Raw genomic sequence first — 70,232 nt, forward strand, 5'->3', positions numbered from 1 at the left:
AGGTCCCACCTAGAATCCCCCAGGGAGAGGCTGGGGTATGGGTGAGCTCACTAGTCAGGGGCTGAGGGCTGATCCAGCTACTGTAGCATGCTGGAAGGCCTGGGTACGGAAGGGAAGGCAGGACATCCTATCAGAAGGTCTTACCTCCACAGCCACCAGGCCAGTGCCACAGGCCACATCCAGGATCAGGGTATCATGGGGTGGCCTCAGAAGGGCTCGGCTGAGACAATCCACAGCAAGGCGGGGGGCTCGGTACTTCAAAGCAGCCACATCCTGGGGAAAGAGCACTTGGCCTTACATAGCGTTTGGAGGACTCACTTTGATGGGTGCCTAAGAACCTGCCAGTTTGAGCTGATGGTCTGGCTTCTTCTGGGACCCCAGTAACAGAAGACTCAGGCTTGAGGTATCTTTTACTGTCAAGGGACCCCAGAACAGCGGGGCTCAAGCTGGCAGGCAGGAACTGGCTCCTAGCTGAGGCAGCTCTGACTATATCGAGTGGTGTCTTAATGGCGCTTCCTGCAGGCATTCTCCTTGTCTGGCTGCAGTATTAAGGCTCAAACGGGTTGGGGGGCGGGTTACAGGCCACTAGGGGGCAGGTGGCAAGCAGCGCGTCTGGAAAGTTCTTGCCCAAGTCTCTCTCAGGTCCCAGCTTCCCCGGGGCACCTGTGTACTATATTCTGGCTTTGCACACAAAAACACAATCTGGGCCACAGAAATCGAGGACCCACGTGGCTTTCACCTGGTCGTACTCCAGAGCCCAGTCGTCATAGAAGCGGAGCTTGCAGGCTAGGTCAGTGATACCGTGAGAGGCCCCGACCCGGGCCAGGACTTGGGACAGCTTCCCAGCCTCCTCTCTAGTCATCCTCCTGTGGGAACAGGGATCACCCTGTGAAGAGGTCCGCCGCACTCTCCCATCCTCCCTTACCCAGCGGAGGAGGTGATCAGTGCTCCAAGCCGGCCCAAGTCTCACGACCCTGAGTGGGAGGGAGATGGGAGTTGACTTCTACACTACGGGGCTGCCTGTAGGGGGAGGGGTTGCTCCCGCGCAGGGAGCAGGGACTACGCGTCTGCCCATCACCCCTGGGCGAGGATCCGGGGTCTACCTCACCGCAGGGGTCGGCAAGAAGGTGAAGGCTCAGAACTCCGGGCAGACGGAGAGTCTGGTCCCGCCTCCAGCTCCGCCAAGATTGGGTTTCCGTGAGAGAAAACAGCCAATCAAAGAAAGAGAATGCCAGCCCCGCCCCTTGCGAGGAGCCAATGAGCGCAAGGCTCTAGTTCTCCTGCCTGGGAAGAGCTCAGACTCTCCCAGGGGGACTTTGCTTTGTTTCCACAAACACGTAAAAAAAGAGTGTTTTCCGGTTATTTTTCTTTGTTTCTTGTTTGTCTTTGTTTTTGGGACAAGGTCTTGCTATGCAGCCCTGGGTGATTTGGAACTCCTTATGTAGACCGGGCGGACCCGGAACTCAACACGATCCTCCTGCCTCTGCCTCCCAGGTACTGGGATTAAATCCCTGAGCCATTGCTTCCGGCTACAGTATTTTAAAACAAACAAACGAACAAACAAACAAACGAACAGGAAAAAGAAACAAATCATGTCTTTATCTGGGGATCAGGTGTAGTGACCAGAGACCCACGTTTTGGAGTCTGACCTACCAGGTGAGTTCCAGGCACGGGAGTCAGATTCTCAGCCTCGGCAGCCAGAGCCTTTATCTGCTGAGCCACCTCACTGGTCCCAATTTTTAACTTTTTATGGTTTTGCTAGGGTCTGAAAATCGAAAACAACCCAAGCAGACACAAGAGTCCACGCAAATCCCAGCCCTTGGGGAGGCAGAGGCAGAAGGATCTCTGTGGTCCTTATTTGAGTTAGGGTCAGAGACAGCAGCACAGACTGGGGAGCTGACTTCGTCTTTGCATGTTCATCCTAGTGTTTAAGCACGTGACAAACATTGGTTGACTCGGAAGCTGATCTGGCACCCCAACCAGAGGTTACAGAGCTTTTAACCTCGAAACCCACAAATGGCCGTGCCAAGTGACACTCACAGTTTCCCATTGGACGGAATCATTTGTTCCCTCATGGTTAGGAACAATCGTTATGTTTTGGGGGACCAAAGAAGAATGAGGAGGAAGTTGGCTAACAATCTGGAAAGCCCTCAGCAAACCCTTAGAACCTTGGAACCTGAACTTAATTTCAACTTAAGATCAAAATGAGTCTGAAAACAAAATGGCAGTACTCAGAATAAGTCTGGTTTGTTAGATCCCAGTAATTTCGTGTAGCTCAAGCTGGTCTTAACGTTTCTGTGTAGCCCAGGATGTCCCTAAACTTCTCATCCTCCTGCCTCTGCCTTCCAAATGTGAAGATCACAGGTGTGCAGCACCTCGCCTGCTTTATTTGGCTCTGGGCACTGAACTCGGGACTTGGTGCCTGCTGGGTCCAGAGTGTACGGCAGAGGTGGCAGCTGGCTGTGCCGAGTAGGAAGAGGGAGTGAAGAGGGCTCAGGGTCCAGGCAAGGACCCCCAGCACGCCATGGGACGTTTGAAAGGGGAGCTTTGTGGAACTGGACGCTACAGAGCTTGCCTAGCAGTGTGAAGCCCTGGGGTCCATCCCCGGCACCACCTTCAAGAGGATCAGAAGGTCAGCGTTAGCTTGGCTGTGGTGGCGCCCACCTTTGATATCAGGACTTGTGGGGCAGAAGCAGGCAGATCTCCATGAGTTCAAGGCCAGCCTGGTCTACGGAGTACTTCCAGGACAGCCAAGGCAACCCAGAGAAACCCTGTCTCAAAAAATAAAATAAGTATATAATCCAGTGTTATCTTGGGCTATTTAACAAGTTTGAGGCTATTTAACCTGTACTGACTGGGGCAAGGGAAACTGGAGTGATGAAGAAAACAAGTAAAGGCAGGAGGACGCACACACACACACACACACACCCATCGCAGTTTAGAAAATCCAGAGGCAAATCTGGTCTTACGTTGCCAAAGAGGTAATAAACCGGGAGCTGCTGAGGGTCACGGAGACTGCTCAGTGGGTAAAGGCTCTTGCTGCCAGGCCTCACAGCCTTGAGCTGCTGGCTTCCCGGGGCAAAAGGAGAGAACGGAGCCCTGCAGCTTGTCCTTCATTTACACCCTTCCATGTATTCTCTCTCTCACACACACAAGACGAATAAATGTAAAAAACATTAAAATGCTGCAGAAATGAGAACTGAGAGCTGAGCACGGATTTGGAGTTACGGGTGACTCCCTTCATGTGGGTGTCTCCATGTGAAGAGAAGTTGATGTCCACTGAGCATGGACACCTCTGTGACCCTTCCTGGAGCGACCCCCCAGAACTCCAGGATGGTGGGGTCACTGTACGTGTCTGAGGCCCTGCCCACTACCCGTGGTGTTCTAGAGTAAGCTGCAGGCTCACACTGCCGGGCGTGTCTAAGATCCGGGAGCGGTCTGTCCAGGACCTCACACACACTGAGCAGCACAGCTAGGACGGTCATTGCCATCTGTTGGTGGTGTTGGGGATAGAACCTGTGGATTCATCCATGCTAGGGCGAGTGCCTTTCTCCGAAAGACCCTGCCCTATATTTGTTTGTTTGTTTATCTACTTATTTATCTATTTGGTGCTTTTGGTAATGGATGTGGAACTGCAAATGTGGGTGTGGGGAAACCCAGATTTCAGTGTTTTAATGAAATTTCTCAGAAATAGCCATAACCCACATCAAACACTCCACAAGGCAGATTGACGAGTTAGAAATTCGGTGCTTTCAGATAGTTGGAATGCTGCAGGTCTGGAGTCTTAGCCCCCATTTATTGCCCATTTCTGCAAGTGACCTAACATCCTTGTGACTGTCACATGAAACCTCTAGGAATATCTAAACAGACTCCTACCTTCTACCAACCCAAAGAAGAATGTCCCCAGAGGCCTGGAGCAGAGATATCCTCGCTTTGCTTTAACTTGCCTACCTGGTATGCGCACTAATGTATTTTTTAAAAAATTAAATTGTAAAGCTGGCAGAGGTGGTGCATACCTTTAATCCCAGCACTCAGGAGGCAGAGGCAGGCGGGTCTCTGAGTTCAAGGCCAGCCTGGTCTACAGAGTGACTAGTGCAGCCAAGGCTGCACAGAGAAACCCTGTCTCAAAAAAACAACCAACAAACAAATAGAACATGTGTTCTCTTCATTTATGTATTGTTCTCTCTGTGGTGCACGCATGTGTGTAGAGAGCAGAGGACTCAGGCCTCTCTTCCCGTCACATGTTTTCTAGGGTTTGAAGTCATGCTGTCAGTTATGGCAGGAAGAACCTTACCCTCCGAGCCATCTTGACACCTCCCACCATGGCATTTGGAAGGCGTTTTGATTTGTGACTTTCTTTGTTCTGTTATGACAAAAATTTTCTTAAGGATCTTTGTCCCTGGGGCCATCATCATTCATATTTGGCTCCAGAAAAAAAAAATTACCATGACCCCCCCTTGAGGTGATCTGTTTTGTTGTTGTTGTTTGAGACAGGGTTTCTCTGTGTAGCCTTGGCTGTCCTGGACTCTCTTTGTAGACCAGGCTGGCCTGGAACGCACAGGGATCCGCTGTGGCTCAGTTGGGCGAGCACTTGCCTGTCACTCTTGAGGTCCACACTGGTAATTCCAGAATTCTGTAGCAGGGGCAGCAGGACCAGAAGGTCGAGGGCTTTTTGGCTACACAGAGAGTTCCAAGTTAGCCTAGCTCAAGAGACCCTGTCTTGAGGCGCTGGCTGGGTGTGTGTGTGTGTGTGTGTGTGTGTGTGTCAGGAAGCAAAATGGCTCAGTAAATAAGGGTGCTTCCCCCAACACTTGAGCAGAAGTTCCAAAACTCACATGGTACAAGGAAAAACTAACTCCTGGAAGTTTTTCTGGACATACATATTTGCTTTGCACATGCACATACATGTGTATACACACACACACTTATAGTACAAATTTAAGATTTGATTTAATTTAATTTTATGTGCATTAGTGTTTTGTCTGCATTAATGTCTGTGTGAGGGTTTCAGATTTCCTGGAACTGGAGTTACAGATTCTTGTGAGCTGCTATGTGGGTGCTGGGAACCGAACCTGGGTCCTCTGGAAGAGCAACCAGTGCTGTTAACCACTGAGCCATCTCTCCGGCCTCCAATTAAAAACATTTTTTTCCCTAAAGAAGCTGAGCCTGATGTGGTAGTACATGATTTTAATCTCTGTAGTTTGAAACCAGCCTGGTCTACATAGAGGAAGCCTGGGCCAGGCAGTACCCTGTCTCAGAACTCACTTTGGAGGCAGTGGCAAGTGCGTCTCTGTGAGTCTGAGCCAGCCTGCTCTACATAAGGAGTTCCAGGACAGCCAGAGCATCTAGCTGACCATTTAGGTCAGACTCTATCTCAAATTAATTAAAAAGTAAAGTCCCGCCGCTGGGGAGGAGTAATTTTAGGTGAACAGTAGCTTGCCTGGCTTTAGGGTTTATATCCGTGGAAGACTTGAGGTGAAGGCCGGTGCTGGACCAGAGTGGCTTAGTGGGCTCAACCATCCCCAAACAGCCTCCCTGCCCCCAAGAAGACCCCTCCAGGCCCTCACTGACTCGAGGCTCTGGGCTCCCAGGACAGAAGGTGGCTCGGCAGGAAGATTGTGGTAACCGTCTTTCCTAGAGCTTTCCTAGGCTGGTGGGGTCGGGGTCGGCACACAGGCTGTGTGCCTGGACTCTCAGGTGCGTGGGCCTCTGAGCAGCTCGTGGTGGCGTGTGCATGGTGCAGGGCCGGCATGTGCTCATGCTTTTTCCACAAGCTTCCTCCCTCCCGCTCTTCCCCATCTCTCCTTTTGCATGGTCACAGAGCATTGTCAAACTCCCCTCTGTACTTCCGTCTCAAACTGGGAAGTGGTTGCCCTGTCATCCTGCCAGAGAGAAGAGAGTGGAGATAAATTTCCTGACCCTCAGTCATGCTGGCAGGATGAGGGACGGATGAGGGAGTTTCCCAGCTTTGATCTCAAGCAGCTCAGTTCACAGAGTTTTCAAAGTCCCATATCGTGGGACACTGAGGTCTTTTTGTGACTAAGGAGAAAGTGATGGAAAGATAGTCACAGGGCTGGTGAGACAGCGGTGCGTGGTGGTGGCAGAGTGAGTGGCTGGGGTGAGCCAGGGGTCTGCCCTGGCCTGGGCCTGGCAAGGAAGCTGAGTTGGTAGGGTGCTTTCCTGGCACGCTTTCCTGGTCCTCTCCAGCTTCACGTCAACCCATGTGGCAGTGCTTGCCTGAAATCCCAGCGCTCGAGGAGGAAGCAGGAGGAGCAGTTTACCTTCAGCTACAGACTGTTCTAGGCCAGCAGGGGAATACAGATCTCAGCCGGGTGCGGTGGTGCGCGTCCCAGCACTTCGGGAGGTAGAGGCAGGCGGAGCTCTGAGGGTTCTAGGCCAGCCTAGTCTACCGAGCGAGTTCCCCGGACAGCCAGGGCTACAGAAGAAACTCTGTCTCAAAAAAACAGAAACAAAAAACAAAAAAGAAAAGAAAGAGAAAAACTTGTGCCAGTGAGGTGACTCAGCAGGTAAAGGTGCTCCCTGCAAGCTGCTGACTGAGTTCAGTGCTTGGGATTCGAGTCCTGGAGAGAACCGCTTCCGTGAGATTCCCTCAGATCCGCACATGCACCCCAGTAGATAAATAAGTGAATACAATGTAAAGATGGGTTTTTCATTGTGTGTGCGTGCACACCCACAGACTGGTATGTACATATACACAGCACCCATGCCAGCGGGGGACAGGTGCCCTGGAGCTGGAGCTGCAGGTGGCGGCCAATCCCCAGAAGTGGCTGCTGAGGACTGGACTGGAGTCCAGCAAGCGCAGTATGTGTGCTTAGCCACGAAGCCAGTGCTGCTGGGCGCAGAATTTTTTCCTTTCTTTTCTCTTTTCTCTCTCTTTTTTTCTTTCTTTCTTTGAGACAGGGCTTCTTTCTTTCTTTGAGATGGTTCTGCCAGGGTCACTGACTATTGGGGGATTGAATGAGCAAGGACGGAGCCTGGCTGGTGGCTGGCAGCCCTGGGGCTTTTTTTTCTGACTCATTTTGACACCTCCCTAAGGCTTTCATTGTCGCTGAAAGTTACAGAGAGGGGTTGTCCTAGAAAACCATCTAGTTACTGATCACATGGGACCAGGAACCGTATCCCACAGACTGCCGTGGTGTGCTCTGTGACCCTGGGAATTCGAGAGTCTTGAACTCCAGCCCACGGCTCTTTTTCACACCAGGCTGCCTTCTAAATAATGTCGTTTGCAAAATTGCTCTGGCTGATATGCTTGGATGGGCTGGGGAGTCTACAACTCCTGTCCGGGTGAGTTGTGAGCTGCATGTAGCACGGCAGGGTGGAGAGTTGTGTGTGTAGGGGCAGGACGGGCAGTTCCTGCATGGCCAGGCGACTCCCACGGACCCGGGTGCCTTTGTTTACTTTTCTCTCTGCTGTGACAGAATACTTGACAAAACAATTTAAAGAAGGGAGAGTAGCCTGTGGCTCAGAGTTACCTGGAGATAGACTATCATGTCAGCGAAGGCATGGCGGCAGGAGGTTTAGGCGGCTGGTCACGTGACATTCCCGGTCAGGAAGCAGAGAGATGGATGCTGGTGCTCAGCTCACTTTCTCCTTCCTGTCATTCCGGAACCCCAGCTCATGGGATGGTGACAGGCACATTCAGGGTGGGTCACCCCACCTCAGTGAAGTCGCTATAGAGAACCCCTCACAGGCATGCCCAGAGCTTTGTTTCCATGGTGATTCTAAATTCCGTCAAGTTGACAAGGGTAATATCACCCTGGGTATAGCACTTTAGGTGACCTGGCTGTCCCTGAGAATACATACCAAATATCAGTCCTGCATGGAAGGCCCCTGTGTATGTGTGTGAAGGTGGAGGTGGAAGATAGTCCTTCTATGCAGTGGCCTCAGATCCTCCTTGAATCCAGTACCCAGTGATGGACCTGGATTGGGATAAGGCGTGTCTTACCGTGTCTCTGCAGGATGCTGAGCCCATGGAGGCGATGGGCTGTGTCTTGGGCTGACATCAGACACTGACCCCTTGGGGCTATCATGGGGATGAAGACTGGGTAGGGAAGGGGACTTTCTTGCTGGGAAGGGGGCGGGACCAGCGGTGGCCTTGGAGTATCTGTCACAGGGGAAGGGAGGGCTCTCCCAGGCTGGGCAGAGTGAAGACCAGTTAAAGAGCGAGCTGAGGTGGTGGGGTCGCCCTGGCTATGCATTCCGGGACCTCTGGGCTGTTAATCAACCCCCACTGCTTTCTGAGGTCTTCTGCCAGACTCTGTCCTGAGACAGTAGCCTGAGTGGTTAGGGTCCTGGGGAACTGAAATGTGGTTAAGGTCCTGGGGAACTGAACGTTACCACTTTTGGGTTTTTTGGCTTCTCTGAGCTGAGGTCATACTATGTGACCTCAGGCTGGCCTGGAATTTGAGATCTTCATGCTTTGGACTCTCCAAGATCACGGGTGGATGTCTATGCCCAGCTCCAAGGGTCCCCTTTGATGGCTGTTGTCAATAAAATGGTATTGGGCTAAATATTTTTATTATTAGCCCTATAATTATTTTGGTAGTATTATTTTTTAAATATTTATTTTATTTATTTATTATTTATACAGTATTGTGCCTACATGCCAGGAGAAGGCATCAGATGTCATTATAGATGGTTATGAGCCACCATGTGGTGGCTGGAAATTGAACTCAGGACCTTTGGAAGAACAGTCAGTGCTCTTAACCTCTGAGATTGCTCCAGCCCTCAGTGGCATTATTTAACCTGCTATCACAATCCATAGCACACAGACGCCTGTTGGATTTTTTTTTTTTTTTTTTTTTTTGCTTATGGATATTTTAATTATGTATTCTGTTACAAATTACAGTCTTTCTTAGGATGTCATAGGCAACTTCTCTGGCAGCAATGATAAATGTTCTGATGGTCTTGATTTTACATTTTGTCTATTTTAGAACTATTTCCCACTCAGGGACCCTACCCCAACTGGATTTCTTTTTTTTTTTTTTTTAATTTTTCATCAATTACACTTTATTCATTCTGCATCCCCCCATAAGCCCCTCCCTCCTCCCCTCCCAGTCCCACCCTCCTTCCTCCCTCTGCTTGCATGCCACTCCCCAAGTCCACTAATAGGGGAGGTTCTCCTCTCCTTTCTGATCTTAGTCTGTCAGTTCACATCAAAAGTGGCTGCATTGTCCTCTACTATGGCCTGGTAAGGCTGCTCCCCCGCAGAGGGAGGTGATCAAAGAGCAGGCCAATCAGATTATGTCAGAGGCAGTCCCTCTTCACATTACTATGTAACTCAATTGGACTCTGAACTGCCCTGGGCTACATCTGTGCAGGGGTTCTGGGTTATCTCCATGAATAGTCCTTGGTTGGAGTATGAGTCTCTGGGAAGTTCCCTGTGTTCAAATTTTCTTGTTCTGTTGCTCTCCTTGTGGAGACCCTGTCCTCTCCAGCTCTTACTATTTCCCAGTTCTTAACTAAAATTCCGTTCACCTGCCCAACAGTTGCCCGCATGTTGGATTTTATAACACCTTGGCTTGGGCAGATAGTTCCACCTATGCCATCTCAATAACCTCACCACCCCCCTCCCCGCCCCCATCCAATGCCATCGGCCTTATCCATCATTATCTGGGTCACCTTCCATCCATAATCTTATAAATACTTGCTTGTATTCCTCATCCGGGCCTTTCCACGCCATCGCTGGAGTCCTTTCTCCCAGCCCACGTGATTCCTTCCAGCTGGTGTGGTTCCTTCCCCACGCTAACCCGTCATGGGGTCCTCCGCTCTCCTGTCTTCCTTCTGTCTGTCCTTCCCTTCATGCTCCTGTACCCAAAGCCCTCGGACTGTGGCCACACCTATCCTGTTCTGCCTTGCCCAGGCCTTAGGCAGGTTTACACAAGAACAGGGCAGTCACCAGATCTCGAGGACCAGTAATTAGCATCAAAATACAAGCATCAGACCAGCCCTCTGCAGACGGCTGAGTCTTTTTGTGTATATATGTGTACATGTAGGTACAAGCATATGTGTGTGGGTGTATACCTGTACACATGAGGTGAAGAATTGAGGTCAGCCAAGAATCCAAGAATGTTTCTCCACATGGGATTTTTTTTTTTTAAGGGGAGTGTTCTCATTGGCCTGGAACACACCAATCCGTATAGGCTGGCTGGGATCCTCCTGTTTCTGCCACTCCAGTGCTGGGATTACAAGCATGCACAGCATACTTTTTTTTTTTTTTTAGCCTGATTTCTGGGAAGTGAGCTTGGCTCCCTGTGCTTATTTGGCAAGTGCTATTCTGACTGAGCCATCCCCTTAGTTCTTAGACTCATCAGAGAGATCAGGCTGGGCAGGTGGAGAGGTCTGAGCAGAGCTATGGCCTTCGAGGTAGCTGCTGATGAGAATGCACACCAAATGGGGAGAGCAGGATGAGGAGGGGCTCGGAGTGCGCTGTGGGGACCCCAGGGAATTCAGGACTTGGTCGACAGGCCTGCCCTAGGCAATCATAGTGTTCTGCTCTCTGCCTGTTGGGTTTGTTCATCCCTGGACTGAGCTCAGAGGTCTTGTGACTCCTCCACTCCGCTATCACCTTTGGACTGAAACGTTCCCTCTTGCAGGCTCAGTAAACCTCCAGGACTCAGGAGGCTGCTAGTGAGGTCATGCAAGCAGTGCACGGACCGGCATCCTCGAGAGAAGACTCCTTGGCGGAGCATCTGCCAGTTGTGGGGGTCCAAGGGTGTGTCCTTCATGAGTGTTACCGTGTCCATGCTGGCATTGGTTTTGGGTGGCGGAATTACCAAAATGGACCGGTACTCTAGTAAGTGACTTGGACATGGGTAGAATCACTTCTTTGGTCTGTGGTTGTTCTCTCTATTTGGAGTGACAGGAAATAGACTAAAAGTAACTCAAGAGACCCCCCAGGGTGCCCTCGCAAGGGCTGAAGGCTTTTGGGGGGTAGGCAAATAGGGACTGAGCCAGCCAGTGCCAGCCAGGCCGTCTTCTTTGCAGCCATATTTCTTGTCACCAGGCTCAATTCTGAAGTTTCTGGTGTCACGGTGGTCCCCTCTGCCAGTTGCTTGCAGAAGATAAGCCTCAGTATTGAAAACCTAGTCACTGGGTGCTACATATTTCAATACAACAGGGGATAACCTGGCTCGGTTCATTCAAATGTAATATTTGCGTGTGTGATTTTACATGCTTGTGTGTTTTGCTGTCTGGTGGCAGGATGGTTATTGTTTTGTTTTGAGACATGGTTTCTCTGGGTAGCCTCGACTGTCCTGGAACTTGCTATATCTATAGTCCAGGTTGGCCTTGAACTCGCAGCAACCCACCTGCCTTTGCCTCCCTGAGTGCTGGGATTAAAGGCGCACACCACCACCTCCTAGCGAAGATGGACTTTCACTCCGTCCAGAGGAAGCCATTACCAGAGAGGCTCAGTGGTTCAGTTAGTGGGAGACATCACTGTAGAGTCAGGTGTTTAAGGCAGCACCTGTGACCACAGCAGGTGACATGGGAGTCTCGTGACAAAGACCAAGCTTGTTGGAGGTTTGAAAGGAGAGTAAGAGGGAAGAGGGCTGAGTAGCTCTAGCCTTCTTCACGCACACTAGCCATGTGTGTGAAGTGTTGCAGGCTGTGAGGGAAGCTAGGTTTTAGAGGGCAGCATGCACACTGCACATGGGAATCTGTCCTAGGTAACGGATGTGAGGTGAGTGTGTGGGACAGTATTGGCTTCCACTGCAAATGAAAGAATGGTGCACGGCAGGCCCCTCATGGAGGGGGCCATGCTCGGGTCCAGTGTAGGAAACAGAATGATCAGTGTGATCTGGGAGCTCAGGGAGGCCATCAGGACCCAGTCATGTCACAGTTCCTGTCTGTTACCTTTGGCCCCCAAACCTTGGTGCCCAGTCTGTGAACTCACGATGCTGGGACACCTCTATAGGAAAAGGGGGAGAGTTTGGGCCTTGGTGTTATGTGGCTGAAAATCATCCTTAGGGAGGTCAAGGCAGGAGGATCAGAAATTCAGAGCTGGCCTGCATTATGTAGCGAGAGTCTTCTTTTTAAAATGGATTTCTGCTGTAATCCCAGCACTCAGGAAGGCAGGGACAGGCAGATCTCTGTGAGTTCAAGGCCCACAAAGCGAGTCTACAAAGCGAGTATAAATAAATAAATAAAATTTTAATTGGAAGGTTGGGGTTGATCTTTAGTTTTCATTGAGCTACAACTTCCTGCTTCCGTTTTTAAGTGTTTGCAGCTTCTTGCCAGAGTGGGTGATTGATTAGTGTCCTCAAGATGAGTAAAACTTAATGGAGAAAATAAAGTTTCAGAAACTTAAGAAAAGACAGTGGAATGGGGAGGACAGCAGACAGTGTGACAGTGTGACTCTAGTTCTAGCTGCCATCATCAGGGTGAGCTGCCCCTTTTCCACTGCTGGGAGAATGCTCACTGGTCCAGGCCTGGGCAGTTGCGGGCTGTGAACTGAGCAGGGAAGCTGGAGACAGAACAGGCTGCTTTGCCACTTTGTGTCTAGTTAGGCTGGCACAACCTTTCTTTTTAAATTGTTACTGTATATAAAGCATAATCATACAAACTGTTACATTTAATGTGTGCATGAGTGTGGGCCCTCTTGGAGGGGAGAAAGGAGTTTCTTTCGGTGGGAAACTCTTGCTCAGGATTTGGGGCCTTCGGGGGACTCTGCTGTCCTGGGCTCAGGACCCAGGGATGGGGCTGTAGCTCGGAGGACTTGAGAGCAACCCTGCTAATATGCAGGATAAACAAGCATGTGATGGTAGAGAGGATAGGACAGGCGGCTTCTTGGCCAGGAGAGCCTGTGTAATTGATGAGCTCTGGTCCAATGAGAAACCTTCTTCTTGTTAGTCTTCTTGTTTGTTTGTTTTATTTTTCAAGACAGGGTTTCTCTGTGTAGCCTCGGCTGCCCCGGAACTTTCTCTGTAGACCAGGCTGGCCTCGAACTCACCTGTCTCTGCCTCCTGAGCGCTGGGACTAAAGGTGGCCGTCAGTACCACCTAAAACCTTGTTCTTAAAGGAGATAGATGGTATCCTGAAGATGATGCCTGAGGTCTTGGCATGCAGCCACAGTCACACACTCAGACACACACAGATACACACACACACACACACACACACACACACACACACATACACTCAGCCACACACAGATACACACACACACTCAGACACACACAGATACACACACACACACACTCAGATACACACAGATACACACACACACTCAGATACACACAGATACACACACACACTCAGATACACACAGATACACACACACACTCAGATACACATAGATACACACACACACTCAGATGCACACAGATACACACACACACAGATACACACAGATACATACACACACACATTCACACACACACACACACTTAGATACACAGATACACACACTCAGGTACACACACACACACACACACACACACACACACACACATACACACACGCTTCTGGCCAGCCTGAGCATAGCAAGCATGGTGCTGGCCGACCTTGTCCTTCTCTCCATTCCCTCTCCCTTCCTAAAAACCATTAAGTTACATTTCTAGTGAGCTGCCAGCCTTCTCCCGGGGGGGCCACTTCCTCCTCCCGAGGCTGACCATCAAAGCATTCAAAGCGTTGAAGTCCAGCAATCAACAGCCCTCCTTGGCTGTCCTAATTAACAGATTAATTAAGACTGAACACCTTACCCTAACACGGGATTTCTCCTTTATAAACCGACATTTCCCTGTGTGTCATGCTTGTCTCCTCTTCATTCAAAGTCAGTCCTTTGTCCTCTGGGACAAACACCCCTTACCCCAGGCCCTTTTCCCTCTTTTCCCTCATCCTCTGTCTCTGGTTTTTGCCTCTTATTCCCTGCCCTCTGTCCCTCTGGGGGCAAATGAATATCCTTTGTGCTGAGAACTTGGTCTTGGGGATCCTGAGCGGATGCTTTTCCTTTCCACGGAGATATGATCACAGAAGGCTTGTGCACTCTCTCTGCCCACCCTCTGCCCACCTCATATAGGCTTCATCTTCTTCACTAGGTACCCGGGTCAACTGCTTAGGTCACGCCTGCTGGGGGCAGGTCCGACTCCATAAAGCCGCTCCTTCCTGTTGCTGGTTCTCAGGAGGGCCCTCTCTGGACACATCAAAAATCCATCCCCGTTAGAATCCTGCAGCCGGGAGGCAGATTCCCACGGTCTCCTGTGTCCCGTGTCCTGCAGACAGTGAGTGTGGCTCGCCCTTTACTGGAGCAGCCAGCTTTTCTCTGGCCTTGCTGCCCTGGCTGGGCGCCACCGTGAGCAGTGGCTGAACACCTCAGCATTTGGGGGAGAGGGCGCAGAACCTGTCTGAGGCTCCAGGAGCCCGAAGTGCATGGCATGCAGCTCGGGACTGCTGCAGGACCTGTGGGGGCCCCCAAGTTCTGTGGTCATCTGCGTTGTCTGACTTTTCTGCTTGCTGTACATGGTCGGGGATGGCTGCCTCATGTGTGTGCCAAACAGGAGCACTGAAGACGTGATGTGAGAGTGGCAGGTGGGTCGATCTTGGATCTTGGGGGTTGGCCTGTTGCTGGTGTCTGTGTCCTGGGCAACCCAGTGTCAGCGGAGGCATCTCCAACCCTCTCCACACGGAGACCAGAGCTGGAGGCTGTGCTCTATCTGGGCTGGCTCAGCTGCCTGCCGCTGGGAGGGCCCCCCGCTGTGGAGCCGGTGCCCAGCTAACAAGACCAGCCCCGTCCCTCTGAGGGCTCCATGGAGAGCTCAGACAACAGCAGTGCATAGGGGGGCACTCTCTGTGTTTTGGGCTTGTTTCTCGGTGGCCAGCTCAGACCACCTTGTGAGTTAACACTGTATCCCTGCCCCTCTGACTGAAGAGTCCTTCCCCAGGCTCTAGAGCAGTAAACTTACCTTGGACGGACAAGGTGAGTACAATTCTCCCACAGAGCTGCCTGCAAGCTGAGCAGGGTCCTCTCTGGCTGCACTCTCCTGAATCAGCGCAGTGTTGGGGCGCCATTTCCACGGCTGGAGCTGCCTGAGATTTCTAGGAGCATGTGGCCCTAATAGTCACTGGTCCCCTGAGCTGGACTTGGGTGCAGTCAGTTCATGGTCTGCCGTTACCATCTGTATCTGGGGTGACTAGGGTCAGATTAAAATGGACAGAGTTGATATAGGCATGTTAATGCCAGAGTGGCTGCCTGTTGGGGGTTGGGCAAGCTGGGACCGAGCCAGCAAGGTGCCAGCCTGGCCCACTCTGAAATACTCCCAAAGGTCTTCATGTCACCGGGCTCAGCTCTGCAACTGCCGAGAGTCTGCGGCCTTGGCACTTTTGGCACTTGTCTGAGGAAGATAAGCCTGAGTATTGGTCACCACCGGCCTCTGGCTGCCAGTCACTGTACCATGGTAAGATGGATGTCAGTTGATGGAGAACTGTAGCCTGCCTGAGTTCATTGGGATAGTGTGTGTGTGTGTGTGTGTGTGTGTGTGTGTGTGTGACCAGGGTCCAGGTCAGTTGTTGCTATCAATCAGTTTTCCACTGTTTCCTGAGGTAGGATCTCCTTAGCTCCTTTCTCTTTCCACTTCGGGGACAAAATGCTGGTCAGTGGCTACAGAAGGGTTCATTTTGACTCATAACTGAGGATAGGACAGTGACCTGTGGGAACAGGATTGCAAGGCAGCTGGTCACGTTCTGCTGCCAGGAAGCAGGGCTACCGCTCCCCCTGCCTTCCTTGATTTTCATTTTGTGCTGGTGGGGGGCGTTCCGTGGAATCGTGACAGTGTCTTCCTGTGTGGCTGTGGCTGACCATGAACTCACAGAGACCCATTCGCCTCCTCCTTCTGTATTTGTAGTATTGATCCCGTGGAGTACCTGGGGTGAGGCCCAGGCCCTGGGCTGGAGACTAAGGAAGGGGTTAATGAGCACTCAGCCGGGCAGAGAATTGGACAGAATTGAGAAGTTGGGGCAGGGCAGGCCTGGGGTACTGGAAGGGCTCCGGGATCTGTGCAGAGGTCCACAGCCCTGACAGCAATGGCTGAGAAGGTTCAGACCAGGGCTTCAGCCTCGCTGAGCCCCTGTGAGCTGAGCCTGCTCAGTGTGGGACACTGCTGCTGAGCCCTTGAAATGTGGCTGGTGTTGAGGACCCTAATACCACCGTTTGGTCTTCTGTTTTCTTTTCCTTTTTCTTCATGATTTGGACATCCCAGTGAACCCCAGGCTGTCCTGAAAGGGGATCATCCGGGGCCTGGAGTGAGTGGTCACCTTGCCATGCTCACTGAGGGGCATTTCCTTTTAGTTTTGAAGACAGGATCTCATGCTGACCTTGACCTAATTCTGTTGGGGATGACCTTGAACTTCTCCTCCTCCTGCCTCTAGAGTGCTGGGATTACAGATGTATGCCACCTTGGGTTATGGGTCATAGGTCAGGGTTGTGAGGTGCAGGGATGGAAGCCAGGCTTTTGGCATGTTAGGTTAACACCTTACCAATCGAGTTACAGCTCCAGCCTCCCCATGGGTCCCTCTGATGGCTGGGCCTTGAGCTCAGGATGGAGGTCAGCCTGGGAGAGATGGAAGGAGCTGAGCATGACTCTGCCCTTAATGTCACCTTAATGTCAGGAGCCAATGGGCCTGTGTTGAGTGGAAAAGGCTGAGGAGGGCTCAGGATACGGGGTGAGGGACCACGTGACTTCTGGGTAGGTCAGGAAGTACAGCACCTGGTGTCCCGGGGAGAAGCACAGATAATCAGGAAGATGAGGAGAGGGATGTTGCAAAGACACAATGGAGGCCAAGGCTTGCCATGTTGTACAGGAGCAATCAAGAGAAGAGTAAACCCAGCGTCGAGCCAGGGCCTCTGGGCAGCCCCAGAATGTGGGTGTGGCCCTGAGGCCTGCGGATGGGGGGCAAGACCAGAATGCCCATTGGCCAGAACCTACAAATCTCATTTATGATGCTCTCTGGAGAGGGCTCCATCTACCTGTCACACGGTGGGGCCACTGGTGAAGCAAACATGAACCAAACATGATGGCTCATGGTGGCCTCCTCCTCCTTAATGCCACAGTCCTGTGGCATGAACTGAGAACAAACTTCCACCGTGTGAGCAATGAGATGCAGTTAACGAATTCCTATCAGATCTGTTTACACAGCAATCCTTTCTCCTCTCTCTGTTTTTTATTGTACGTGCATGTATGTGTGGTGGTTTGAATAAGAAGGGCCTCCGTACACTCACGTACTTGAATGCTTAGTCACCAAAGAGTAGAACTCTTTGGGAGGATTAGGAAGTGTGGCTCTGGTGGAGAAAATGTGTCACTCAGGGTGGGCTGTGAGTTTTGAGTGGACTGGCACCATTTGCAGCGTGCTCTAGCTGCTGACCTGTTCATGACAACCTGTCTTTACTCTGCCATCATGGACTCTAACTCATGAAACCGTAGGCCCAGTTAAGCACTTTCTTGTATGAGCTGCCTTGGACACAGTGTTTGGTCACAGCAATAGAAAGGTGATGAAGAAATCTAGCTTGTCCTTGAACTCAAAGCCTTTGCCTGCCTCTGCATTCTGAGGTCTGAGCTTCTTCCCAGTGTGGGCCTTTGGTGGTGGCCATCTTTGATCCCAACATTCAGGAGACAGAGGCAGGAGGATCTCCAAGTTCAAAGCCAGTCTGGTCTACAGAGTGAGTTCTGGGACAGCCAGGGACACACAGAAAGATCCTGTCTCTAAAAACAAAACAAAATGAAATGAAACAAAACAAAAGAGAAAAAGCTCCAGGCTTGGTGGTATTCACTTGTGTGCCAGCACTGAGGAGGTGGAGGCAGGTGGATCATGAGTTTGACATTACATAGCAAGTCCCCTTTTCTAAGAAGGAGAGGGATGGTTAAGAAGGACAGAAAACCCTGCAAGCTGAATCCTGAGCTATCTGGGAACCTCCGTGCTGGACCTTTAGGCTCATTCCATTGGCCAGAGTGGTAACCATGGCCAACCGTGGCTGGCCAGTTTCTGGCAGTGAGTCAAGGAAGAGAGCGAGGCCGCACCAGCTGTTTCTGATGCCTGGCATTCAACTTAGACCAATAAACAGGGAGGGAGCGCCTCTCTTCCCCTCTAAGTCATGTTTTAATTCGATTTTATTACTAATGGCGATGTGTGTATCCATGTAGAGAGAAAAAGGATTTCTTAGCATTAGATGGAAACTCTTGCTCAGAACTGAGGTTTTAGGGTAACTTTGCTGGACCATGGATCCAGAGCTGGGAGTGTAGCCTGGAGTTTGCCTCCCAGCACCAGCATAAACACGCTGGATGTGGTGGTGTGTGCTGGTCAAGCCAGCTCAGGGAGGTGGAGACACAGGCGCTTCTGGACCAACTAGCCAGCCAGTGTAGCCTTGCCAGTGAGCCCGGGCCCATGTGATCCCCAACACACAGGTGTACACACACACAAGCTTGCCCATGTGCACACACATTTAACCAGTGTGCTCGGGTGCACACACATACATTATAGAAGAAGGAAAGAAAAAGGTCAGGGAAAGTGCCAGGAGCTGAAGCTCCTCTCTCTACCCCCCAACCCTCCAGAGCCTCATGGAGGCGTAATCTCTTTCACCAGATGGAGCCCTGGGTCAGCCGCTGTGGTCACACTTGCTGGAGAGGGACATTCGATTCTACCCGGATAGCTGTCAGTGGCAGCGGCGTCTCTTACTAGCCCTGTGCCCCTCCGCCTCACAGGGAACACGCTTGCTCTGGATGCTTGAAAGTCCACCCTCAGTTCTTGAACTCCTGCACCCTAGAGCTGGACCCCCCTCTCTTCCTGGTCCTGCCACCAGCAGACCCTGAGTATGGCCAGCACGGGACAAGAGGCCACCAGCCTCTCCATGGCAGCCCTGGCCTGGCTGAGCGCCATCGCAAGCTGCGTGCTGCCCATTCGAAGGGTGACGTTTTTAGAAGACGAACCCAGGTGGCAGCCTTGGGAGGGCCTGTGGCACGTGTTCAGGAAAACAGATGGATGCAGCATAGACTCTGGCACCAGGCCCGCTGTAATGCAGGACCTGCGGATGTCCTGAATCCTTGTGGTCCTCAGCGTCACTGGAACCTGGCTGGGTTTGCTGCTGTGCATGGCTGGGGACAAACACTGAGCGTGTGAAGAACGAGAGTGTTGAAGGCAAGATTGTGAAGGCGGGCATGTTCTTTGGCATTGGCTTTCTGGCGCTGACGTCCCTGTCTTGGATAACATACATCATCAGCCATGGTTTCTCGAACCCGCTGTTGGGCTACGTGGCCTGGGCCAGCTCAGTGCGACTATTTTGGGGGGAGCCTGCTGTGTTTCAACTGTCCCTCATGCAGTGGCCTCCCAGATGCACTGTGGACATGGTCACAGTTGCTTCAGGAGCCAACAGCAACGACTCCGGGAAGTTTCTCTCTACCTTTAAATTGTTTGTTAGACAGACCTCAGACCATCTCATAACCCTATTCTGGCAAGTGTTCCTGACACAGCCCTGGATGGAGCAGGGTCCTGGAGAACTTACTCAGGAGGCTTCCCTCCTGGGGATAGAATCGCTGGAGGAAGACAAGGCTGGAGGAAGAAAATACACATGGATGGGGTCAGCTTCACAGTGGACCCCAGACATGCAGCTGGATGGATGTCACCGTGCTGAGGCGGGGCTTCTTGGCGATGAAGCTACCCGAGTCGCCCATGAACCTGTAAGTGACCCAAATGGAGTCATTGTCCCCCCCCCCAAGCTGGACTGGGATGGAGTTGTTTCCTTGGTCTGTGGTTGCTCTCTCAATTTGGGGTGACTGGAAATAGAGCAGGAGGGAAGCAGCGGACTGAGGCATGATAATGCTTGCTGGCTGCTGGGGGATGGGCAAGAAGAGAATGAGGCAGGCTGGTGCCTCCTGACCCACTGTGACACCTTCCTAACAGTCTTGTCACCAGGCTCAACTCCAATGTGTAATTAAAAAATAAACTCAACTAGCCAGGTGTGGTGGTGCACGCCAGTGAACAGGGAGGTGGGGGCAGGTGGATCTCTGAGTTCGAGGCCAGTCTGGTCTCAAAGTGTGTCTAGAACAGCCAAGGCTACACAGAGAAACCCTGTTTCGGGGGGGGGGGGGAAGCCTTGATAGTGAAATTCCTCTTTAAATTTTAAACTGTTTGAAGCTTATTTGACAGGTGCTGTACTGCTATTCACCCATTCAGCCCTTGGTCAGCTTCTAGTTTTAGTTTCCCATGTGTTTCATAGACAGCTTTGCACAATCACTTCCTGTATGGCTCTGAGTTTCTGCATCAGGCTCTGGGCTCTGCATAATTTTCTGTTTGTCTCATAAAGTCATTTGTGCATGGCGAACCCCTGACTCTTTTGTTTTTCTAAGGAAGGAGAGATAGTATCTCACCGTGGCTTTGAGTCACTTTACTCCTTGATTACTAACAAGATTTGACAATCTTTACGCAATCCTGATGGTTCTTTTGGTTTATTTTGTTCCTAGCTATCTTGGTTCCTGTGCCCATCAGGTCCTTTGACTTAAAAAAAAAAAAAAGTTAACTCTTTTTTTCTCTTCCTGTGGGTGTGGGTACACACACGACAAGGGTTTTGCTGTGGAGGTCAGAGAACAAATGTGGCAGTCTTTTTTCACCATGTGGGTGGGTCTTGGGGATGGAGCACAGGTCATCGGGGTTGGCATTAGTCTCTTTCTCCATGACCTCTGGTTTTCCTTTCTCCTCAGTGTTGGGAGTGGTCTTGAACTTGTTAGCCTTGTACTTTACCACCCTCAACTTTCCGCACTTGGTTCTGTCCTCCTACCGTGTATGTCTCCAGGATCAAACTCAGGTCAATGGGCCTGACAGCAAGCACCTGTATTGTGCACTGGCCCAGTATTTTCTTCCTTCCTTTTATTTTGAGACAGGGTCTCTCTCTCTCTCTCTCTCTCTCTCTCTCTCTCTCTCTCTCTCTCTGTATACATATGTTGTTTTTGTTTGTTTTCAAGACAGGGTTTCTCAGGGTAGCCCTGGCTGTCCTGGAACTCACTCTATAGTTTAGGCTGGCTTCGAACCTGGAGATCTCCCTGTCTCTGCTGGGATTAAAAGCGTGCACCACCATGCCTGGCTCCATTATTTTATTTCTAACACTTTCTTTTATTATTTTCTGAAGTATACAAAAATGGTAGATATGCCATCATGCACATTCCTATGGGAACATATATATATATACACATATGTGTATGTATTGCTAAAATGGCTTTATCCAAGTCGTATTAATTTTAAAAAAAATGTTAAAAACTTGAAATAAGCCAGGCAGTGATGGATCACCACCCCCACCCAAAACAACAAACAACAAACCCAAACCAACCAGCCAACCAGACAACCAACCCCAGCAACCTTGCAAAAGCAGGTGCAGGGCAGAAGAATCAGAAGGTAGCCTTAAATACACAGAGAAATGGAGGCCAGGCTGGGTGTTTTCAATCCCCGGTTCTGCACGCTTGAGAGAGTTAAATAAAGACTGTGAGTCTCTGGGTGGCTCCTCTTCTTGTAACCCGGGCATTGATGGGAAATGCACAAGGAGTGCTCTCAGGTGCCCCAACCAGGCTGTTAACCAGGAAGCTGGCCTTGCAGGTGATCGGCCAAAAATCAAACTTTCTCACGCCCGCCCAGCACCCTGCTTGCCCGCGGTGTCTCCTGCCCCCGCGTGGCCGCATCGCGACACTGCACCCGCTCGGAGCCCTTCTAGGTATTGCTCTGCGATCATGCTTTTTCTCCAGGGTGTGGGACCCGGAATGACGCCTCCTGGCGCGGTGCAAGACAGCGTCCACTGCTTTCTCCGTGCTCCCAGCCGGTCATCCCTGATCTTCTGTATGGGGAAACTCCAAGGCTGCACAGCACAGAATGCACACTTGTTCTCCAGCCCGATGTTGATGAGGGAGGGAGGTCTGGGGCTGAGGACAGTGAGGTCTCAGTTGAGGAAGCTATATCGGGGCTCATCATGGGACAAATCTGCTACCCTAGGGTCCAGCTTGGAAGGCAAGGCCATACAGATTTCATCTCCTCCTTCCTCCTTCTTTTTGCTCTTCTCTCCCCAACTCCCTACCTCCCACCACCCATGCCTGACAGGTAAACTAGGCTGCTTCTGAAATTTGCTCTGAGCTGTTTCCCCCAGGGCAGATAGAGAATTGACCCTATGGGTCAGCCAACTGGCCTGTGATCACCATGTAGCCAGACTTGACCTGAGCTCTTAGAGGATCAGGGAAGGGGATCTAGGGAAAGGGGTAGTGTCTCATGTGGCAACTGGGTCCCCATGGCAACTGGACCCCCACCCTGTGGCATCTGTGAGGTCACCCTGCCTTTCCTGGCTGGAGGAATGGATGGAGGCCAGACATGGAGGCCGCTCCCTGGGTCAGATCTGGCCTCCTCAGAATTCTGCTGCAGGTTGGGAGGCTCTCTATGCTGGTAAGCAGGGCAGGGACAGGAGACCTGGAGAGATTCAGCTGTTCCCAGCCATCAGGGAGAAGGCCCATCCCCAAACTATTGTGGCATGGCCATCTTCCTTCCTTCCCCTCCCTGCCTCCTTTCTCTGTTCCCCTTCCTTCTTTTTCTTTATTCATATTTAGTTTGAGATATTATTATTTGGCCCCAGCTGTCCTGGTACTTGCTATGTAGAGCAGGCTGGCCCTGCACCACTAGACCCGCCCCTTTCTTTCCTTTAAAAAGATTATATTTATGTGTGTGTGTGTGTGTGTGTGTGTGTTGGGAGTCAGTTCTCTTCTTCCAGCATTGTGGGTTTTGGGGATAGTACTCAGGTTGTCAGACTCGGCAGCAAGCAGCCTTTACCTGCTGAGCCATCTCACTGAGCTCTTTCCCCTTCCTCTGTCTTCCCTTCTCCCTCCCCTGCCTCCTCCCCTCCTTCCTCCTCCCTCTTCCCTTCTAGTGGGTATGATGAGTGCAAAGGCACATGCCTGTGTGCACACGGAAGCCAGAGGCGCTGGAAGGCCTTCCTACCACTCTCTACCTTATTTCTTTGATCCCCTGAACTTGGAGCTGATAGATTTGTTTGTTTATTTATTTGTTGTTTTTTTTTTTTCTGACTTAACAAGCCCCAGAGATTCTCCTGTCTTCAAGAGCCTCAGTGCTGGGGTGGCAGGCACGCACTGGGCCAAGCTGGCACTGGCTTGCTGTGTGGGTGCTAAGACAAAAACCCTGCTCTAATTCTCTCTCTCTCTGTACCGTGGCTGTCCTGGAGCTCACTCTGTAAACCAGGCTGGCCTAGAACCCATAGAGATCTACCTGCCTCTGCCTCCTAAATGTTGGGATTAAAGATGTGTGCCATCACTGCCTGGCTTCAGCAGCAAGCACTCTCTCAACTGCTGAGCCATTTCTCTAGTCCTCTCTTCTCGTCCTCCTCATTCTCCCCTCCCCCCCACATTCTCACTGTGTGGTCCAGTGGTCTAGGCTGTCCTCAACCATGTAGCTAAGGTTAGCCTCAAAACTCACTGGCCTTGGACTCCTGACCTTCTGCTGGGACCACAGGTGTGTGCCCCTCAAGCCTGGCTTCCTATCCTGGTCCTTCAAAACCTGCAGTTCCTAGACTCGGATGGTCCTGTGGTTGTAGGGCATTAGGGAGTCTGGGTTGATCACCTCTGTCCCGTGGGCTGGAGTATTTAGGCTCTCAGTAAGTGGAAGATACCCTTGGCCAACTTGCCACTCAGCCCTGGAAATTGTTTTTTCTTTTTTTAAGATTTGTTTATTTCTTATGCATACAATGTTCTGTCTGCATGTACACCTGCACTCCAGAAGAGGGCATCAGATCTCATTATACCATGTGGTTGCTGGGAATCAAACTCGGGACCTCTGGAAGAACAGCTCCTGCTCTTAACCTCTGAGCCATCTATCTCTCCAGCCCCAGACCTGGAAATCTTGTTTCTCCTTTTATACTTCTCACAGTAGGTCTGTGATTGAGTCGGTCACCCTTCCCCCACGTCTACATCTCTGTCCCTAATGATACCTTTATTCCCAGCATCTCTCATGATGCCAAGGGCAACCAGGGTTTCCAGGCAAGCCCAAGAACTTGGGGGAAAGTCAACCGGCCAGTGTTCAAATCCTGAAGAGTTAAGGGGGAGGTCATCTTACTTATTTATCAGTTTTTAATTCTTATTAATTATGATTATTGTGATGTGATGTTCGTGGTGGGTGCTCGCTTGTGGTAACACCTATGTGGCTGTCAGAGGAAGATTTGGGGGAGCTGGTTTTCTCTCCTTCCCTCTCTATATGGGTTCTGTGATTATACTGAGGTCAACAGTCTTGTGGGGCGAGAGCTTCAACCACTGAGCAATCTCTGTTCTTTTTGTTTGTTTGTTTGTTTGTTTCATGTAGCCTCGGTTAGCTATGAACTTCCTGTGCAGCCAAAGAGTACCTTAAATTTCAGATCCTTCTGCCTCTGTCTCCCCACTGCTGAGATCACAGGCATGCGCCACCCCTCCTGGTTTATACAGCGGTGGGGCTGGAGCCCAGGGTTTTCTTTCTTTCATTCTTACTTTTTTTTCAAGACAGGATTTCTCCGTGTGGCCTTGGCTGTCCTGGACTCGTTTTGTAGACCAGGCTGGCCTCGAACCCACAGCCACTTACCTGCCTCTGCTTCAGTGAGTGCTGGCATTACTGGCTTGAACCAGGGTCTCATGCATGCCAGGCAAGCTCTCCACAGCTGGGCTCCTTCCCCATGCCTGGAAGTCACTCTTAAAAGGTTCGTGACAGGACAGGGTGGCGCATGCCTTCAATCACAGTACTTAGGAAGCAAAAGCAAGAGGATCTCTGTGAGTCCAAGGCCAGCCTGGTCTACACAGTGATCTCTAGGACAGTCAGGATTACAGTGAGAGAACCCCATCTAAAAAGAAACCCAAATCAAATAAATACATAAACAAAATAAAAGAGAGACTATTCTTGTGGATTCACAAGTAAACTGAGGCTTGGCCCTCAATGACCAGGCAGTTCCTCCAGGGGTGACATTGCTAACGCTGGGTCCCCATCCTCCCACAGCTGATCCAGAACCGCAGGCACTTGTACGATTTCCTGCTCCTGAAGATGGCCGCCTTTCAGCACTGGGTACTGGGACTGGCCCAGGAGGCCAGGGGCTCCGGCAGTGACCAGGTCCACCTGCTTCCGGGAACCACTGTAACCTGCTGTCTGGGCTTGGCCCTTCGAGCTGGACTGGCATTGCTCTGGGTCCCCATGTGGCTGGTCCTCTGCGGACCCAGGCTGGTGTACGAGGTTGGGCTGTGCTGCACCTGCACCTCGAGACGGGCCCTGCAGCGGCTCGGTGCCTGGGAAGCTCTGGGGGGACCCGCATCCAGGGCCAGGGACCTGCTTCTCTCCTGTCTGCACAGCCTCATGCTGGTGGCCTTGCTGCTGCTGCTGCTGACCTGGAGGCTGCTGCAGAAAGCCCATCGCTTCAGTCTGGGCTGGCTGCCCAGCCAGGTGGGTCAGCCAGGATGCCGGCTGGGGATGCTGACTGGCCCGGGGAATTCTGGCTGTGGCCACAGCTGCTCAGTACCAGCCATGGGCAGGACCTGGGGGCCAGTTACCACGCTCTTTAAAAACATCTAATTTTTAAAGTGTGTGTGTGTGCATGCAAACAGGTGTTCTCAGAAGCCAGAAGAGAGCACCAGGCCTCCTGGAGCTGGAGTTACAGGCAGCTGTGAGCCTGATGTGAGCAACAGAGCCCAAACTGGAGTCCTCGGCAAGAGCTCTTAGCTTGCTCTTAGCCACCAACCCCTCTCTCCAGCCCCACTTTTACTTTTAATTTTTTTTTCAGACAGGGTTTCTCTGTGTAGCCTTGGCTGTCTCAGCACTCAGCAGTGCTAGGATTAAAGGTGTGTGCTACTACACGCATAGAGTGTTACTTAAAAGAAAACATTATTTGTGTGTGTGTATGCAGGCATGTGGGCATGCTTGGGTCTGCGCTATAACCCCAGCACTAGGGAGACAGGGCCAGAGGCAGGCGGATCTCTGTGAGTTTGAGGCCAGCCTGCTCTACAAAGTGAGTCCAGACAGCCACGGCCACACAGAGAAACCAAACAACAACAACAACAAAACCCAAACCCAAAAACCCAAGTGGGCGTAGAGGAACAGCAGGGTTTGCTTCTTTTCTTCTACCCTGTGGGTGCTGGGGCTTCAGACTTGGCTTGCTTGAGGCATCCCTTGGGCCCTTACCAGTGTCATCTTGCCTGCCCGGACCCTCCTACAGAATTCGGTGTTGCTCGGAGCCCTGGCACTGCTGAGACGCCTCTACTTGTGGGCGGAGCACGTGACCACACTCATGTCCTGGAACCTGGTCTATCTTGTCACTTGGACTACCTGCCTTGCTTCCCACCTGCTTCAGGCTGCCTTTGAACACACAGCCCAACTGGCCCAGGCCCAGGAGGCCAAAGCCCAGGAGACCTCAGGGCCCCCACCTCAATTCTTAATTCCAGAATCCTCCACCACTGAGCCTGGGCCCTTTCCAACCCAGCCTGCAACCCCTGGAGAATAAATGTGTCCCCCACCTGCCTTTCGGACTCACCAGTGTCCTACATACTTGGACTGGAAGGCTATTCTGTGTCATTTGTGTGCATGTGTATCTGTGTGTGCCTGTGGTTATGGGGACACATAGATGAAATCCCAGGTTCAGGTGCCTCTGGGAAGGAAATCACATTTCTCAAGTGTCTTTCAGGTGTCACATTATCAGCTTCCTCAGACACATCATCATTTGGTTTGTCTCTTAGCAACCCTAGCATTTGGCTTGACCGTTATTTTCCACACAAGAAAATTGAGCCTCGGGGATTGGCTATTTCCAAGGGCATGGAACAAGTCAGAACCGGCTCAGGTCTCAAGATGGCTTTGTTTCCCAGGCCTCTGACCTAAATCAGAATTTGAAGGTTCGTAGTGCCCCGGGGATTTAAAGGGAGCTGGGCAGTTAGAGACTCTGGCCTCTGGGGGACGCCAGGACCTCACAGTTTAGAGATGTAGAAAAAAAATTTTTTTTTGAGCAACACTCATCCATTTGCCTGCACACAGGCCTGGACCCACACACCCACCATTGCATTCACACACCTGCCCACCCATCCAGAGGACTCTCCCTCCCCTCCTCCTTCTCTCCCTCCCTCCCCTCCCTCCCTTCCTCCCTCCCTCTCTATCTCCCTCCTTCCATCCACTCAAAATTCACCCATCTATCCCATCTACCCTGAAGTTCACCTACCTACCCACACATCCATCTAACCATCCGTCCCCCAAATTCATTCCTCCATCCCTTTACCCCCAAATCCATGCGTCTATCCCAGAATGCACCTACCTGTCCTTCCCTCCATTCATTCCCAAATTCATTAGTTAGTCTAGTCTTCCCTCTTGTCTATTCCTCCTTCTTTCCAAAAATGGTAATCTCCTCCAAACAAGAGAAGGCTTAAAGTAGTCTCCTCAGCCTCTCCCTGGTGAAGGCTGGCGTCCTTCAGACAGGAGCTTGCTCAGGCTCTGGCCCCAACCGTGGGTGAGTGTCTCCTATGAGAAAAGAGAAGGGGCTGGTCTCCTGAGAGTCGGCCATCACCTCTCACCCCCTTTCTAGCTCAAGACCTGGCATCCCTGTGTGTGTGGAGGTTTAGAGAACCTTGGTCCCCACCCCACCCCACCCCATTCCTCATTTTCCGGGCAGCTGGTGCCTCCCTCACGACTTCAAATGGTTTAGGCTAGATGTGTCTCCAGGGGCTTCAAATAGGAAGCAACTTACCTGCGTTCGAGAGCCATCAGAGTGAGTTCCTTCTGTCCAAGGCAGCAGTTATGGAGTCTGTGGTATGACCTCCAAGCTCCCCATGAAACAGCAGCCTCTTATGGGTTCCAGGGCACCCACAACTTGTTGGGGAACCTGGATACCAGGCCCATGAAGGTGCTCGAGCTGCCAGGGGCCAGGGTAGGCCTCAGGGCATTTAGACTGGAACAGAGCAAAAAGCAAGTGGAGGGGCTGAAGAGGTAGCTCAGAGGTTAAGAGTATTTTGTTTATTATTGCCATTGTCTGTGTTTTGAGACTATGTAGCCCTGCCTGGTCTGGGGAGAGATTGGCCTGCCTCAGCCTCCTTAGCGCTATGGTTTAAGACTTTTACTATCACTCCTGCCTCTTTTCTCTTTGAGATAAAGTCTCGCTGGTTGGTCCATGCTAGCCCTGACATTACAGTTATTTCTCATGCTCCCAAATAGCTGGTATAACGGGGTGGCCAGGCTCGGGAAGCCCCTCCAGGAAGTGCTCAGTCAAGGGAGCTGACAAGGGAAGCGTGGTTAGGGGTTAGTGGGGTGGCCCTTCTTGGACTAGGCCATAGTCCAAGTTACTTGGATCCTACGACTGTGTTTTAGCCTCTCCGTGTGGCCTTGGATGAGGCTCTTGCCCTGTCTCAGCCTCAGTTTCCTTGTGTATACAGCACAATGAGGGAGGGCCCACCAGGCCTTGCCCCCACTGAGAAAGCTAAGCCGTAGCTGCAGACTGGTTAGGCCTTTTGTGTACACAGCCCTGGCCACTGGACCTTTACATAAGCTGCATGGAATCTGACCCCTGGCCCCCAGGCCCCAGGATATTGCTGTATTTGCTTTAGAGCCTTGGAGATAAATCCTCCAGCCTTTTAAAGACCCTAGTGGCCTGGGGCCAGGGTTTGGGAGAAAAGATTAGAATACCCTTCCTGGTTCTGCTCCCCGCCCCTCCCCCCCCAGTTCACTGATGTACTCTGAACAAGCTGAACAAGCCAACCATCTTGTGTGCAAAGCTCCCCCTCGTAGACGGAGGCGGGAATGCTCACTGGACCCTGTCACCGGGGATTCTGTCCGCCGCTCTCGGCACCTGTGTGCAGTTCTGCCCCGCTGCGCACGGCTTGGGGGCAGCTCGGGTGCATAGGCTGGGGAAGACTCGGGGAGGGGTGCTAGCCACAGGGGCGCCATCAGCCATGCTGGATGCAGACCGTCCAGGGTCGCTGCTTTGGGGCCACCCTTTCTCCTCGCCATAGCCCTTCTGTCAAGGTGAGCCTAATAACCTCACTCGTCCTCTGGGGTAAACTTTGGTTTGCTGTTGGGACCTTGGGAAGGGGGGAGTAGATGCTCGCACTTCCCCCTGGGAAGGAATTTTAGCAGCACACTTCAGCGTGTGCGTGTGGGCGTGCGGAGCACAGTGCAGGTCGGAGGACAACCTCAGGGGTTGGTCCTTGCCTTCTGCCTCGTTTAGGACAAACTCATGCTCCCCACTCTATACACCAGGCTAGTTGACCAAGAGATTCTCATATCTCCAGCTCCTACTTCACCCCAGAGCACGTAAAGCAACCCAGCTTTACGTGAGTTCTGGGGATTTGAACTCAGGTCCTCACCCTTTCCTGGCAAGCACTTTATGCATTGAGCCGTCGTATCCTCAGCCCCTCAGCTGCCTCATAACAATGCACAATTGGAGTCTTCGCTCTAGAATCTATGTGAAGTGACTGGCCAAGTGAACTCTGCAAGCCTCAGTTTCCCCATTTATGATCAACAACAGCACCCCAACCTCACAGGGCCATTGTTTAGTCTATGCATGTGCCATGATACTCCCACTGGCCCCACTGGCCCTGGCTAGCTCCTCTAGACTCGCTGGCTTCCCAGGGGCCACACAATGTGATAGGGTTCTGAGGCCTTGTGGCTGAGGGTCACCCGTGCATCTCTCCAGGCCTGCGAGTGTGGCATGGCTCCTTGGCTCGCTGAGAGAAAGCAAGTGGGGGAGCAGCAGGGAATGGGGGAAGGCTTTGGGCAGGGGGTGGGGAGCAAGCTGGAGGGCCGGCCGGCAGCTCCACGCAATCTGTCTGCTATGCAGCCTGGGCCCGGCCTGTATTTATTTATGCTTCGAGTGTATTTATATCAGCCCCTTTCTCATTATTGCGACAGGAAGCGGCTAGAATTGTTACCTGGCCGCCTAGGGGTCCCCCTCGGCCAAGACACACAGGGCCCTTGGCTGTCTCGCTGCGATTGTGAGGGGCCCATCCCTAGACTCTGGCCCTTCACTGACCCTCTCGCTAGCTCTGGCCCCAAATTGCTCTTATCTGTGGGGCCATAGCCTGGGTGACGGGTCTGCTTCAGTTTCTCCCTGTTCCCCTGGCCCTCACCCCAGCTGACCCCAAATAAGGCAAGGATTTCAGGGGCTACATAGGGGTGACCGGAGATGAACAGCCAGGTGGAACAACAGAAGATTTGGGGGGTGAGGGATCAAGGTCCCCCAGCTTAGGGATGGAAGCTTGGTTGTGCTGGTGTGGCATGGGGCTCTCTGGAGAGTAGCTCCCCACCAAGTCCACCGGAGCCTGGGTAGCTTTCCACCAGAGGCTGTCCCGCACCCTCACACCCTTGAAAGCACCCTCCGCCATCTCTCCCCCTTGTCCCTGGCTTGTCAAAAGTTGGGGGATCCTCTGGGGTCCTTATACTCCACTCAGAACTGCCCATCTCTTTCCCGACTCAGCTCTGGTCTTAGCTCCAGGTGGGGCTTGCCAGAGCCAAGAGGCGCAGCACCCTCCCCAGAGCTCCGGCCTGACGTGGCCTCAGCCTGGAGGCTCAATAGCCAGTCTCCCCACCAAGCCACAAGATGCTGACCCTGCTGTCCTGGGGTTGTAAAGAGCTCACTGTATAGCCCATAGCACCCCACTCCCAGCTTCCTTCCTCAGCAGGACTTAGGGGCTGATGTCTACCCACAGGTCTCAATGGCCCTGCGGTTGAATGGGGTTGACCTTTGACCTCTGCCTCTTATGGCTGCCATGCTTTAGTGCCTCAGAGTCAGGAGAGAATGGGGTCTCCTTGTTTTATGACCTTTGCCCCTGGTAGGGGATTGGGGGTGGAAGGCTCTCCTTAGGCAGTCAAAGCTTAAAGAGAAAACTTACATTGAGGGGCTGGGGAGAAGGCTCAGCGGTTAAGAGCAGTGGCTGCTTTTTGTAGAGGACCTGGGTTCAAATCCCAGCACCCATACAGCGGCTCAAAGTGGTCTGTAATTCCAGACCCAGGGGATTGGATGCCCTCTTCTGACCTTCTTGGGTATCAGACACACACGTGGTACACAGACATATGAACATGCAAAACACCCATACACATAAACAGCAACAACAAAGTAAAAGAACTTAAAATTTAACAAATTACATGTATTTGTTGGCTGTGTGTTTGTGCGTGTGTGTGCGAGTCAAGCTGGTCTTGAAATTATTCTAAGGCTGAGAATGACCTTGAATTTTTAATCCTCCTTCTTCGGCCTCTCAAATGCTGGAATTACAGACATGAGCTTCCAGCTAGGGACCAGACCTTAGGCTTTAGGCTTGCCAGGCAAGCACTCTCCCAGCCGAGGGACCTCCCCAGTGGAGGGACCTCGGATCCCTCATCTCTCTCCACTGGGGCTTATTGACTGGTCTCTGGCTTATAGAGTCCCGGCCAGATCAGCCCTGGTTCTTACTGCCACCACAGGGCTCTGCTTGCATCCATGACTTAGCATTTGTGAATCTCCAAGCCTTCTTGAATCAGGGACCAGAATGCTGGGATTAGGGGTGCTAGATGAGACCACTGGTCTACAGAGAACAGAGAAATTCAAGCGCAGCCCTCAGGTCCCTGATGCAGCAGCTGGATCCTGCAGCCACTCTTGCTCACATCTGGGGTAATGCATTCCCTCCCCCACCCCAGCCCAGGCTCACATCTGGAGACCAAAGCTGGCTTCTTGGCGAAACACGGAGCATCTGGACATGAAGAACTGTTTCTGGGTTAACACGGCCCATCTGGGCCCCTTGCTGCTGCTCCGCCCCGTCTCCACAGCGGAATGCTGGCTGCACATCTGGAGGGCTGGAGCCCGTGTCCAGCTGGGTCAGGAGCCGTGTCTGCCACCATCCCCACCGTCTGCCTGGGGTCCTTGCCCTGAGGTAGGGGTCCTGGATTCAGAGAGGTTTCCCAGAATTTCTGAAAGGGACTGTTTCCTGGCCTTCACCCAAAGGGCTTACCTTGGCAACAGATTCATCTTAACATCCTCTGTACACATGTCCCTCGCCCCGGATTGCTGACAGCTGCCACTCTGCACCAGCCCACCCGAGAGAGTCTGTTGGCATCACTTAAAAGAGCCCCTGGGACCACTGGATTGCCTGGTGGAGTTCCAACAACTGGAAGGCAGGGGTACAGCCTTGGTCCTGGCCTCAGAGCCTACCTCATGGGAGCAGGTGGTTTCCCCAGGACCCTGAGACTTGGGTGAGGATAGCCTGGGAAAGAAGACAGTCAAGGGAACTGGGCTAGCCTGTGGAAAGATGACTACCACAGAGTTAAGGGACCTCCTGATCAGCAACTAACATCACCACAACTGTCTTTTTTTTTTTTTTTTTTTTTAATGAGACAGGGTCTCATGTAGCTCAGGCTAGCCTCAAATTCCCTATGTGACTGAGGATAATTCCAGATCCTCCTGAACACTAGGCAAACATCAGCCTCTTCACGGCCTCCTGTTCAGTTCAGTCACTGACAACTACTTTTTCAAATCACATTTATTCTATGTATGTATATGCACACGCATGAGTGGCATGCGTGGAGGCCAGAGGACACTTGCAGAGCTCACATGGGTCCTGGAGATCAAACTCGGGTCCTCAGGGCTTGGCAGTAGAAGGCTTTACCTGTGGAGCCATCTTGCTTGGGCCCTAACCCTTCGGGCTTCAGGATACACAAGCACCATGAGTGGAAGCACTTGGGACTCCAATGCCTGGTGACTCCTGTCTGGAAGGGCTGGGGCTAGGCTCCTCTGTCAGGAGTATGGCAAATGTCACGTCTTGAGCTAGCATGCATTAAATCCACAGTAATGGGTTTTCCTGCACCGTTTTGTGTGCGTAGATGATGCATTCTGATCACAGTCACGCCAACACCTTCTCTTGTCGCCCTCTTATTCATGTTGACCCCTTTCTGATTCCCAACCGAGTCCCCCTTCTATTTTCACATCTCTTGTGTGCATGTGACCCACAGAGTTTAATTAGAGTCACGTGGTCATTTACCAGGGCAGAGGCAACTTGCCAGTGGTTACACAGCCAAAGAAACTCTCCCGCTTCCCCCAGTAGCCATTCACTGCTTATGATCCGGGGAGAGGAGTGGGGCCCTATGAGCCCCCCCCACACCCATGATGGAGCCTTTGAAGGCCCCATCTTGTGCAGGTGAGTTCAAGAGTGCAGCAGTCACGACGTGCCCGGAAGATACATTTCAGAGCCCTGTACGCCAGCCATCCTCTAGCTCTTACATTCTTTCCATCCTCTCCTGAGCCTGCTGAGACCGTTGCCCTATTTAGGACTGAGTATCCAGCAGACAAAGGTTGCTCTTGCAAGGAACCCAAGATGTTAGACAACCTTTAAAGGTCAAGCTTCCAAGCTTTCATTCTCAGAGTCCTGTGGAGGGCGTGTGTGCATGCAGGCATGTGCGTGGCTACCTTGGCGTGGGGAATAGATGCTTGCTGTGCACGGGAGATGAGCGGGCAGGTGTGAGGAAGATAGGGATGGAGAGAATCCCGGGATGACGGAGAACAGCCCCCCCCCCGCCCTGCCTGCTCGAATGGCCTCTCTTCTGGGGCTGCTGGCTCGGCCTCCTCGGCCTGGGACATGTTCTCCAAGCCTGGTGATACTGCCTCCTTCGGTCCAGGCTTATCGCAGCATCGCTGGCCCGGATTGAAAGGAATTCCTTACAGCCTCAGCCTCTAGCCTGGGGGCCTGGAGCAGCAAGCAGCTGAGAAAGCCTTCTCTTGCCCCTCCCTGGCCACGGAAAATGTGAGTTAACCAACACATGAGTTGGAGACACTTGCAAATAATAGCGAACATGGGCAAGGATTTTTTTTTAATTCATCTATTTTTCTTGTGTGTTCATGTATGGTATGTATGTGTGTCTTTTTTTTTATCACCCCTGGGAGCTGGAGAGATAGCTCATCACGTAAGAGCACTGGTTGCTCTCCCAAGAGGACTCTGTGACCACTCATAGCATCTGTTAGCTCCAGTTCCAGGGGGATCTGACGCCCTCTTCTGGCCTTCACGGTCACTGCACACACGCGGTGCACAGCCATGCACCGTGCAGCAAAACGCCCACATGCGTAAAATAAAGCAAATACATCTTTAACGAAACAGGGCAGTTAACTTGGACCCAGATCTTGACAATTCCGCTGAGTCTAACCAGTTTGCTTCGGAGACCCTCGTTCTTTTTTTTTTTTTTTTGCCTCCAGGGTGGTAGCATCCTACCTGCCAAGTGCTGAGAGTACAGGCATGAGCCACCACACCCAGGAAATAGACTCCACAACTTTGCATCCCACATACTGCACCCCCAACACCTTTGGTAGGAGAGTCCTGAGCACTCCCAATTTATGGTCGTTGAAACTGAGGTTCAGCTGAAGTGACCATATTTGTCCCCGTGGCTGACAAGTGTCCCAGGCAGGGTAGAAACATGGGTCGGGCGGAGTCTATTCAGAGAGCTCCTCCTGTGCGCCCCTAGGAAGAGGGCTGGGAGGAGGCACAACCCCATATTCCTGTAGAGGGAATCGACCTGAGCTCGGCCCGGTGGCGAGCACCTCTACTCACGTCCCTCAGAGAGCTGAGGCAGGGGGATCAAAAATTTGAGGACAGTGTGGGCTATGTAATGACACCTTGTCTTCCTTTTTTTTTTTTTTTTTGACAGGGTCTCATATAGTCCAGACTGGCCTCGGACCCTCTATGTAGTCAAGGATGAGTTTGAACTCCGGAACCTCCTGCATCTCTCAAGCTCTGGGATTGCGGGTTAGCACCACGACCCCTGGCTCACGCGGTGCTGGGGCTTCTTGCGTGCTAGGCAGCGCTCTACCAACTGAGCCACACCCGCAGTCCAGCCGTGTCAGACAACAACAGCAATAAAAAGCTGGGGCCCAGCGCTGAGCCCCCGCTTCCTAGCTGGCTTGGCTGGCTTAAGCTCTTCCCAGCCTGGCTGGTGAGGGTAGGTCAGGGCCTGCAGAAGCAAATCAGCTGGGCAGCTGGGAGAACAATGGGAACGAAAAGAACGGAAACCCTTTAGGAAGCCAGCACGGGGAAGGAGGCCAGGCTACATGGTGTCCCAGACAGGCTGGGCCCTGGGGTCCCAAGAGCAGGGGGCATAGCGAGGACAGAGAATGCCCAGGCTGTCCTCTTCTGCGTCGTAAGTTTGGGTGAGGCTTGTCGGGGCTGCTGGAGACCCTGTCTCAGCAGCAGGATCAACAACAGATGCCTCTGAGCAACGTGATCAAGCCCCAGCCACCCGTGTACCCAGAGCCCTCCTGCTGTCCCTTGCCAAAGTCCTGGAACATGTCTAACACTGGGTATGGGATGCTTGCTCTGAGCTAGTTCTGGTCTCTTGGGCTGGGTATCTCTGGATCTCCATACTTTGGTTGGTTCCCTGAGAGGATGCATCCTGCCTCAGTTTCCCAGGCTCTCCAGGTGGCCTATCACGCACAAAGCCCTGGCTTCCATTCACAGCTCTTCATAAAACAGTCACGGTAGCACACATCTGTAACCCCAGCCCTTGGAAGGTGGAGACAGGAAGGTCATGAGTTCAAAGTCATCTTTGGCTACATACGTATGTTCAAAGCCAGCCTGGGCTGTGAGACCCTACCTCAAAACACAAAGAAAAATAGGGAGAGGTTCTCCTGGTTTTCCTCTTCTCAAGACCCAGTTAATTCTCCCAGACAAACCAGGCCAGTCCAAAAAGAGGCCACCAGAACAAGGGAAGATTGCGAAACCAACATCCAGGGAAAGCGGCCACCAGCAGTATCTCTCCAGGACAGGGGGCCATGACACGCAGCCAGGCCTGTGGGTCATAGCCTGCCTGGGCCCGAACTATTTTTGTACTGTCTGGGGGTGGGGATGGGGGTGGGGGTGAGGGTGGGGGCTAAGGAAACTCTCTCTTTGTTTGACCCAAACACTTTCCCCCTTAAGCTGGGGCTCCATGTGGTTCAAATTCATTGTCACTTAATTCAGCACTCAAGGCTCCGCGCCGCACCCCTCCCCCTCCAAGGAAAAGATGAAAACATACAGTTGCTGGCAGGCGAGGTGGGTGTGAGGGGCTGTGACAGGCAGGCTGGCTGCCTTGACCTCATCTGCCCCCCCTGGCTGGCTGTCCCTCCATCTCCCTGGCTCCTTCCATTCCCGGCCCTGTGTCCCCAAAAGCATGAAGATACAGGCATCTGTCCAAGTCCTGGCAAGGCTGAGAAGGGACCCTGGGGTCACCAGTATTTTCCTGTCTACCTTGGGACTTCTGGAGACGGGAAGTGGACATACCCAGGTTTGTGTATAGGAATGTCTGGGGTCATATGTGGCAGTGTGACACGTCACGCATGGACCTGTTTGTATCATGAAGTCAGACGTTCCTTCTCTCCTTTCCCCTTCTCTCCTCTCCTCTCTTCTTTCTCCTCTCCTCTTCCCTCCTCTTCTTTCCTCTTCCCTCCTCTTCTTTCCTCTCCTCTTCCCTCCCCTCTCTTCCTCTCTCCTCCCATTCTCTCCCTTCTCCTCCCCTCTTCTCCCCTCCTCTCCTCTTCCTTCCCCTCCCCTCATCTCCTCTTCTCTTCCCTTCCCTCCCTTCCCTCCTCTGCTTTCCCTTCCCCTCCCCTCCCTTCTCCTCCCTTTCTCTGCTTTCCTTCCCCTCCTCTCTCCTCCCCTCCTTTCTTCTCTCCTCCCCTCCCTTCTCCTCTTCTCTCCTGTTCCCTCTCCCCTTTCCTTCTCCTCCCCTCCTCTCCCTTCCCCCCCTTTTCTCTGCTCTTTGTTCCCCTTTTCTTTCATTTCTCTTCTTTTAAAATATCACGTATCACAATTTATGCATCCATTCCTCCACGGAGGGGCATCTGGGCTGTTTCCAGCTTCTGGCTATTACAAATAAGGCTGCTACAAACATGGTTGAGCAAATGTCCTTATTGTGTACTTGAGCCTCTTTTGGGTATATGCCTAGGAGTGGTATAGCTGGATCTTGAGGAAGTGCTATTCCTAGTTGTCTGAGGAAGAGCCAGATTGCTTTCCAGAGTGGTTGTACAAGTTTACATTCCTACCAGCAGTGGAGGAGGGTTCCCCTTTCTCCACAACCTCTCCAGCATGTGTTGTCTCTTGAGTTTTTGATCTTAGCCATTCTGATGGTGTAAGGTGAAATCTTAGGGTCGTTTTAACTTGAATTTCTCTGATGGCTAATGAGGCTGAGCATTTCTTTAAGTGTTTCTCTGCCATTCGATATTCCTCTATTGAGAATTCTCTGTTTAGCTCTGTACTCCATTTTTTAATTGGATTACTTGATTTTTTGCTGTTTAACTTCTTTAGTTCTTTATATATACTGGTTATTAGTCCTCTGTCAGATATAGGGTCGGTGAAGATCCTTTCCCAATCTGTAGGCTGTCGTTTTGTTCTGACGACAGTGTCCTTTGCTTTATAGAAGATTTTCAGTTTCATAAGGTCCCATTTATTGATTGTTGCTCTTAGAGCCTGTGCTGTTGGTGTTCTGTTCAGGAAGTTGTCTGTGGTATATCTACACAACGGAATATTACTCAGCAATAAAAAACAAGGAAATCATGAAATTTGCAGGTAAATGGTGGAATCTGGAAAAGATCATCCTGAGTGAGGTATCCCAGAAGCAGAGAGATGCACACAGTATATACTCACTCATATAGACATATAATATAGGATAAACCTACTAAAATCTGTACACCTAAAGAAACTAAGCAAGAGGGAGGACTCTTGCTAAAATGCTCAATTCCTATCCAGAAAGGCAAAGAAGATGGATATCAGAAGAAGAAAAGAGGGAACAAGTCAGGAGCCTGACACAGAGGACCTCTGAAAGGCTCTGCCAAGCAGACTATCAATGCAGATGCTGAGACTTATGGGCAACCTTTGGGCAGAGTGCAGGGAATCTTATGAAAGAAGTGGGAAACAGTAAGATCTGGAGAGGACAGGAACTCCACAAGGAGAGCAACAGAACCAAAAAATCTGAGCACAGGGGTCTTTCCTGAGACTGATACTCCAACCAATGACTATGTATGGAGATAACCTAAGACCCCTGCACAGATGTAGCCCATGGCAGTTCAGTATCCAAGTGGGTTTCATTGTAATAGGAACAGGGACTGTCTCTGACATGAACTGATTGGCCTGCTCTTTAATTACCGAGGGGAAAGCAGCATTACCAGGCCACAGAAGAAGACACTGCAGCCACTCCTGATGAAACCTAATTGACTAGGATCAGAAGGAAGGAAAAGAAGACCTCCCCTATCAATAGACTTGGGGAGGGGAATGCATGCAGAGGGTGGAGGAAGGAAGGGATTGGGACAGGAGGAGGGAGGGAACTACAGGAGGGATACAAAGTGAACAAAGTGTAATTAATAAAGAATTAAAACAATAAAATAAAATATCACGTATCGTTTTATGTGCACCTGTGTGTGCCTGAGGAATTTCTGTGCGTCATCTGTGTGCAAAAGTCTTCAGAGCCCAGAGGAGGGCATCAGATCTTCTGGAACTGTAGTTACAGCTGCTTGTGAGCTGCCCAGTGTGGGTGCTGGGAACCAAACCTGGGTCTTCTTCAAGAGCAGTGAGCACTCAAAATGACTGAGCTCTCTCTCCACCCAGCTCCCCCTCTCTTTTTCTTCCCCTCCTCCTCCTCCTCCTTCTTGTGAGGCAGTCACAGTGATGATTAAGCATAACCCACAACCTCGAACTTCCAATCCTCCTGCCTTCACTTCCCAAAGTGCTGGGGTTGTGGGTGGTGCTGGGACTCCAACCCAGGATTGTGCATGCTGGCCAAGCACCCCAGCAGGAGACCTGGGCTGGCCCTGGAGCCCAGACACATCTCAGCTTCCCAGTGTCCTCTTCCTGCCCCAGCCTCTCGGTGCTGGGGTTACAGGCGCTGCCCATAACCTGGCTCCCTTTTGTTATAATCGAGATCAGTGCAGTCCAGACTGGCCGACACCATTCCTTCCTCTGCTTCTGCTTCTCGGATGCTAGGATTATGGGGGCCTGAAAGGCCCAAATTATTCTGCTTTTCATGTTTGTTGGCTTTTCACCAAGGGTGAGATTACCAGAGAGCACCATGGGAAGGGCAGCAGAAAGGAGAAGGACCCAAGGGCATAGGAATCTTTTTGTTTGTTTGTTGTGTTTGTGCGTGCATTCATTCACTCGAAGGAGCCTGGGTCCGCCTCATTCCTTGGACACAGCTGAATGACCCTGAAATTAGGTTAATGACCAGCAAGTCCCAGAGGCCCTCATCTTCCTTCCTGCATAGCACTACGGTTGCAGGCATGCATTCGATGGTGCCCAGCCTTTTACATGGGTGTTGGAAGTTCAAACTCGGGTCCTCGAGCTTGGACAGCAAATGACCTTACTTGCTGCACTAGCTTCCTAGGTCCTGACGTGGAACTGTTTAATCAGTCTTGGGGCTGGGAGCTGAGGATGTGCTCAGTCGGTAGAGTGCTTGCCTCGCACACATGGAGACCTGGGTTCTGTTCTCAGCACCACAGAGACTGGGGCTAGCGGAGAAACAGAAGTTCAAGGCGTCCTTGGCTACCCTGAGTATTTCAGGCCAGCCTAGGCTATATGAGGCTCTGGCTGAAAAAGCTACAAACGGAATGGAGGCAGTGGGTGCGTCTCTCTCTCTGTTTCTCTCTCTCTCTCTCTGTGTGTGTGTGTGTGTGTGTATGCACGTGATGTGATGGGCTAACCCTGACGTACGTCTCGGAGAACTCGCTCTGTTCTCAGCGATGCACCCTCATGTGCGTTCGTTTCCAGGGTGCTTAGCCAATAGAAGCTTGGCGTTTCTCAGGAGGAATCAGCTGGGGACAGACAGAGCCCTCCAATTCCACGTAGGCACACGTCTGTCTCTGTCCTTCTCTACTCCCTCCTTCCACTGTAGGTCTTTCCAGGACAGAGTCGGGCTGGTCCACCCACGATCTCCTGTGCCCAGCTGGGTCCAAGGGTGCAGAATGCTTGTTGAATGAATTAATGCATTTTTCGAGTCAAGTCAAAGGTCTATTTTTACAGCTTGTAGGCCAGATTAACCCAGGGCCACGATTTTCTAGATAAATATTGGCAATCCAGCCAGTTTCTATTGAGACCAACTTCTCTCCCTTGTCTCTCTCTCCCCCATTGCTGTCTCCCTCATCTCAGTCTCTCCCTTTTCCTCCCTTTCTGTGGCCATCCATCTCTCCCTGTGTTTTCTAAGTCAGGGACTTCCTACGTAGCCCAGGCTGGCCTGGCATGACAGGGACCCTGTTCTGTCTCGTTCAGATGTATAAAGTGGGTCCACAGCAAGAGAAAGCACTCCTGGACTGTCCCTTTTCTCACATTAGGGTGCCTGGGGCTGCGCTCTGCTCTGGTGACCCCCTGCTGGGCTATCCTTCCAGCAGACAGGCAGCTGCAGGGTGGGGCTCCTGGTGGTGGCTTTCCTGGGCAGGGTCACAGTTCCTGGAGCGGCCGGGCTGTTTGGGCACAAACATTTCCCTGTATTGTCCCGTTTCCCAAGACAGCCAAGAGATCAGAGCGAGGAGGGACTTGTAGCTAGAGTTTTCTGCCCTCCAGCAGAGGACAGAAGCGTCCGTGCTGGTTGGTGGCTGCCAGTCTTAGGGGCTACAGAAAAACTGAGAAGATGGAGTCAGGAAAGGCAGCTGGGTGTAGCTGGGAATCACAGGTAGACCTGAGTGGGTCCAGAGACACAGGGTCTCCGAGAGGCTGACAGAGGGGTCAGAGTCCGTGCTGAGTCTTTGCTCTACTTAAGTCTCCTGTCCCTCTGCCTCAGACCTTTCAACAAGGACTTCCTCTGGCTTCTCTTTCTCACTACAACTCTGGGAAGCCCCTCTGTGTTCTAAGTGTGTGTTCCTGGACCGTGTTTTGGGGGATAAAATACATCACTGCTAGTGTTGTATCAGACTACAGGAGTTCTCACAGTCTAAATGTTCATAAGAGCTTTTACCCTCCTGAGAAAGAGCTCCTGATATTGAGTCATTTTCCCTTCACGAGATTTTTTTTTTTCTTGTTTTCAGGACAGGCAGGGCATAGTCTGGATATTATAGACTGACAGGGCATCTTGAGGATTGCTGGATGCAAAATTGCAATTTGTCTAGCAACAGTGATGGCTTTGCCGATGTTTTCTGGGTTTGCCATTGTTATTGGTTTCCTTCCTTTTTGCTTCTGTTTTAGACTGGGTTCAGCTGTGTAGCCCACGCTTGGGATCTTCCTGCTTCAGCCTTCCCAGTGCTATGATGACAGGCATGTGTTACTACACCTTGCTCACATGCTTCTCTCTCTCTCTCTCTTTTGATGTTGCTGACTGAAAAATGATACTTCCAGCCAGGCTCAGTGGCACACGCCTGTAATCCCAGCACTCAGGGAGGCAGAGGCAGGCGGATCTCTGTGAGTTCCAGGCCAGCCTGGTCTACAGAGCGAGTCCAGGACAGAGAAAGCAAGTCCAGGGCTACACAGAGAAACCCTGTCTCGAAAAACAAACAAACAAACAAACAAAGCAAAGAAAGAAAGGAAGAAAGAAAGGAAGAAGATGACACTTCCATTGGATGGAGTCAGCCGCACAAGGCTCCCTGATGCTGAGCAAGGGTGCTCATCTGGCCAGACCAGGTGCCCTCTTCCCTGATCCTGAAGGGAGACAAGCCAACTGGTTGCTGGGACAAGGTGATGACACAGACCTGATCCTTCTCTCCAACTAGTTCCAGAGACACAAGTCACAGTGAGGCCACTTGTAGCAAGGACCCAGGCAGCTCGGAAAGCAGAGGCCACTTGTGTCATCAGCTGGTTTGAAGTTCCCAGACTCAGGTGACATCTGATTCCAAGGAGAGACTTTGGGATGAGTTAACAAAACTCAGAACATGCACATGCTAGGGCTTCTCATTCTAGCTGTGAGGAAAGCTGAGGACTAAGTATAAAAACTTTGAGGCTGTTGGGTTATAGACAGTGTTCAAAGCCAGCTTGGACAATTTGAGACCTTGTCTCAAAATAAAGAGTTGGAAAAGTGGTTGGGGCTATAGGTCAGTGATAGAGCACCTGCCTAGAATCCCCCAGTGAGGGGCTGGGATGTGGCTCAGTGGTAGAGCACCTGCCTAGACTCCCCCAGTGAGGGGCTGGGGGTGTGGCTCAGTGGTAGAGCACCTGCCTAGACTCCCCCAGTGAGAGGCAACTTTCCACGTGCTACTATGTCTGCTGTCCTTGAAACCCACTCTCAGCATAGAGACTCTAGAGCCCAATTCAGGCTTCATTAACGGAGGTTTCTATTGAAAGGAATTTTTGCTTGCTTGTTTCTTTTTAAATTTTATTTATTAATTTTTATTTTGGGACATGGCTTCGGCTTCAAAATGCAGCTTAGTCTGGCCTTGAACTGTGTGGCCTTCCTGCTGGTGTAATGCCACACCATTCCAAGCTTCCATAGAAGATTTATAAACAAGTTAGCTTTGGTGCTCGTAAGACTGGTCTCCCAGCTGGTGTCCCAATTCCACTGATGGAGATTCAGTTTCTTACTCAAACCCCTCTCCTCATGCCTCATGCAGAACTCCCAAGACTTCTCTCTTAATCCTTTCTTACACTTTAGCACCAGGTGGGCATGAAGGAACTATTCTATTGGAGCCTGAGGCTATTATAGCCAGGCCTTCCTCTCTCTCTCTCTCTCTCTCTCTCTCTCTCTCTCTCTCTCTCTCTCTCTGTGTGTGTGTGTGTGTGTGTGTGTGTGTGTGTGTGTGTACAAGTGTGAGATCAGGATCCTGGGTGCTGTTTCTTAGATGATGCTCACTGTTTTTTGAGGCAGGGTCTGTCACTGGTCTGGAGCTCCTCAGATAGTCAAGCTGGTCAGTTTAGCTAGCCTGCAAAGCGCCCAGGGATCCACCTGCCTTACCTCCCCACTGCTGAGCTGATAATTCACAGCTTTTAAAAATAACACCAAGAAGTCTGGGTGAGGTGGCACACACCTTTAATCCCAGCCCCCAGAAGGCAGAGGGGTGGATCTCTGAATTGGAGTCCAGCCTGGTCTATAGAGCAATTTCCAGGACAGCCAGGGCTACACAGAGAAACCCTGTCTCAAAAAACCAAACAACAACAACAACAAACCCAAACAACAACAAAATGAAGCGTGTGTTGACAATCGAACTCCGGCCCTTCTGCTACCACACCAAGGACGGTACAGACCGCGGCAGGCCTCTCTAGCTCCAGGCCCTATTGAGGTTCACCTTCTTGCCCATTCAGTCATTCGGTGACCTGACACTTCTCTCAATGTTGGCTGTGTTGACCACAACTGTATTTAGGTTAGTAATCCCTAAACTTGAACTTGGGTGCGTATCAGATTCCCTTGAAGGTTTATTAAAAGAGACTGGAGAGCCTGGGTTTGTGAAGAGTCAGCGTGACCAAGGCAACTCATTGAAAAAGCATGTATCTGGGGGCCTGCTCACAGGTTCAGAGGCTTAGCCCATGAGAGCTGCAGCGGGAAGCCCACACGAGTGGCTCTGGAGCAATGGCCAAGTGCGTTGGCCCCGAGACACAGGGAGCAGGTAAAGAGAGATGGCGGCTGGGTCTGGTATGGGCTTTTGAGATCTCAAGGCCCACCCCACTTCCTCCAAAAAGGTCACAGCTATCCCAACAAGCCCATACCTCCTAAGCCTTCGAATCCTTATCAAACAGTTCCACTTCCTGCTGACTAAGCATTCAAATATATGAACCTCTGGGGGCCGTTATCATTCCAACTACACAATAATATATTTAATTTCAAAAATATTAAGACGACAATATCCTAAATATAATTCAATTTCTAAATTAAAAAATAATAATTTTCTTTCCCTTCCTTTCCCTCCCCACCCCTCCCCTACATTCTCTTCTCTCCTCTTCTAGTCCATGAATTTTCCTGTACCTGCTTTATGGACCTGCATGACCCACCTACCCCTGTACTGTGTGTGTGTATGTGTGTGTGTGTGTGTGTGTGTGTGTGTGTGTCTGTGCTGTGTGTCTGTGTGGGGTAAGTGCGCACGTGGGTGAAGCCCTCAGAGGGAAGAGGTATGGGATCCCTTCTGAGCCATGCAGCTTTAATGCTGGGACAACTTTGGACCCTCTGCAAGGACAGCGTGTGCTCTTAACAACTGAGTCACCAGCCAGACACGGTGTGATCCCAGCAGCACTCAGGGGGGCAGAGGCAGGCAGATATCTGCAAGTCCAGGACAGCCAAGGTTACACAGAGAAACCCTGCCTGGAAAAACCAAACCAAACCAAACAACCAACCAAACAACAACATAAAAACCCCACCACTGAGTCACCTCACCAGCCCTCCATGTTTTTGAGATAGTCTCTTAGAGAACCTGGAGTCCATGGTTTTGGCCTAGTCTGGCTGGTCAGTAATTCGCAGGAACCCCCTCGTCTCTGGGTCCTAGCACAGGGATCACCGACGCTCCACGTCACAGTCAACCTCTCATGTGGGTTCTGGGAATACAAACTCAGGTCGACACGCTTTGACAGAAAGTACTTAACACTGAGCCATCTCTCGAGTCTCCAGGATTTCTGTTTTGGAGACACAGTCTTGTCATGTAGGCTGGCAGCCGGCTTATGCCTCTGAAATGCTGGGATTCCAGATGTAAACCACTACGAGCAGCCAGCGTCCACGTGCCTTTTAAGCAAGCGTCTAGTGGACATTGGTGTCTCGGGCCCTGGGCACCACCCTTGGAGAGCAACAGGTATCTAGCTATGCTCAGCTATTGGCATCCACATTGAATCCAAAGCTGTGACTCACAGGAGGAGCCTGAGCAGAGTAAGGCTCGTGGAAGGGCTTGGAATGTGAGGTTCAGAGGGGCCATGCTGTAAGAGCAGGTTCACAGAGCCAGTTGGGAGGCAAGGAGCTCAAACGTCGTCTTTTTCCTGATCCGAACCGGGGGCCCAGACATAAAGGTCTGGGAGGCAGGCAGCCTGGGGAAGTCTGGAGCCATTCTGGGATTGGGCCGGAGCCCAGTGCACCTGACCCTGGGGCTGGGAACAATGGCCAGGCCGGTGCAGCCTGGCTGGCTGCCTCAGGACATGCCAGGTCTGTCTTCCCAAGCTCTCTCCAGCTCTCTCCCCGGCCCCCATCCCCAGCCACTGGCCCCTGGACAACCACATTCCTTCAGTGGCTGTGAGCACACATTCTCACAGTGAGGCGGCTTACAGGGAACAGGGACTGGGGTCGTGTTCAAGAACGGGAAAGCTCCATGAGGCTCCTTGGGGCCCTGGACTCATTGCAGGGACTGGAGGGCACTTGAGAGTATTGAGTCTCCCTGGCCCTTGTTTCTTATGTTATGGGGCGCCTCCCCTATGTGGCCCATGAATGGCACGATGCATGCTAGGCACATGAAAGTGCAGCTTCTGTTCTCACGGCGGCTTTGACCCAGTATCGGGTAGGCGCTCCCTCGGCCCTAAGTCTGTTCCCTTGGCCCTGAGTCTGTTCCTTTTGCCTGGTAGAGCTGCTGTAGGGGGGTGTAAGGACTCGTTATCTCCCAGGACATCTCTGCCTAGCCCCTCTCCCACCATCCAAAGCAGAAGCAGGAGGGTGCTGTGACTCCAGCCCCACAGACCTCCCTGCCCCCTTTGCTAGGTGGACAGTGTCTTGCTATGGGGCCCAGACTGGCCTCAAAACCTCTCATCCTCCTGCTTCCTCCTGCTTGAACTTCCCAGGTGCTGGACTATTAGGGAGCACAACCAGGCCCAGCTTTCCACCTCCCGGGCTGAGGGGTGGGACTGGCCACAGCTGGTCAGTGGCTTCTCTCCCTCCCAGGACCTGGTGTTCCGCCATCCTGAGCAACTGACACTGACTGTGTCTGCTGCCCCATATCCCCCCACCCCAGACAGCATCTCACGTAGCTCAGGTTAACCTCAAATTTGAGATGTGGCTAATGAATGCTTAAAACAAACAAGCAGCGTATTCCTTTCATATAAAGTTAGCCAGTGAATTCTTTTTAGAGCGATTTGTCTAGTTTTGTTAGTATGAATGTTTTACTGACACGTGTGTCCAGTGCTGGTGGAGATCAGAATTGGGCATCGGATCCCCTGGAACTAGAGTTAGGATGGTTGGGAGCCACCATGCAGATGCTGGTCACTGACCGGAGTCCTCTGCACAAGCAACACATGCTATAAACCATGGAACCATTCCTCCAGCCTGTGATTGATTGATTGATTGATTGATTGAGACAGGGTCTCACAAGCTTGATAGTCCCAGCTGGCTTGGAACTCATATGTAGATCAAGATGGCTTCAAACTCACAGCGATGTGCCTGCCTCTGACTCCCCAGGGCTGCACCACCACACCTGGCCTGTAAAATTTTCAAAATTGTTTTTATCATTACTATTTTAAGACAGGGTCTCACTATGTAGCTCTGGCTGCCCTGGAATGTACTATATAGACCAGGCTGGCCTTGAACTCACAGTGATTAACCTGCCTCTGTCTCCTGAGTACTAGGATTAAAGACATGCTCCACTACACTTTCTCTCTCATGTGTGTGTGTGTGTGTGTGTGTGTGTGCGCGCGTGCGTGCGCATGTATAGCGTGCCACAATACACACGTGGAGGTCAGAGAAGAGCTTGTGGGAGTCGGTTCTCTTCCGCCATGGGGGTCCCAGGGATCAAACTGAGGCATCAGGCTTGCTGGTGAGCTTCCTTGCACAACAGGCTGTGGCCACCATGCACAACGTCAAGGTCTCTCGGTCTCTTTGAGCTGGGTCAAGGCTCCGTCTTGGGGTCAAATTCAGTCTGGGGCATGGGTGAGCATCAGGGTTTCGTCTGACATTGGGATTAAAGCCATTCCGTTGGGTTCTGGGCTCAACCCACATTTTCTGGGAGCAGAGTCAGCCTTCGGTCCAGGGTTGGGCTCTAGGGTCAAGCAGGGCAAGAGCTAGGCTTTGGGGCCAGAGTTAGAAGTCTGGGGTTGGCACTGGGGCTTAGATTAGATTGGGCTCAGTGTGGGGCCAAAGCCAGAGTTAAGCTTCCGAAAGGGGCTTCGCAGACGCCGCTGTACTCTGTCGCCTTTTGCTGCAGCCATGGTCAACCCCACCGTGTTCTTCGACATCGGCCGATGGCCAGTCCTTGGGCCGCATCTCCTTCGAGCTGTTTGCAGAGAACGTTCCAAAGACAGCAGAACACTTTCACGCTCTGAGCACTGGAGAGAAAGGGTTTGGATGTAAGGGTTCCTCCTTTCGCAGCATTATTCCAGGACTCGTGTGCCAGGGTGGTGACTTCACACACATTAATGGCGCTGGTGGCAGGTCCATCTACGGGGAGAAATCTGAGGATGAGAACTTCATCCCGAAGCATACAGGTCCTGGCATCTTGTCCATGGCAAATGCTGGACCAAAACACAAACAGTTCCCTTTTTTTTTTCATCTGCACTGCCAAGACGGAGTGGCTGGGTGCAAGCATGTGGTTTTTGGGAAGGTGAAAGAAGGCATGAACGTTGTGGGAGCCATGGAGCTTTTTGGGTCCAGGAATGGCAAGACCAGCAAGAAGATCACAATTTCCGACTGTGGACGACTCTAATGCTTTCTGGCTGCTGACACCTTACCCACAGACCGTTCCTTCTGCAGCTCAGGGAGGAACCCTGTCCCATTTGCTCGGGGTACCCTGTGATCTCTGCCCTCACCGAAGTTCTTCGGGTTCCACATTTTCCTCACTCCCCTCCCAGTCTAGCTGGATTGCAGAGTTAAGTCTATGATTATGAATAAAAAGTAAGTAAGAAAAAACGTTTTGGAAATGTAACTGGTTTTAGGATAAATTGGAATCAGAATTCAGCCCAGGGTGAATGTTAGCCCTTTGTCTGAGGTCAAGCTCAGGCTAAGTTTGTTCAAGGTCAGACAGTCTAGTCAAAGCAGACTCAGGCGGGGTCAAGGTCAGATCCAGGCTGGAATCAAGGTGAGATGAAGTCTGAGCTCAGTGCCCATGGCTGGTGCTCAGCTGAGCGTCGTGGGTGGGTTAGGTGTGGTGGGAGGTGGTGGTGATCTCAGACTGTCCTGACAGGCGCTAAGTGTGAGGAGCTGAGGGGGTTCCTGCAGTTTCCCACACACCTGCGCCTGGCTCTCATCCCGCAGCCCGCTGTCCCCTGACTTCTGAAGCTGGGTTTAGGGGCTAGAGAAGTGGACCAGATTTCTTCCTGGCAATCTCTCCAGGCTTCGCTTTCCCCACCTGAGGATCTCGGTGCCTTAGAGACCTGGAGTAGTTGCTTGATCAGCTTGAAGAGGAGGGGGCTGGGACGTGGCTCAGTTGGCACAGTCCTGTGGGGGGTATAGTTCTGTCCCTCATACTGTATAAACTGGACGTGGTAACACGCACCTGTAACCCTATGCTGAGGAGTCAGGAGAATGAGAAATTCAAGTTTATCCTCGGCCAGCCTAGGCTACAGGGGACCCAGTCTCAAAACCTAAACAAGCAAGCAAACAAACAAACAAAAAAAAACCAAAAGAGGATTAGAGATAGAGGGCAGTTGGGGACCACACAGGAGCCAGGGACTTGGAGTGATGTGACTGAAGGCAGGCAGGGAGGAGGGGAGACAGGACGGACCTCCCTGAAAGCTGTGGCATGACAGGCTTGGCCACAGAGACATCGACTGTCCCTTCGAGGCTGGGGTACTCCCTCTGCCTTCACAGTCAGGGAACGCAGTGTGGATGGAACGTTGGGGTGGGGGTGGAGTTTGGTGAGGGGTCATGTCTTTTTGTAAGACTTTTGATGCTCTCAGCCTCTGTCCTGACACCTGCGCTACCCCCAGGGTCCCTGAAACCACCCCAAACAGGAGTGTCCTTGGTCGGAGAAGCGGGTGGCACCTGGCTCTCATTCCCTGCCCACTTTTGTAGCTCAGTTCCCTAATCTGGCCCCCTCCCGTCAAAGCCGCAGACACAGAAGACAAACCCGTATTGACGTCAGGAGAAGCGCCCACAGGGCCTCCGTCTCTCCCAGAAATTTGGCTCCGGTGCCTACCCGTTGGATGCCTGTGGTTTTTAAAAGGTGAAAATAGCCCACAAACTTGATTCTGTTTCTATCAAAACCCAGCTGGGGGCTGGGGACACGGCTCAGTTGGTAAAGCACTTGCCTTGCATGAGCGAGGACGTGAGTTCAATCCCTAAACCTGGAAGTTCAATCCCAGGCTTGGAAGTGTATATTTCTGAAGCTTGGAAAAGTAGAGACAGGGGATTCCCGGGGCCAGCTAAGACTACTCGGTAAAGTCTAGCCCAGTGAGAGACCCTGCCTCAAAACAGGTGGACATGTTTGAATGACAGCATCCAAGGTTGTCCTCGGCCTCCAGGTGTACCTGTACACACGGCACACACAGCACACACAGCACACACAGCTCTGCGGGCTCCTGACCCACACACTTGCAGACCCTGTGTTCTCCTTGCTGCCCTGGAAGTTTTCAGCCCTGATCTGGCTCCTCTGGCCTCTTCTGCCCACCGCCCAAGGCTTCTGGGTCACTCCCCAGCCAGTCCTCACCTGGGTTTACCTCAGGCCCCTCCTTTCTCCTCTGTGGCCCATGACACAGTACACACCCCAGTACGTAGTAAATCTCAATAAACACCTTTGGGTGAGAATGGTTGGACCCCCCCCCCCCCGATTTTCTGTCTCTGCTCATGTATTACTCCCGCTTCCCACGGACATTGAGCCACTAATTTCTTTGCATGTGTATATGTGTTCAAGTGTGTGTTTGGGCACACGTGTGCACATGGAGGCTGGAGATAACGCTGGCCATCCTTTCCAAAGGAGATGTATGTTACCTTGTTTTGGGAGAGAGGGTCTCTCTATGAACCTGGAGCTTGATGACTCTTCTAGGTTGTCTGGCTGGGGAAGTCCAGGGATCCTTGTGTCCCTAGTGTCCCTAGTGTCCCTAGTGTCCCCAGTGCTGGGATTACACGCTCAAACCACCACGCCTGGCTTTTTCACCTGGGCTCTGGGGGATTGAACTCAGGTCCTTGTGATCACAAGGCAAGCATTTTCCTGACTGAGCCATCCCCACCCAGCACCGAGTCACCGTTTTTCTTTTCTTTTCTTTTCTTGTCTTGTCTTTTCTTTTCTTTTCTTTTCTTTTCTTTTCTTTTCTTTTCTTTTTCTGTCACTGGATGAGGAGGCTGAGGGAGCCCGGAGAGCCAGATGACGCTGCTTCTGGATGAGGCAGACTGTCAGCGATGAACTCGGTCAACTTGACCTGTCCAGCCGCAGCGGGGATGGACTCTTCGTCCGTGCAGAGAGCTGCAGTCGTCAGCTTCCTCCAGCGTCAGCGTGCGGCTGGCAGACGTGCCTTGCTTCTCCTCCTCTTCTTCTTCCACCTTTCCGTGTTTAAGATTCATTTATTTATGTTTGTGGGTATTTTGTCTGCATGTATGTCTGCACACCAGAAGAGGACATATGGATTGAACTCAGGACCTCAGCAAGCTCTTAGTAGCTTGAGCCATCTCTCCAGCTCCTTGTTTTGCTTGATGCTGCCTCTGAGGACTAGACTTCTCTTTTGCCCTCAAGGAACCTATAGTTGTTCAGGATAGATGGGGAGAGAGATTGAGCCTTTTTTTTTTTTTTTTTTTGGTCTGGAACCTATGTATGTATGTATGTATGTATGTATGTATGAATGAATGATCGATCAAGAGGGTCTCATCCATCAAGCTGGCCCCAAACTTGCTGTGTAGCTGGGGGTGACTTTGAACTCTTGACCCTCCTGCTTCCACTTCCAGAGTGCTGGGATCATCAGCATGTGCCAGCACGCTCCGTTTGTGTGGTGTTAGGGTTGAACTCGCGTACTTACGCATACTGGGCAAGTACCCCACATTCTAGCCTCTCATCCTGAGCCTCTAAAGCTGGGCCGGGACCTGCGGCTTCACCACCGCCATCTGGCTCCACGTCTCTGACTGTGACTTCCTGTCAAATGGACTGTGTTCCGACGTGGACTGTGCTCCAAGCTCTCAGCACTGTCCGTGCACACCCAGGCTCCCTCTCCCACGCTCCCTCCTTCCCGTCCCATCCCCTGCTCCCTCAGCCTCTGCCAGCACAAGCGCGTCTGTTTTCTCCCAGCTCTCTGCAGATGTCACATCCCTGCTCGGCTAGCAGCGACGAGCCTGCTGCTCCAGGATGACTCAAGCTTCCTGTGTAGCGGAGGCTGACCTGGAACCTCCGGTCCTCCTGCCTCTACCTCCCATGTTCCGGGATCATAGGCATGTATACATTCATAAGGATGGAGCCTACGGCTTCATGCATGCTAGCACAAGGACTACCAATAGAGCCACATCTCCAGCCTTGGCTGGAGCTTGCCTCAGAGTCCCTCCCCGCGCCCCCCCCCGCAATGACTGATGGTCATAAGCTACCTGCTTTGCTGTAATTTCCCTTTTGTTGATCTGGGCTGTCTCTCCCAAGAGCCACTGGAGTGGCCTTCAGAGAGGACTTGCCTCTTGGGAAGAACACTTCTTCCAGGAAGCAACCAGGATTTTCTAGTCCTATGGGCCAGAGATACCGGCTGCTGGTTGTACTTTATTGTTAGATGTTTGGGCGTCAGCTGAAATGGGTCCTCTGGGCACCACTGTTAGAGGTCTGATGTTGACTCTCATCTCCGTCCTGGCTTTTCGAGGATGGTGTCTGAGCCCTAGTAAACTCTGGGTCCGGTTTACACAGGTAGAGAATGAAGGCACTGAACCTGCCCTCCTTCTCTCTCCCCTTCCTTCCTGTGACTGTAGAGTCCATATGTGTATCCACATGTATGTGTGTATATGTGTGTGCATGTGTAGGCCAGATGTTGGCATCAGACGTCTTCCTCAATTGCACCCCGCTTTATTTTTGTTATTATTTTACGTGACGGGTGTTTTGCCTGCATGTGTGTCTATGTACCATGTATAATTGCCCGAGGAGGCTGGGAGAGGGTGTCAGATCCCCTGGATGGGAGTCACAGACGGCGACCCGCCAGGTGGGTGTGGGAACACAACGCAGGCCTTCTGGAAAACTGCCAGCTTACTTGCTAGCCATCTCTCCAGCCCCGCCCCCTTCCCCTGAGGGTTCTTTTAAAAGACAGGGTTTCTCTCTGTAGCGCTGGCCATCCCAGAGCTTGCCCTGTAGACAAGGCTGGTCGCAAATTCACAGAGCTCTGTCTGCCTGTGCCACACTGTGATTAAAGGTGCGCACAGAGGCTGCCACCACCACCGCCACCACCATCACCGCCACCACCATCACCACCACCGCCACCACCGCCACCATCACCACCACTGCCGCCACCGCCACCACCACAGCCACCACCACCACCGCCACCGCCACCGCCACCACCGCCGCCACCACCGCCGTCTTTCTTTCCTCCTTAGAGTATGACAAGGTCCCTCACTGCGACCAGCTCACGGATTCAACCACACCAGCTGAGGAGTGACCCCCACGGCTCTTCGGTCTGCATCTCGTCAGGGCTGGGTTACAGGTCCACAGCCACACCTGTGGCTCTTTACACGGGCAGAGGATCTGAACTTCGCTCCTCATGCTGCCAAGGCAATGACTCAGTTAACCCTTCCCAACCCCTCTCCTTCCTTTCTTCTTCCCAATGCCCTTCTTTCAGTTTTTTTCTTCCCCAGAGTCTGCTCTGTAGTGGAGGCTGGCCTTGAACTCATGGCAAGCTTCCTGCCACAGACTCTCAGGTACTGGTGTACTCCCACTGCATCTGGCTAAACTTGACAGTTTTTTGAGGCACTACTGTGATTCCAGACAGACAGCCTGATCCCAGGGACTCAGTAGCCCCAGCTGTCAGCACAGAGTGTAGGTGAAAGAGCCTGGGAACAGGAAGAACCAAAGTCCTGGGTGAGAATCCTGCACCAGAGTACAGTAACTGTTTGGTCTCCAGCAGATTCTGCACTGGGCCTCCGTTACCTACCAAGCTAGGGAAACAGGCCAGACCTGGCCTCCCCCTGGGGCTTGTTCACTGTAACCTGCCTTGGCTGGTAGCAACCAGGTGTATGCTGTGACCCAGTCGCCCGCAGCACCACACACAGCGCCGGGCTTGGGCCGTGACGTGCGGTGTCCTGCCTATGGAACGTGGCAGGTGTCTGGACGCCACGTCCCCAGGCGACTTGTACGGGCAGAGTTCCCAGAAGTTCATGCTATGTTCCCAGCCGGTCGAACTGTGGGCCGGGCCAGCCCCTGCGGCTCAGGGGAGGTCACAACACCTCCCTCTACTGATGGGATGTGTGGATGTGTGTCAGAGGGGAGACCGGCTGGCCCCGTCCCAGCCTGGCCGCTCTCCCACCCATGTTTTGTTCGAAGAGTTTGGAATGTCCTGGGACACGGAGCCCTGCTCCCCGGGGGAGACAGTGGTGCCATCGCCTTGATCTCATTGCTGGACAGGTTTTCTTCTTCATTCCAGCTCAGAACCGGGCAGGGTCCCAGCTCCCAGCCTCTGCCAGCCCAGCTCGTCTACGTCTGTCCTGGCTCTGGCAGACACGAGCCTGCAGCTGGGAGTGGAGGGCTTCCCAGGGGAGGTGCTTGCAGTCGGGTCGCTGTGTGGGCCCTGGGCAAGCCTTTTCAAACTGGATCACCCCCTTTCCAGCTGCCTTTCATCACAGGCTCCTTAGAATGTGACCCCCCCCTCCCAGAGCTGGGAGTCTGAGGTCTGCAGGAAACCTTGTTCTCAGGACCTTGGAGACTTGGGACAGGCTGGAGTTTGCCAGCTGCCCTGATTTCTGCTCTCTTTAATGGGACAGGCTGCACGAGGCGGGGCCTCTGCTCAGCGTGTGGCAGAGCCGACGCCCGGGACATAGAATGAGCCTCACACGTGCATGCCTTGTGGCTTTTTTCCCCACTCACCACCAGCTTAAAATATCTCCTGACATATACACATACATACATATGGGTATGTATGTATGTATATCCTGACTTTGGGGTGACTTGTGGGGCTCATTAATTACATCACAGTGTTGGGAGGGACAGCCTCTGAGAACCTCAGGAAATAGCCAGGCTCACCTGGTCAATTGTGTGTGTGTGAGATTTTTTTTGTTTTGTTGTTTGTTTGTTTGTTTGTTTGTTTGGAGACAGGGTCTCATTTAACACAGGCCGGGCTTTGAACTTGCTATGTAGCCAAGGGTGACCTTGAACTCCTGCTTCTCCTGCCTCTAGAGCTGCAGTGTTAGAACGACAGGTGTGTACTGTCATACCAACTTGGTTTTCACTTCTTCTTGTTACTGTGTTTGAGAAAAGGTCTCAGGTAGCTCAGGCTAGCTCCCAAATCACTATGTCGTCCAGGCTGATCTTGAACTCCTGATCCTCCTGCCTCCATCTCAAAAGCACCATCACCACCTGCTCTCAGCGAGTCAGTTTACCTGTGGTGTACTCCATCGTGGGGCGAAGCAAGACTGTGCACCCCAACTTGGGGTCTGGCTGGCTGGAGAAACGGGGGACACAGCTAACATTGTGGTCAGAAATGTAAAAACACGTGTGTAGAGGTTGGCCCAACCCCTGTGTGGGTTGTGGAAGCGCTCTAGCCTGTCTAGCTCGTGTGGACGCTGCGCGTGCCGGCATCACGCCCCACCTGGCTGGGCTGCCCGGGCTGGGCTCACTAACAGTAGTGTGATGAGGGTACCTCCGTGCGGGGTAGTGGAGGTGGGTGGGGCCACAGCGCAGGATGGTCCCCCGAGGTCCACTCTCTTGGGAAATTCCTTCCTAGATGTAGGTCAGGTTCCGCCCCGGGCTTGGGCAGACTCCCCTCTTTCCACTTGGTTAATGAGAAGCCTGAATAAGTCAGTCTTTCTGGAAGCTTGCTGTCCCCCCCCAGCACCCCGGCAGTCTGGCTGGGGCTGTTCACATTCCCTGGGTTTATGACCCCCCTGGCCCTCAGACAGACTCCTTTCTGTAGCCATTGAAATGACTTTTGTGAATCATGGAGGGGGGGGCAGCGGCCCTGCTCATTAGAAATCAAGATGATGACGTCCCTGTCTTCCCCTGCGGTGGGTCGCACTGGCTAGTTCTAGAAAACAGCCTGTGTCCAGCCCAGCCTGAAGCTGCTTGCCTGGGCTTGGGGACTGCCTCATAGGTCTGCTATGCCGGCCCTCCCCCAGGAGGAGGCTGGCTACAGCCTGGATGATTCAGGTCTCCTGACACCTTATATCCATGTCAGTGGGAACCAAAGCTCCACGACCTTCCAGCCCATGGCCCCATGCCATTTCCCTGCACAGACCTTGGCCCTGGCTCATGCCTCTTGTATACTTCCCATGGAAAAGGGCTAGCCTGGGGATTGACCCAAGGCTGACAACCTCTCACTCATGTTATCCCCTCACTGGCGCCAAGCACCAGTTCTAAAATTAATATGAGGAATTCAGGGAATTTGAGAGTGAGTTCCCAAACAGCCATGGCTGCCCCAGGGACAAGGGTCCTTACTTTCTCCTGCCCTCTCCCAATCTTATTCCTCCAATTTCCCTTTCTACCTCGGTCCTTACTGGGCAATCGCTACGGCACACTACAGCACTTTCCAAGTCTCCCTTTCCTTAAAAAAATGTATTATTTTATGTGTGTGCACGCGTGTGCACACACGCATACATGTGTGTGCGTGCCTGCAGAAGGCAGGTGGGGTTGTCGGATGCTTTGGCGCTAGGATTACAGGTGATTCTGAGTCATCTGACGCTGGTGCTGGGAGCCATCCGAGCCAGCACTCCAGCCTCCAAACTTTAATCTCTTATAAGCAACATCTCTTAAGTCACGTTTTCAAGACTTAAGAGATGGCTTTGTCAGGAAAGTGCTTGCTGAATGAGCATGAGGACCTGAATCTGGATTTCCAGCACACACACACACACACACACACACACACACACACACACACACACACACACTCAGACACACACAGACATACAGATGTACACATTCACACTGGATATAAAATACCAGTGTGGGAAGGCAGAGACAAATGAATCTGTGGGGCTTGCTGACCCCAGCAAGACTAGCCAATCAGTGAACTCCAGGTTTCAGGTTCAGTGAGAGACCCTGCCTCAAAAAATAAGGTGGAAAGTGATCAAAGAACACACCCAGCCTTTGGAGTCCATACATGTGCCTATGTGCATGTGCTTGCACATGCTAACACACACCCACACAAACACGGACACACACAGATAAAAAATGTAAATATATAAGACTCCTATAGAAAATGAAAAGGGGCTGAGAAATGGCTCAGCAGTTAAGGGCACCACTATATGTTCTTCCAGAGGTCCTGAGTTCAATTCTCAGCAACCTCATGATGGCTCACAGCCATCTATACTGGGATCCGATGCCCTCTTCTGGCGTGCAGGTGTACATGCAGATAGAGCACTCGTACACGTGAAAAAAAGAAAAAAGAAAATGAAAAGATAAGGGTGGCAGAGATGATTCAGCAGTTAGAGCACTTGCCGCTCTTGCAGAGGACCTGAGTTTGGTTCACAGCAACAGTGGCGAGCTGTTCCTGACCACCCATAACTCCTGCTCCAGAGGATGCTTTGATCTATTTGGACCTCTTTAAGCACCCAAACTCAAGTACACATACATTCGTATTCAGACAGACAGACACATACACACAGACACATACACACAGCATAAATAAAAATAAAACAAATTAAAATACAGACTGTAGGATGAGAGAAGTATCTGTAAATCATTGTTTTTCCCTCTGTCTGTCTCCCTCTCTCTCTTCCTAAGATCATGTCTTGCCATACTGTATTACACTAGGCTTGACCTTGAACTTGTATATCTGCCTCTGCCCTTTAAGCCCCGTAATTGTAGATGTGTGCTACCAAGGCTAGTTCATGGCTGGGGAGGAATCCAGGGCCTCATGCACGCCAGGCAAGGACTACCTGGAGCACTCTACTGACTGGGACTCAGTACCTGTGTCCCAACTTCATTCTTTCACAAGTAAAAATCCAATTGTCCCCGCCTACCTGTTAAAAAACAAACAAACAAACAAACAAACAAACACAACTATTCTTTTTCACATTGAATAGTTTGGGCTCCTTTGTGCAAATTCAATTGACTGTAATAATGATTGCATTCTGGATTTTATTCCGTTAGTTTTGTGTCTATCCTTAGACCTGCTGAGATGCTGTCTTGATTAACATGGGTTTGTCATAACTGCGCTCACATGCACATACACACATATAAATATTAGGAATATAAAATCAATCTTTAAAAAATAATTTTTAGGTTTGGGTTTTTTCTTCTTCTTTCATTTCTAAAGACATGGAGATTTTCTGGAGATTGCATGGAAGTTATTTTCATTGGCATTGGCCTTGGACACAATTGCTGTCATTACAGTATGCAATCTTCCTCTCCGTGAACCTGGGCACCTTCCCATTTTTTAAGAGGTTATATTTCTTCAGTGATATTTATTGTTTGGCATACAAGTTTATTCAGTTTTCCCCTAAGTATTTTGTTCTTTTTGATGCTAATACAAGTAAATTTTTCTTAATTATTTCTCCTCCCCCTTCTTTTTCTGACCTGAGTAATTTAAAACAGGATTTGAGGTTTGACATCTTCAGCCACCAAAGAAATGTAATCGAAACCACTTTGATGCTGGATGTGGTGGCATGAGGCTGTGACCTCAGCTCTTGGGAGGTGGAGACAGGAGGGTTGCGACATTCAAATCATCCTCAGTTAACAGTGGGCTCCAGGCCAGCCTGAGCTACATGAGACCTTGTAGCAAAACAAAAAGAAGGCATGAAAGCAGAAGAGAGACTATTTGGAAGGAGGAAGTGGGTGTCTGGGAGGGCAATGAGCTACAAATATGATGAGGCATTAAATATGTACACATATGAAAATCCTTTTGTAAAATTAATATACACTAATCTTTTTTGAGATAGAGTTTCATGTAGCCCAGGCTCTCTCTTCTCATTTATGAGAAAACTGAAAACCTCTTGGCTTTTGTGCACATGTGTGTTGTATGTAAGTGTGTGTGTGTGACACTCATTTGTGTATACATATATGGTGGCCATAGGTTGACATATCAATCACCTCATTTTTTTCTTGTGTCCACGTGTGTCTGGAGAGAGAAAGAGAGGGAACAGAGATAGACAGAAACGTGTATACATGGGTGTTGAGGATCTGAGCTCAGGCCCCATTTGTCTTCACGGTGAGCCCTCCTACCGGCTTGAACCATCTTCCCATTCTGCTGTGTCTCCGAGACAGTGTCTCATTGAACCCAGAGCTTGCCCGTTTGGTTGGACTGGTTGCTCAGCACACACAAGGATCGGTCTGACCCCATGTCCCTGTGCTGGGATTTCAGACGCGCACCACCATGCCCTGAGCTCGGGTGCTCACAGGTACATGGCAAATGCATTTCCTCCTGGGCTATGTGCCCAGCCCCGGGACTTCTGTTAGCACCTTCATATATATATATGCAGAGTTTCCTGAGAGGTCTCCTGAAACTTGTTCTGTAGACCAGGCTGGCTTCAAACTCAAGAAATCTGCTGCCTCCAGAGTGCTGGGATTAAGGAGGTGCTCCGCCCCATCCCACCCCCTCGCTCCCACCCAGCCCCCAGCAAGACCTTCATTCTTATTAAATACTTCAGCTGCCAGGTCCCTGTGGAGGAGCCTTTCACACCAACATGCTCCAAACCTGCCCTAAGGTCAGGCTCAAGGGAGACGCTGGACCAACCCAGCCTCTCGTGTCTCCACCTGCCCTTCCCCATAGGCCCTTCATCCTGCCTCCACAGGATCACAGCTCCCTCCCTCTCACTGCTCATCCTCCTCCTAGTCAGGCCCCACACAAGCTACCCCCTCCTCCCCTCTACACCTATCCCTTCTTTTTCATCACTGAGCTCCTGCTTAAGCTTTACCTTGGTCATCACAGGCTGCTCCTCTCCGCTGCCTGGGATGTAGCTCAGTAGGTACAGTGCTTGCCTAGCATGAACAAAGCCAATGGTTCGAATCCCAGCACTGCATGAATCGGTAAGTTCATATTTATCCTTGACTACACAGTTCAAGGCCAGGAGACCCCACATCAAAACATGTGAGTAGGTCTGGGGAGATGGCTTAGTTGGTAACCTGAGGTCCCAGGTTTGGACTCCACATAAAAAGAAACTGGGCGCGGTGGTGCATGCTAGTAATCCCAGTACAGCAGACTGGGGGATGAGGGGGATGGCAGGAGAATTGCTAGAAACTAGCCTGGCCTGTGTGTTGAAGTTCCAGGCCAACGAGGGAACCCATCTCAAATAAAAGGTGGAAGGATGCTCTCTGACCTTCACCCCTGCTGCACACCAAAGGAAAGCAAACCAAACCAGAAGTTTGCCAAATGACTGAGTGAAGGTGATGGGTGGAGAAGCTGGGGAGCCCATGAAGCCAGGAGAGGCTTTGGGAGGCCCCTACCTACCACATTTAAGTGCTGTGCTAATCTGAATTGCGGGTGCCTGTCCAGCGGTGCTCTGCAGAGGGTCTGTGTGGCCCTAGACCTAGGACAGCTCTGAACTCTTGAGACAGGCTGTGTATGTCCCTGTACCCCAAGCCTATGCATTTCAGGGCCTAAACTTGGAGCTTAAAGCTCTGAGCTCCAGAGACGGCGGTGTCTCCACCCCCCTCTGCCTCCGGCCAGCGCTTAATCACTTCCATCTGGGGCTGTCAAGGCTCTAAAAATTTCCAAGTTCCTCCCCACCCTGTCCTTCCAGGCTGTCTCCTCAGCTTTGCCCTGCTGTACCCCTGGGGGCACCCCACAGGACACACCAGCTTCTCCTCTATCTGTGGATCACACAGAGGGGCTTCTTTAGGGGCCAAGCAGGAAGGACCTCAAAACCCTGCGGCCACACCCCAGGGGAGGGCTTATCTAGAGGGAGAGGGCTCTGAGGTAGGGCACGCTCAGTCTAGACTGGTGGCCTGAGGTCAGTCCCCGAGCCTACACAATGGAAACAGGGAACCAGCTCTGCAAGATGTCTTTTGACCTCCACACATGCACAGTGGTGCGTGCTCTCTCTCTCTCTCTCTCTCTCTCTCTCTCTCTCAATCTCTCTCTCTCTGTATCTTTCTATCTTACACACAAAATAAATGAAATGTAATACAACCTTAATCTTAAAAATAGAGATGACGGGTCTGTTCTTACAGATGGGGAAACTGAGGCTAGAGTAGTAACAGGTGGAGGGTCCGGGCTGCAGGGTTCAGACCTAACGTTTTGAAGGCCAGCCCTCCTTTCTCTTCGCCAGTGACAAAGGATACTCAGGGACCAAGAACTGAGGTCTCCTATATCCCTGGACGCCCTGGAAAGGGTCTACTCTGGAGACAAGTGTTTGTACCGGACCAGTATCCCCAGGGGCATGGCATTCCTCAGGGGTGAGGGGTGGGCTGGGGGCCGGGGAGGGACTCAGCCAACTCGGAACCTCCCCAGAGACCTGCTGTGCCTCGGTTTATGAGATTTGAAGTCTGTGAGCTGGCTTTACCCTTGGCCTTGGGCGGAGCCTGAGGAGGGCTGCAGAAATCCACTGGCCCTTCTACAGTGTGTCCCTCATGGACGGAGTGTGTATGTGTGTGGGTGTGGTGGGTGGGGCACAGTCTAGCCTAGAAGTTTCCATAGCTTGAAAGACAGAGCAAGTCCCAAGGCCCTCTTCCTTATTAATGCTAGGACCCTGCTCTTGACGGCCCTCTCCCAGACACAAGCCTCTGTCTATACCTCTCCTCCCCTGGGAGGACTCCCCAGATGGCGACATTCACACCCAGAGGTGTGCCTTCCTCTGTCCCTGCCACGGCTTCCACACGGACTCCTCAAATACCTCCATGTGCTCCACTGCTATACCTCTTCTGGTCTATTCCTTCAAACCCATGTGCATGCTTCCTCCTGCAGGAGGCCTTCTTGGGGTGAGAGAGGGAGAGAGACACAGACACACAGAGAGAGACAGGGACAGAGACAGAGAGAGACAGAGACACAGACAAACAGAGAGACAAAGAGACAGAGACACAGAGAGATAGACAGAGAGAGACAGAGACACAGACACACAAGAGAAACACACAGAAAGAGGATTCTAAAGAGGGAGCTCACACCAAGGCTGACCACTGCCTTGTGGCCCAGTTCACACCAGGACTCACCAGGGGATCCAGTTCACACCAGGGCTGGCCGCTGTCCCAGGGGCAGGTCAGCTCACACCCAGGACTGAGTGCTGACCCATGGTACCAGTTCACACTGAGAGTCAACCACTGCCCCTCAAGGTCAGCTCCTATTTGGGCTGATCATTATCCCACGAGGTCAGTTCATGCTCAGACTGACCACTGTCCTAAAGGGCCAGCTCACGCCAGGGTTGACTCTGCCCCACGGGGCCAGCTCACACAGGCACAACCAGTGTGCCACCTCATCTAAGGATGGACCACCCACTGTCCCGTATGGCCATATGTCAGAGCATCACAAACAGCTTGCTACTCTGAACATGTCTTTAAAGGGGATCCCCATGTTCCTGCCTTACTGTGGAGAGCCTGAACAAGGCCTGGTGGTCACACCTACCTGTCTTGACAGCCCAGAGTTGTTTGAGACTTCCTCAGTGGGGCCCAGGCTTGGATCGCTCTGTCCTGGAGTTCACTGAGGCCTGGATAAAGAAAGACAATGTAGAATGGCTGGGTTTGGGGAGGGGGAAGCTGCCGGTAGAGTCTGGAGCAGATGACAGGGCTGTGAACAAGAGCATGAAACCAGGAGGGCACATAGGAAGGGCCTGACTTCCCCTTTGAAAACGTCAACATCGGGCTCTTCCTGTGCCTCATCCTCTCTTTGTCCCCCTCCCTCTGAGTTCCCTCTCCTCCAGGAACCCCACACAGCAGAACACTGAGTATCCCGGTGGCCAGCTGTCGCCCTGTTCCAGGTCTTGGTGCGGTGGCCTTTTCCCAGGGAATGTTCCAGAGCAAGGCATTTCCCCCCGGGAGCCCTCCAGCCAGATCCCCCCTCCCGTGGCATGCTGGGAATGCAGTCCTGAGCACGCAAGCCCTCGAGCTTGCCTGGTGGACTTTTAAGGAGCGAACAGGGAGAGAGCTGCGTCCCTGGTCTCTGGCCTGGGCTGTCGTCAGGGTCTGGGCCAGGCATGGTGAGGCCTTGGCTGGACGCCCCTGTGAGGACAGGTCTCAGCGCTCCCAGCAGGGCTGAGGCTGGGCAGGAAGGATGCCAGCTCACATGGGCTGTCAGTCTTCTGGCCCCTTACTCACTAAAGGGTTCTTGGGGTTGAGGACCCTAGCTTTTTCCTAGCCAGGGGTACCAGGCCAGTAACTCCGGGTCTCTAAGTACTTCTCAGAGTGGAATGAAGGTTGTGAACATAAATGCACCCAGGTTTCATTGCCAGCTCTTTCCAGCCTTAGCCCAAGCCATTCCCCACTCTCCCTGGATTTGAAAGTCTTTCCCATTTCATGATTAGAAATCATGAAATATATAGTATATAGTATAGAGGGATTAACTACTGGACCCAGTGCCTTAGAGCTGGGAAGAGGAAAGATAAGATTTAAAAAACAGCCTCACACTGGGTGTGGTAGTACATACTTAGAATCAGAGCACTCTGGAGATTGAGGCAGGAGGATTGCCTCAAGTTAAAAGCCAACCTGAGATATATTATGAAACCTTGTTCCTGGCTTTAAATAAGGCTATTCCTTTGCCAGGCGTGATGGCACAGGAATATTATTCCAGCTACTTAAGAGGGTGAGGGCAGGAGGATTGAAAGTTTAAAGCTAGCATGCACAACTTAGTTGTACACTGTCTCAAGGTAAAAAGTAAAAAGAGAGCTGGGGTGTGGCTCAGTGGTAGAACACCTGCCTAGAATCCCCCAGTGAGGGGCTGGGGTGTGGCTCAATGGTGGAGCATCTCCCTAGAATCCCCCAGTGAGGGGCTGGGGCAGGGTGGCTTAAAGATAGATCACTTGCCTAGCATTTGCAAAGTCCTGGGCTCAATCCTCTTGGCATTACAAAATACATAAATCTCAGTCTCAAAGCACAAAGAACAAGGCAAGCTAGCTAGCCTTCAATTCAGTGTTCTCCTGCCTCAGCTTCTGGAGTCCTGAGATGACAGGAATGTACTTTCTCACCCAGCAAATGGGGAACTCTTCTTTTTTCTTTTTAAAATTATTTTAATTTTACTTTTTAAATGTATTTACACACCTGTAATCCTGGCTTTCAAGGAGGCAGAGGCAGGCAGATCTCTGTGTTCAAAGCCAGCCTGGTCTACACATATATTTGATATTATTTTAAATTATGCAGGTGTCCGTGTCTCTGTGAGTATGTGCAAGCGTGTGCAGGCACCCAGGGAGGCCAGGGGGTTGGGTCTCTAAAGCTGGAGTTACAGGTCACGGTGAGTTACCCGACCCAAATGCTGGGACCTGAACTCGGGTCCTCTGTTAGAACAGTGATTTCACGTAACTGCTGGGTTATCCCTCCAGCTCTTTATTCTCTCTCTCTCTCTCTCTCTCTCTCTCTCTCTCACACACACACACACACACACACACACACACACACACAGTCTTGCTCTGAAGATTCTGGTCTGAGCAGGAGGCACAGGTCAGGCTTGAGATGAGCGGACAGCCTGGCCGTGGTGGAGCAGGTGTGTCTGAGTGTGCGCTGGTTGGTCGTGGGCACAGCTGGAACTTGGGATTCATGACTTTTTTTTTTTTTTTTTTGAGATAAGGGCTTCTGCAGCCCAGGCTGGCTTCGAACTACCTGTACAGCCAAGACTGATCCTGAATTTCTGATCCTCCTACCTCTATTCTGCAAGTGCTGGGATGGCAAGTGTATGCCACCACACCTGGCTTACCCAGTGCTGGGCATGGAGTAGAGGGTTTCACGCGTCCTAGGCAAGCATTTTACCAACCGAGTCACATCCCAAGCCCACAATTTGGCTTTTGTTTTGTTTTGATTTGTTATCAAGTCTGCAGCCAGGCTCATCTAATTCATGTCAATCCTCCTGTCTCAGACCAGGCTGGCCTCAAACCCAGAGATGGGGTCTGCTCCTGAGTGCTTGGATTAAGCAGTATCATGCCAGGCATGGGCATGTGATTTAAAGAGATACAGCTTACTCTGAGGTGATGCTGAGAGAGAGGACACAGGTGCCTCCTGGAATCTCCAGTTTGAGCAGGAACCTAGACTGGTGATGTGGGGACCTGGGGCTGAAGGTGGCTAAGACTCCCCATTTCTTAGTTACTCATCAACTGGCTTAGAGACCTGAGCCAAACCTGGTGTCTGGGCTGCAGGCATGGGATGAGCTGGACTCCCCAAGGGTAGAGGCGGTGGAGGTGTAAAAAGGGGCTCAGAGAAGGCAAATAGCTGGTGTGGGGGAGGGGTGGCAGTATCATTTGTCTCCGTGCCCTGGCTCCCTTTCCGTCCCTGGATACGGAGCAGGTAGTTAGAGTCAACCCCTTGCATCCACGCCCCAGCCTATGTTGTCTGGGTCCCAGATGTGGCCTCAGTTTATGGGGCCGCGTTCTCTGCCGGGCCAGCTTGGCGGCCACTTGTGCTCTCGTGCCTGACCACCCCCTGCCTTGAAGAGAGCGGAACACAGTCTGCAGTCTCCCACCCTGCTAATCCTGGACGCACCGTGAGGCCAAGAATGTCTCGAGCATACTCTGGCCTGCTGGGCTGGCCATAAAAACAGGGGCATGAATCACGGGCGTCCCGGCCTGCCAAATGTCCACTTGGGATGTGTTCGAGGCTGGCTGTGCCCAGAGTGCATGGGGTGGAGTGGTGCAGGAGAGGGGGAGGGCGGGGGGAGGAGGAAGGCAAGCTGGCAGCTGGGAGCAGGGCAATTTGAAGAGGGTGAGACCTGGAGGGAACATGGAGATCATGTTATAGTTTTAGGGTTCTGGAATGATCCTCCGTTGGCTCTCCGGAGTCCCCTGAGTGTGAAATGCAAGACGTGTGGAATGCTACGTGCACGCCCACCTATATAGCTTATGGAAGGCAAGCACTTGGCTTTACAGGTGGGGGCGTGGATATCCAAGAGGAGAGAGGGTCCAAGCGGGGGTCTCACACCTAAGCATAAGACAGGGGCTGGACTGGAACCCCAGCTCTCCTCGACAAGGCTTTTTCCAGCCCCTGCCCTTAAATGTCCTCTGCAGCTATCCCATGACCATGGTGACGCATTCACCGAATGCTGAGGGGGTGAGGGGAGGTGCCCAGTGCAGTGTCCGCCGTAGCGTGGGGTGTGGGGACCTCCTCTGCCTCCTCACTGTTCCAAGCACATAAGTGTGCTGCAAATGGTCCCCGTGTTCTCTGCGCTTTCCCCGCCCCTCAGACCTCCGTCTACCCATCTTTCTTTTCCCTCAATCCTTGATCCTGGAGGGCAGCCAGGGATGTCTGGGCCTATCTGCGTCTCCAGTCACTAGTTCGGAAAACGTCTACCCACATCTGGATGACTTCAGGAAATGGCGGCTACCCTGGGCAGCTGTGCCCTCGCTCTCCGGAGACTGTCAATGTCCTCTGGCCCTCCCACACTGCTACCTCTATTCTTATTCTAAAAGTAACATTTCAAACTGTCCCTGGTAGGGCCTCAACCAACTCTCACTGTCCTGCAACAGCCCAATTTCTGCAAAGATCTGTTCAGACACCTAACTTCTTCACCACAGAGCCTTCTGGAACTCCGGGGCCCTGTTCCCTTTTCTTTACGTGTAGAGGAATAAACTGTGCTGGGACCACCATTCTCCGCACCGACTTGCAGGCCACTGTTCATTGCTGACCTCCTGCCATCAAGACCCAGCCTGCCCCCTGAGTCCTTTGCCATCCCCTCATGTGAAGAAATTCTGGGCCACCTCCTCTTCTCTTGTGGTCCCGGTATTTGGACAGGTTTCTTCTCCTTCTGGGCTCAGTATCAAACACTAGGCTAGGCTCTCCAGCCAGGGGCATCCCGGGAGTCCAGACTGGCGTGCTTGATGTACTCAGCTGAGAAGCCACAGGACCTCACACTTGAGACCCGAGCTCGGTGCCCTGCTTCTCTCCACGGCCCCTTCCAAGTGAGGGGTTGCAAGCAGAGAGCCTACTCTTTCTCGCTTACCCCCCTTTCTGGTCCTGCTGGTCAACCTCAGTCAATTGGCTGTACTTCATGACTCCATTCCTTTTGCATTCTCAGTGCTGGAGAAGGCCCCCAGGGTCTCCAGCATGCTAGACAAGTACCCTGCTACTGAGCCTGTGCCCTCCGGGCCCTAAGAGTCGAAGCCACGGAGCTGTGCCCAGTCCTTCACTGAGAGGGATCCGAGGCTGTACTAATGAGGTTCCCACAGCCCCTACCCTCATGTTGAGCCCTTCTCATTTGCAGGGCCAACCTTCTTGTCTTCCGGGCTCTGGGCTCTGCCCTTTTCTAGTGTGGTCCTTCACAGGGAACCAGAGGGAGTTTCCTCAGGTATAAGCTGACTTTCCCCACTCCTCAGCTCAGCATCCTGCACTGGATCTTCACTGCCTGTCATTTATGGCTCCAACCACTTGCCCCTTCCCGCTCCCACCCTGCTGTCACATGTCGCATTCAGATGCTCGTGTTCCCAGTACCCCGTGCTGACTGTTGTGCCTGCTTTCACCGATGTCGCCTCCCCTCCATCTGACGTCCTGTCTGCCCAAGTCTTCCGTGCTCAGTGCTGGGAGATGGTTCTCAGGTTAGAGTCCTCGCTGCACAGAGCATTAGGACCGGACTGAAGCCATGGAAAGAGTTAGGTCTACCGCATGCACCTGGACGCCAGTGCTGTCAGGGGTCAGAGGTGGGGGCCGTTCTCAGGTTTGCTGCTGTCAGCCCAGCTCCAGGTTCATTGGGAGACCCTCATCTCAGTGACTAAGGTGGACAGTGACAGCTACCCTCCACGCACACAAGCGCACACACCATACACACATACTCTCTCACACATACATGCCCCTCCTCTGATATGTTTGTTTTATTTTTAAGCTTTTTCTTTTCTGATGGTGTTAGGATTTTGGAACAAAACCTGCTTCTGGGTTGCCTAGCAACTTATGATATCATCATGTGTCTCCTGGAAGGCATGGTTACCTTGCCTCTTAAAGGGACCAGCCGGGCATGTGGTCTCTCTCTTGGTCCTCTCTTCTCTTGCTCTCTTGGTTCCTTTCTCTATCGGGGAACCCCTCTCTTTCTCCCCATCATGTCCTACTCTCCCTTCCCTCCCCTCCCTCTCTTCATATCCACCTAATCAACCTCTTTCATAGAAGATCTGTTGTGAGCCTCATCATTCATTAAGTGGTCCCAACAGATGGCTATCCAGAACTCCAATCTCAACATGGTGAACTGAAGCATGATTATTCTGAGTTCAAAGCCAGCCTGGGCTACATAAGACTTTGTCTCAAAACAAGTGCCTCTTGCTCTTGAATTAAGAGCTCCAGGATTTCTCCTTTGTCCCTGTGACACCCAGTACCCAGTGCTCTGTCCTACTGTGACCCTCCTTGACCAGGCTCAAGGAGGCCCTCGTGACCCTCTGAGAGCCAGGCTGAGTCCATCGATCCTTCAGATCCTTCCAATCCTTCCACAGCCCCTGGAGTGATTTTTACTGATTCACTTAGTTGGTGAAGTACTTGCTTTGCAAGTGTAAGGGGTCAGAGTTCAATCCCCCAAAGCCATGTCACACAGTTATTATCCCAGTGCTGGGGAGACAGAAACGGATAGATCTTTGGGGCTCACTGGTCAGCCTGCCTGGCCTATTTAGTGAGCTCCAGATCTGTGAAAGACCCTCACCAAAAACAAAACAACAAAACAAAAGACTCAAGGAGGGCAGCTTTCTGGAGGCAGAAGGAAGGGGATGTCTGTGAGTTCAAGGTCAGCCTGGTCTATACAGTGAGCTCCAGGTCATTTAAGGTTACATAGTGAGACCATGTTTCAAACACATCAGAACAGAACAGAACAAAAACCATGGTGGATGGGGACCGAGGAGCAGCAGCTGAGGTGGTGACACCCTCTCCCCCGCCAGGTGTTTGATCTGGAGACCCCTCTGAGCTGACGCTAAGTGCCCTGAGCCACAGCAGGGTCTGGATTCAGATTTAGGGCATGTTTGCCACTCTGCTGGCATTGTTTTCTTTTGGGACAGGGTCTCTCTATGAGCCCCGGCTGGCTTGTCTCAAACTCGCAGAGGTCTGCCTGCCTCTGCCTCCCAAGGGCCGTGCGTGTGCCACCACCCTGTAGTGATTCAGTCCATGAGGAGAAAGAAGGACACGGGGAAGCCTGGGGGCCAGGATGGAAAGAGTGGGGTCAGCTCATCAGGCGGGGCCTGATTGGCATTTGGCTCTACTCTAGGGGCAGCAGGGTCTTTGAGGCCCAGGGGAAGGGGATTTGAGATCCATTTCCCCATTCTTTGCCAGGCCTGCCCTGGAAACCCAAGCTGAGAAACAAGGTGGAATGGAAGCCATGAGGGAGACAGATTTTTGTGCAACAGCCTTCAATCTGTTTGCAATAAAGGGGAAATGGAAAAAATGTTAATTTAATTTGGATGGTACCCTGGGGAGGATGCTCATGGCTATGAACTCCCTCTCTCTCCCTCCCTCTCTCTCTCATTCTCTCTCTCTCCTCTCCCTCTCACCCCTCCCTCCCTCTCTCTGCCATCCTGTCTGGACTTGTTCTGCACACTCTAGTCCGCCGACGATGGGATGCCAGAATATTCCCCTCCTGTCTGCTCTTGTGGGTCCGGGTTTTCCCTCCACCAAGCAGCTTGCTCATTGCTTCTCAAACCTTATGCCTTTAGTCAAGTGCAAGACGCTCATTGGGGGACTCAGGAGAGCAACTGGCTTCACTGACTTTGTCTCCAGAGGACAGCCTGGAGCTCTGGGGAGGACCTCCTCGCTGGGAGATGGTACAGTCATTAAAATACTTGCCTCACAAATATGAGGAGTCCAGCATGAGCCTCAGAACTCAGGTGAAACAGTGGTGGCCTGATACCATCTTCTCAGCATCCCAGCACCAAGGAGGCAGAACAAGGTAGATCCTGAGGCTTGCTGGCCAGCCTAACCAACATGCTCTAGGCTAGTGAGAGAGCCTGTCTCACAAAAAGAGGTCGGGAGTGTGGAGGAGCAGCGAAATGGCTCAGTGGTTAAAGGCGCCTACAACCAAGTCTGAACAGGACCAAAGTTCAGGCCCTAGGAGCCACGGGTTGTTAGGAGAGAACCAACCCTCTGTCCTTTGACTTCCACCACGGCACCTACCTCCCAAACTCCCCTACAAAATCAACAAATGTAATGAAAACGTTTGAAAAAGGTGAAAGGATCCCGAGGAACAACACCTGAGGTTGGCCTCTGACATCCATCCTGTGCACGTACGTGTACCTGCCAGACACGCCTACCTGTCCACACGTGACTTTTCTAAGCGGGGACTTCCTAGTCTCTTGTCCGAGAGACCTGGAATTTGGCACTGCCCCAAACTTCTACAATCCTTATGTTAGCCCTAGAGCCTGGTTACTGGTGGTGGGCACACTGAAGGTATCTCCTGCAGCTCCTCAGTCATGCTCCACTCCCCGCCCTGAGTACTATGGTTTGGGTGTGAGGTGTTCCCTTAGAGACTTGTGGGTGGAAGGCTTGGCTCTCGGTTGCTAGTGCTGTTGGGAGGTGAGGGAGCTAACTTTTCCCATGCACTAATCCACCAATGAGCTCATGCTGAACGAACTTGCCAGGAGGAAACCGGTGCCAGAAGGTATGCCTCCGAAGGCAGATCTTCCTCCTACTCATTTTCTCTTCTATCCCCCTCTCTGCTTCCTGGCTGCTACAAAGGGAGCGGCCTAATGCACTAGCCTATCTGCCACGACCTCCTGAGTAACTGAGGTGTCCCAGTTAGGGTTACCATTGCTGTGATAGAACACCATGACCAAAGCAGTCTGGGGAGGAAAGGGTTATTATGCTTGCCTTTCCATGTGGTAGTCCATCACCGAAAGAAGTCAGGACAGGAACTCAACAAGGCAGGAACCTGGAGGCAGGAGCTGATGCTAAAAGTGCTGTTACCCATGGCTCACTCAGTCTGCTTTCTTATAGAACCCAAGGACCACCAGCCCAGGAGTAAGCCCACCCCAGGTCCTCCGCCATCAATCACTAATTAAGAAAATGTCCTACAGGCCTGCCTACAGCCTAATCTTATGGGGTCATTTTCTTAACTGACTCTTACTCTCCTCCAGTGACCTAGCTTGTGTCAAGTTGACATAAAACTAGCCAACACTTGAGGGCTGAAACCTCTGAAATCATGAGCCAATCACTTCTGTCAGGTATGTTGTCACAGTGACGAGAACCTGACAGACACACTGAGACTGGGCAAGTGGAGATCCCTCGGGAGGGAATTCACATGCTGGGCTCTGCTGGAAAAAAGGGCTGTAGTGTTCAGTGGAGAATGGACTTCTGTGGGGCCTCTTCTGGTTGTCTTTCTGTTGCTGTGGTAAAACAGCCTGACTGAAAACAGCCTGAGCAAGGGAAGGGT

At 51.9% G+C, this 70,232-nt stretch overlaps 2 protein-coding genes across 6 annotated transcripts in view; one reads left to right on the plus strand and one right to left on the minus strand.

The window, feature by feature from the left end:
* Mettl27 (methyltransferase like 27) overlaps positions 1-1,178 on the minus strand; it is a 7,862-nt gene extending 6,684 nt beyond the window's left edge. Inside the window, exons 1-3 of one of the 2 annotated variants that reach the window (XM_021664519.2) lie at positions 1,104-1,178; positions 740-866; positions 145-273 (exon numbers count right to left, since the gene is read on the minus strand). In XM_021664519.2, the coding sequence (XP_021520194.1) occupies positions 145-273; positions 740-862 (252 nt within the window). In that variant the 5' untranslated portion in view covers positions 863-866; positions 1,104-1,178. The remainder of the gene's footprint in view (positions 1-144; positions 274-739; positions 867-1,103) is intronic. The other variant, XM_021664518.2, reaches the window with a different exon arrangement.
* A 9,461-nt stretch (positions 1,179-10,639) lies between these two features.
* Tmem270 (transmembrane protein 270) lies at positions 10,640-26,512 on the plus strand. Of its 4 annotated transcripts, none has more exons than XM_060382225.1 (4): positions 10,640-10,816; positions 18,595-19,685; positions 25,003-25,440; positions 26,210-26,512. In XM_060382225.1, the coding sequence occupies exons 2-4, from the start codon at positions 19,167-19,169 to the stop codon at positions 26,492-26,494; spliced, it is 1,242 nt and encodes a 413-aa protein (XP_060238208.1). In that variant the 5' UTR covers positions 10,640-10,816; positions 18,595-19,166; the 3' UTR covers positions 26,495-26,512. The 4 variants fall into 4 exon arrangements, with proteins under 4 accessions (XP_060238208.1, XP_060238210.1, XP_060238209.1 ...); XM_060382226.1 differs by lacking the exon at positions 10,640-10,816 and adding an exon at positions 15,283-15,416 and having other exon boundaries at positions 26,210-26,505; XM_060382227.1 differs by lacking the exon at positions 18,595-19,685.
* The last annotated feature ends 43,720 nt before the right edge of the window (positions 26,513-70,232 follow it).

This window comes from Meriones unguiculatus, chromosome 4 (assembly GCF_030254825.1).
Source record: "Meriones unguiculatus strain TT.TT164.6M chromosome 4, Bangor_MerUng_6.1, whole genome shotgun sequence".
Classification (NCBI taxonomy): Eukaryota; Metazoa; Chordata; class Mammalia; order Rodentia; family Muridae; genus Meriones; species Meriones unguiculatus.

Coding starts and splice junctions, on each gene's coding strand:
- Tmem270 (XM_060382225.1), top strand. CDS start 19,167: ATGTTCTTTGGCATTGGCTTTCTGGCGCTGACGTCCCTGTCTTGGATA. Junction 19,686..25,002: donor CCCGAGTCGCCCATGAACCT/GTAAGTGACCCA, acceptor ATCCTCCCACAG/CTGATCCAGAACCGCAGGCA. Junction 25,441..26,209: donor TGGGCTGGCTGCCCAGCCAG/GTGGGTCAGCCA, acceptor ACCCTCCTACAG/AATTCGGTGTTGCTCGGAGC.